Source organism: Prionailurus viverrinus, chromosome D1 (genome assembly GCF_022837055.1).
Source record: "Prionailurus viverrinus isolate Anna chromosome D1, UM_Priviv_1.0, whole genome shotgun sequence".
NCBI classification, from domain to species: domain Eukaryota; kingdom Metazoa; phylum Chordata; class Mammalia; order Carnivora; family Felidae; genus Prionailurus; species Prionailurus viverrinus.
In genome coordinates this window covers 62,582,037-62,654,125 of record NC_062570.1, presented here as the reverse complement: position 1 = coordinate 62,654,125, position 72,089 = coordinate 62,582,037, and the positions used below count along the sequence as shown (strand labels likewise).

The 72,089-nt window shown below is 36.1% G+C and overlaps 5 protein-coding genes across 5 annotated transcripts; all 5 read right to left on the bottom strand.

Annotated features, from left to right (window-relative positions):
* Positions 1 to 15,314: 15,314 nt before the first annotated feature.
* On the bottom strand, positions 15,315 to 16,280 carry LOC125146495 (olfactory receptor 52N4-like). The gene has a single exon (XM_047823229.1). The coding sequence runs from the start codon at positions 16,278 to 16,280 to the stop codon at positions 15,315 to 15,317; it is 966 nt and encodes a 321-aa protein (XP_047679185.1).
* An 11,329-nt stretch (positions 16,281 to 27,609) lies between these two features.
* Positions 27,610 to 28,575, bottom strand: LOC125177171 (olfactory receptor 52N4). The gene has a single exon (XM_047879264.1). The coding sequence runs from the start codon at positions 28,573 to 28,575 to the stop codon at positions 27,610 to 27,612; it is 966 nt and encodes a 321-aa protein (XP_047735220.1).
* Positions 28,576 to 38,306: 9,731 nt separating this feature from the next.
* Positions 38,307 to 39,290, bottom strand: LOC125146494 (olfactory receptor 56B1-like). Its single transcript, XM_047823228.1, has one exon. It carries the CDS (start codon positions 39,288 to 39,290, stop codon positions 38,307 to 38,309), a length of 984 nt encoding a protein of 327 aa, XP_047679184.1.
* Positions 39,291 to 58,377: 19,087 nt separating this feature from the next.
* Positions 58,378 to 59,361, bottom strand: LOC125146493 (olfactory receptor 56B1-like). Its single transcript, XM_047823227.1, has one exon. The coding sequence runs from the start codon at positions 59,359 to 59,361 to the stop codon at positions 58,378 to 58,380; it is 984 nt and encodes a 327-aa protein (XP_047679183.1).
* Positions 59,362 to 69,969: 10,608 nt separating this feature from the next.
* Positions 69,970 to 70,935, bottom strand: LOC125177181 (olfactory receptor 52N4-like). The gene has a single exon (XM_047879289.1). The coding sequence runs from the start codon at positions 70,933 to 70,935 to the stop codon at positions 69,970 to 69,972; it is 966 nt and encodes a 321-aa protein (XP_047735245.1).
* Positions 70,936 to 72,089: the final 1,154 nt, after the last annotated feature.

Here is a 72,089-nt window from a genome sequence, read left to right as displayed (position 1 = left end):
TCACAATTGCACCAAGAAGCATAAAATACCTAGGAATAAATCTAACCAAAGATGTAAAGGATCTGTATGCTGAAAACTATAGAAAGCTTATGAAGGAAATTGAAGAAGATTTAAAGAAATGGAAAGACATTCCCTGCTCATGGATTGGAAGAATAAATATTGTCAAAATGTCAATACTACCCAAAGCTATCTACACATTCAATGCAATCCCAATCAAAATTGCACCAGCATTCTTCTCGAAACTAGAACAAGCAATCCTAAAATTCATATGGAACCACAAAAGGCCCCGAATAGCCAAAGGAATTTTGAAGAAGAAGACCAAAGCGGGAGGCATCACAATGCCAGACTTTAGTCTCTACTACAAAGCTGTCATCATCAAGACAGCATGGTATTGGCACCAAAACAGACACATAGACCAATGGAATAGAATAGAAACCCCAGAACTAGACCCACAAACGTATGGCCAACTCATCTTTGACAAAGCAGGAAAGAACATCCAATGGAAAAAAGACAGCCTCTTTAACAAATGGTGCTGGGAGAACTGGACAGCAACATGCAGAAGGTTGAAACTAGACCACTTTCTCACACCATTCACAAAAATAAACTCAAAATGGATAAAGGACCTAAATGTGAGACAGGAAACCATCAAAACCTTAGAGGAGAAAGCAGGAAAAGACCTCTCTGACCTCAGCCGTAGCAATCTCTTACTCGACACATCCCCAAAGGCAAGGGAATTAAAAGCAAAAGTGAATTACTGGGACCTTATGAAGATAAAAAGCTTCTGCACAGCAAAGGAAACAACCAACAAAACTAAAGGCAACCAACAGAATGGGAAAAGATTTTCGCAAATGACATATCGGACAAAGGGCTAGTATCCAAAATCTATAAAGAGCTCACCAAACTCCACACCCGAAAAACAAATAACCCAGTGAAGAAATGTGCAGAAAACATGAATAGACACTTCTCTAAAGAAGACATCCAGATGGCCAACAGGCACATGAAAAGATGCTCAACGTCGCTCCTTATCAGGGAAATACAAATCAAAACCACACTCAGGTATCACCTCACGCCAGTCAGAGTGGCCAAAATGAACAAATCAGGAGACTATAGATGCTGGAGAGGATGTGGAGAAACTGGAACCCTCTTGCACTGTTGGTGGGAATGCAAATTGGTGCAGCCGCTCTGGAAAGCAGTGTGGAGGTTCCTCAGAAAATTAAAAATAGACCTACCCTATGACCCAGCAATAGCACTGCTAGGAATTTATCCAAGGGATACAGGAGTACTGATGCATAGGGCCACTTGTACCCCAATGTTCATAGCAGCACTCTCAACAATAGCCAAATTATGGAAAGAGCCTAAATGTCCATCAACTGATGAATGGATAAAGAAATTGTGGTTTATATACACAATGGAATATTATGTGGCAATGAGAAAAAATGAAATATGGCCTTTTGTAGCAACGTGGATGGAACTGGAGAGTGTGATGCTAAGTGAAATGAGCCATACAGAGAAAGACAGATACCATATGGTTTCACTCTTATGTGGATCCTGAGAAACTGAACAGGAACCCATGGGGGAGGGGAAGGAAAAAAAAAAAGAGGTTAGAATGGGAGAGAGCCAAAGCATAAGAGACTGTTAAAAACTGAGAACAAACTGAGGGTTGATGGGGGGTGGGAGGGAGGAGAGGGTGGGTGATGGGTATTGAGGAGGGCACCTTTTGGGATGAGCACTGGGTGTTGTATGGAAACCAATTTGTCAATAAATTTCATAAAAAAATAAATAAATAAATAAATAAATAAATACCAAGACCCATCTATATGCTGCCTACAAGAAACTCTTTTTAGACCTAAAAACAGTTGCAGATTGAAAGTGAGGGGATGAAGAATGATTTATCATGAAAATTAACATCAAAAGAAAACCATAGTAGCCATACTTATATTAGACAAACTAGATTTTAAACCAAAGAATGTAACAACAGATGAAGAAAGGCACTATATCATAATAAATGGATCAATCCATAAGAAGATCTAACAATTATAAATATTTATGCCCCAACTAGGAACACTCAAATATGTAAAACAATGGATAACAAACATAAAGGAGCTAATTGATAACAACACAATAATGGTAAGGAACTTTAACACCCTATTTATATCAATGAACATATCATCTAAACAGAAAATCAACAAGGAAAGAAGGCTTTGAATGATACACTGGACTAGATGGACTTAACAGATATTGTCAGAACATTTCATCATAATGCAGCAGAGTACACATTCTTTTTTTTTTCTTTTGAGAGAGAGAGAGAGAGAGAGAGAGAGAGATCATGAGAGGGGGAGGGGCAGAGACAGGGAGACACAGAATCCAAAACAGGCTCCATCCAGGCTCTGAGCTGTTAGCACAGAGCCCAACACGGGGTTCAAACTTGGGAATGGTGAGATCGTGACCTGAGCCGAAGTCAGATGCTTAATCTACTGAGCCTCTCAGGCACCTGAGTACACATTCTTTTTGAGTGCACATAGGACATTCTTAAGAATAGATCACAAACTAGGTCACAAATCAAGTCTCAACAAGTACAAAAAGATTGAGATCATACCATGCATATTTTCTGAACACAATGCTATGAAACTTCAAATAAACCACAAGAAAAATTGGAAAGACCATAAATACAGGGAGGTTAAAGAATATTCTACTAAAGAACGAATCAGTCAACCAGGAAATTAAAGAAGAAATTAAAAAATACGTGGAAACAAATGATAATGAAAACAGGATGGTAAAAAATCTTTGAGATGCAGAAAAGCAGTCATAAGAGGAAAGTTTATACAATACAGGCCTACTCTAAGAAGCAAGAAAAATCTCAAATATGCATCCTAACTTTACACCAAAAGGAGATATAAAAGGAACAACGAATGATCCTAAAGTCAGCAGAAGATAGGAAATAATAAAGCTTAGAAGCGAAATAAATGATACAGAAACAAACAAAAAACAAAAACCAGTAAAACAAATCCATGAAACCAGGAGATGGTTCTTTGAAATAATTAATAAAATTGGTAAACCCTTAGCCAGGTTTATCAAAAAGAAAAGAGAAAGTACCTAAATCAATAAAATCATGAATTAGGAGAGATCACAGCCAACCCACAGAAACGCAATTATAAGAGAATATTATGAAAAATTATATGCCAACAAATTGGGCATTCTGGAAGAAATGGATAAATTCCTAGAAACATATAAACTAGGAGAGGAGTTAAGATGGTGGAGCAGCATGGGCACCCTGAGCCCATCTCATCCCTGAAACGTAGCTAGATCAGGATCAAGCCATTTTGAACACCTAGGAAATTGATGAGGATTAACTCAACAATCTGCATAACTTGAGCCACAGAACTTGGCAGGTATGTGGTGTGGAGAGGTGAACTGGAGGAGAGAAAAGCTGCAGAGCTGCAAAAGGTAGGGAGCGGTTTTCAGGGATAGAGGACAGAGAGAGAAAGAGAAAAAGAATGCAGCTCATCAGGATCCCTCAAAAAATCATTCCCCCTGGAAGTAGCTGGAGAGAAAGAGAGAAAGAATGAAAACATCCACAAGGGAGTGAGCAAGAAATCTGTTCCCCAAAAACCATTGATGGCAACAGGGATGTCCACTCTTATCACTGTTATATGAGATAGTGCTAGAAGTTAGCCTCAGCAATCATACAACAAAAAGAAATAAAAGGCATTCAGATCAGCAAGGAAGAAGTCAAACTTTCACTATTCACAGACAATACAATACTCCATGTAGAAAATCTGAAGCCTCTGCCAAAAAAATTTCTAGAACTGGTACATGAATTCAGTAAAGTCTCAGGATACAAAATCAATACACAGAAATCTGTTGCATTTCTATACACCAAAAATGAAGAAATAACAGAAATCAAAATCAGAGAATCTATCCCATTTACAGTTGCACCAAAACCCATAAGATATCTAACCAAAGTAAATTATCTGTATCTGAAAGCTACAGAAAGTTTATGAAAGCAATTGAAAAGGACACAAAGAAATAGAAAAACATTCCATTCTCATGTATTGGAAGAACAAATATTGTTAATATGTCAATACTATCCAAAGCAATCTATATATTTAATGCAATCTCTATCAAAATACCACAAACATTTCTCACAGAGTTAGAACAAACAATCCCAAAATTCGTATCGAACCACACAAGACCTCGAATAGCCAAAGCAATCCTGAAAAAGAAAAGCAAAGTTGGAAGCATCACAATTGTGGTCTTCAAGCTATATTACAAAGCTGTAATCATCAGGACAGTATGGTACTGGCAGAAAAACAGACACAGAGATCAATGGAACAGAATCAAAAATCCAGAAATAGACCCACTACTACATGGTCAAATAATCTTGTACAAAGTAGAAAAGAATATCCAATGGAGAAAAGATGGTCTCTTCAACAAATGATGCTGGGAAAACTGGACAGCAACATGCACAAGAATGAAACTGGACCACTTTCCTACACCATACACAAAAATACTTTCAACATGGATGAAAGACCTAAATGTGAGACAAGAAACCATCAAAATCATAGAACAGAACATAGGCAGCAACCTCTTTGATCTCAACTGCAGCAACTTCTTACTAGATATGTCTCCAGATACAAGGAAAATAAAAGCAAGAATAAACTATTGGAACTTCATCAAGATAAAAAGCCTCTGCACAGTAGGGGAAACAATCAATAAAAATAAAGACAACAGTCAGAATGGGAGCAGATATTTGCAAATGACATATCTGACAAAGTCTTAGTATCCGAAATGTATAAAGAACTTATCAAACTCAACACCCCAAAAACAAATAATCCAGTGAAGAAATGGGCAGAAGACATGAATAGACATTTTTCCAAAGAAGACATCCAGATGGCTAACAGGCACATGAAAAGATGCTCAACCTCACTTATCATCAGGGAAAGAGAAATCAAAACTAATCTAAACAAATCCAAACTAATCTGTAGTGACAGAAAGCAAATCAGTGGTTATGTGGGTCCAGGGTGAAAGGAGGCCTGAACTACAAGTGGGTATAAAAAAAATCTTTGAGGTAATAGAAATGTTTTGTATCTTGATTGTGGTGGTGGTTTCATGAGTATATACTGTGTCAAAACTCATCAAACTTCACACTTTAAATGAACACACTTTGTTGTCGATAAATCGTACTTAATAAAGTTGATTTTTGAGAAACTATGCCTGCATATTTTGATTGATTTTGAAAAATATAAATGTTTGGGAGGGGATAAACAGCATTCCTAAATTGTGTAATGTATTGTTAACTTATGATACTTTTATATATATCCTATATAAATATATACATATATAGCTCATGAGTGTGAATATACATATATATTCATATACATATATACATACATGTTAGCAATATGTGTTTTGGCAAAAGTCTGGATTGTGGCATATTAAAACATAAATTTGGCCATTTTAAATTTATATTGTATAATTAATGCATTATAATAAGGATGATTTAGTGTTATTAGGATTGAATAAAAGTTCTTCATATATATTTATACAATTAATTTAACCACTTTCCTATTCTTAGACATGTAGATTCTTGTAATTTATAAGAAATAATATAAAAATGTATATGCAGATACTATTTTTAGTGCAATTCTTTAACTTCATTTGGGTTTTTAAATTTTTATTTATGTATTCATGCATTTATTTTTTTATTTATGTAATTTTAGAGAGAGAGAGAGAGCAGAGGAGACGGGCAAAGGGAGAGAGAGAGAATCTTAAGCAGGCTCCATGTTCAGAGTGGAGCCCAACTTGAGGCTCGCTCCCATGACCCTGGGATCATGACCTGAGCCAAAATCGAGTCAGACAACCCACTGAGCCACCCAGGCACCCCATTTGGTGTTTTTTAAAGTAGAGGTTAAATTCACAGAACATGCAGTTAACCCCTTAGTCATTTAAAATCATACCTTTTAGTACATTCACAACGCAGTGCAAACATTACCACTATATAATTCCAGAACATTTCCAGTACCTCAAAAAGAAATGCCCCTAACCATTATTCATTATCACCCCATCCCTCGGCCTCTGACAACTAAATTACCATGTATTTATGTAGACTTACTTATTCTAGACATTTCATGTAAATGGAATCATGCAATATACTTTTGTTTGTTTTTTTCCTCTCAGCATGTTTTCAAAATACATGTATATTGCAGCTTGTACCAGTACCAGGAAATAACTAGTATTAGTGAAGATTTGGATAAAATGAGATCCTCAAACTTTGCTGGTAGGAATGTACTACTGTGGGAAGCAGTCTGGTAGTTTTTCAAAAAGTAAAATATGGAAGTATGATATGGTCCAGCAATTCCTCTGCCAGGTATAGAGAATTGAAAACAGATGTTCTGAAAAAAAAATATGTACATAAATTTTCATAGCAACACTATAGCACAATAGCCAGATTGTATTAACAACCTAAATGCACATCAACTGATAAATGGATAAATAAAATGTGGTATACATACAAAAAATATTATTCAACCTTGAAAAGGAAGGAAGTACTGATACATGCTAAAGCATGGATAAATTTTGACAATGTTATTCGAAGAAGTCAGAGACAAGTGGCCATGAATTGTATCATCCTATTTCTATGAAATACTCAGAATGGGCAAAGTTATAGAACAAAAGGCAAATTAGTAGTTGTTAGGGCTGGGGAAAAGGTGTGAGAGAGGGAATAGGAGCAACTGATTAATGAGTACAGGGTTTCCTTTTGCAGTAATGGAAATGTTCTCGAACTACATAGTGGTGATAATTGTACAACATTGTTAATGTACAGCAGCCACTCAATTGTACACTTTAAAATTATTAAAATGGTCAGTTTTATGTTGGAAGAACTTTGCCACTATTAAAAAGTAATACAGGGTCACCTGCGTGGTTCAGTCAGTTGAGCCCCCAACTCCTGATTTTGGCTCAGGTCATGATTCCAAGCTTGTGGGATTCAGCCATGCATTGAGCTCCATGCTGAGTGTGGAGAGTCTGCTTGGGATTCTCTCTCTCTCTCTCTCTCTCTCTGCCCCTCTCCCCCACTCACACTCTCTTCTCTCTAAAAAAAAAAGTAACATTGGGGTACCTGGGTGGCTCAGTGGGTTGGGCGTCTGACTTCGGCTCAGGTCATGATCTCGCGGTTCGTGAGTTTAAGCCCCACATCAGGCTCTGTGCTGACATTTCAGAGCCTGGAGCCTGCTTCGAGTTCTGTGTCTCCCTCTCTCCCTGCCCCTCCCTCATTCATGATCTCTCTCTCTCTCTCTCTCTCTCTCTGTCTCTCTCTCAGAAAGAAATAAATATTAAATTTTTTTTGAAAAAAGTAACACAAAATTCACTTAGATTCAGCTGTTTTTTCTAATTTCTAATTTCAGCTCTTCCTCTAATTTCTGAAAACCTCTGATTAGTAACGAGTTCTGAGAATGTTGATTCTTGCAATTTTTCATTGCTTTTGTTAAGGACAGACGCTTTTGGAGTTTCAACTTCGCCATTTTGGTTCTCTTATCACTGTTTATTAGTTTTTGTGAGTAATTAAGTATTTATTTTTCTGGGACAAATGCCATTGATAAGTTTTATGGTGTTGTGTATTTAGCTTTTTAAGAAACTGCCAAATGATTTTCCAGAGTGATTGTACCATTTGTAATTCCCACCAGCAATGTATAGCAGTGCATAAGTTATCCAGTTTCTGTGTATCCTTACTAGCCTTTGATTATTGTGATTTTTTTTTTTATTTTAGCCATGGTCACAGTTGTGTAGTGATATCTCATTATGATTTTAACTTTCATGTAACTAATGATTGACAATACTAAATATTCTTCTTTGTACCTATTTTTCTTTTTTAATGTTTATTCATTTATTTTGAGAAAGAGAGAGCATTAGTGAGCAGGGCAGAGACAGAGAGAGAGGAAGAGAGAAAATCCCAAGCAGGCTCCACACTGTCAGTACAGAGCTTGATGTGGGGCACGAACCCAAAAACCGGGAGATCATTCATTACCTGAGCTGAAATCAAGAGTCACCTGACTGAAGGGTCAACTGACCAAGCCACCCGGGTGCCCCTATGTATCTATTTTTCAACTGTTTATCTTTTTCAGTGAAACATGTTTTTTGGCTATTTTATTCTAAATGATTGGGATTATTAAAGTGTTGAATACACACACATACACACACAAAGACTAGTCCTGTTTTCAGATATGTGTTTTATAAATATTTTTCCCAGACATAGCTTGTCTTACATACTTTTGCAGAGTATATTTTTTATTTTTATAAAGACAAATTTATCAGTTTCTTTTTAAAGATTATTATTTTGGTGTCAAGTCTATATTGCTTAGCTATAGACCCTGAAGATTTTGTCCATAGTTTAAAAACTGTTTTAGAGCTTTGCATTTTGGGGCACCTTGGTGGCTCAGTTGGTTGAGCATCTGGCTCTTAATCTCAACTCAGGTCATGAAACCAAGGTTCACGAGTTAGAGACCCACATCAGGTTCTGCACTGATGGCACAGAGCCTGGTTTGGATTCTGTTTCTCCTTCTCTCTGCCCTACCCCCACTTGTGTTTGCTTTCTCAAAAAATAAATAAATAAACTTTAAGAAAAAGAACTTTACATTTTACATGAGCCACTTTTAGTTCATTTTTGCATATAGGTACTATTATAAGAGTTGGTTCAAGGTTTGGTATTTTTGTTTTGTTTGTGTGTTTTCTATTTCTGACTTCTCTATTCTGTTGCATGGATCTATGTGTCTATCCTCTGCCAATACTACACTTTTTTAAATTTAAATTTTAGTTAGTTAGTTAACATACAGTGAATGTTGATATAATGGCTATATAATAAATCTTGAAATTGAGAAGAGTGTTTTTTTACTTTAATTATTTTTCAATTATTTTAGTTATTATTTTCATTTGACTTTCTCTCTATATTATATATGTACTAAATTATATATATATATAATTATATACTTTAAAATATATATTAATTATATTTAAATTTAAAATATTTAATATATTTTTTAAATGTTTATTTTTGAGAGAGAGAGAGAGACAGAGCACTAGTGGTGGAGTGGCAGAGAGGGAGTCACAGAATCTCAAGCAGGCTCCAACTCTAAGCTGTCAGCGCAGAGCCTGATGCAGGGCCTGAACTCACAAAGTGTGAGATCATGACCTGAGCCAAAGTCAAATGCTTAACTGACTGAGCCACCCAGGCACCCCTAAAATATTTAATATTTAAATATAAAATATATAATATTTAAATACAAATATATATTTTTTTAATTTTTAATGTTTATTTATTTTTGAGAGAGACATACCACAAGCAGGAGAGAAGCAGAGAGAGAAGGAGACACAGAATCTGAAGCAGGCTCCAGGCTCTGAGCTTTCAGAGCAGAGTCCAGTGTGGGGCTCAAACCCATGAACCATGAGATCATGACCTAAGCATGTAGTCAGATGCTTAACTGACTGAGCCACCAGGTGCCCATCAAATATATTTTAATATATGTATTAAATAATAAATAATATATAATTACATGTTATATATTATATATGTATAATTTAAAATAATCTTATTCAATATAAACAAAAAATCTTGATGAGCTTTTTGTAAGAATTGCATTAAACCCGTATCAGTTTGGAAAGAATTGATATCTTTACATCAATAAACAATAAACAAGGTATGCCTGTCCATTTATCTACTTTATCTTTTATCTCATCGAGTCCTCTAAAATTTTGTTAGATTTACATCTAAGTATTTTCTTTTGTTCAGCATTTGTAAATATCATTGAATTTTTTATTTAATTTTTTATTGCTAGGTTATGAAGCTACAATTGATTTTTTGTGTGTGTTTATTTCTTTGAAAGATAGAGAGATAGAGTGCAAGGAGGCGAAGGGCAGAGAGAGGGAGAAAGCCCTGCATTGTCAGTTCAGAGCCAGATGTGGGGCTCAAACCCACAATCTGTGAGATCATGACCTGACCCAAAACCAAAAATCAGATTCTTAACCAACTGAGTTTAGGATATTTTTTTGTAGATTCCTTGGTAGTTTCTTTTCTTTCTTTTTTTTTCTCTTTTGTTTTATTTTTTTTATTAAAGGATAGTTGACACACATTGCTACATTAGTTTCAGGTGTATAATACAGTGATTCAAGAAGTCTATATGTTATGATATGCTCACCACAAGTGTAAATATCATCTGCCACATTCCTCAGTAGTTTCTACATAGACAATCATAACATCTGCAAATCGGGACATTGTAATTTCCTGCTTTCTAATTTGTGGCCCTTTGTTTTCTTTTCTTGCCTTATTGCAGTGGCCACCATTTCAATTAGTTTGTTGAATAATAGTGGTGAGACCAAATATCCTTGCTACGTTCCCAGTATTAGAAGAAAACTTTCCATTCTTTCATCATTAAGCATAATATCAGCTTTGGGAGAGTCATAGATGATCTTTAGCATATTGAGGACATTTCACTCTTCTTATTGGAGGCGTTTTTTTTTTCTTAAGAATAATGAATGAATATTGAGGACATCAGCACAATGGAAAAATAGAAAGCCCCAGACCTCATTCTCCTATAGGTAAACTGATTTAACAATATGCGGTCCAAAAAACCTCTAGAAGAACTTCAGAAGCCGTTTAAGAAGTCACAACACCCCACAGAAGCCTAAAGCCAAGAATAGGTTCATTGAAATAAGTAAGAAATATTGTTTTATTTCTTTTTATTTTGTTATTTTTATTTTTTGTTTACAGTTTTTAGTTAAATTCTAGGTAGTTAACATATAGTTTAATATTGGTTTCAGGTGTAGAATTTAGTGATTCATCACTTACATATAGCACCCAGTGCTCATTCCAACAAGTGCCCTCCCTAATGTCCAGCATCCATTTAGCCCATCCCCCACTCTCCTCCCCTCCAGGAACCCTCAGATTGTTCTCTATAATTAAAAGTCTCTTATAGTTTGCCTCCCTCTCTTTTTTTCCCCCTTACCCTAAGTTCATCTGTTTTGTTCCTTAAATTCCACATGGGAGTGAAATTGTATGGTGTCTTTCTCTGACTGATTTGTTCCACTTAGCATAACACACTGTAGCTCCATCCACATCATTGCAAATGGCAAGATTTCATTCTTTTCTGATGACTGAGTAATATTCCATTGTATATATATGTACTACATCTTTATCCATTCATCAGGTGATGGACATTTGGGCTCTTTCTATAATTTGTCTATTGTTGATAGCGCTGCTATAAACATTGGGTGCATATGTCCCTTCAAATCAGTATTTTTGTCAGGTCTCTGAGTCAGGTGAGACAGAAACCAGTTTCTCTGGTGATTCCCTGAGAAGTTGGAACATTGGATGCATACTTTGCTTTTCTCTTTCTCTCTTATTTCTGTTGTTTAATTTCAATTATGTCAGCCTGTTCCCCAACCTGGAATCACTCACTGCAACTGGGGGGTGGGGAAGCTCACTGGCAGCTTTTTCTCTGGGAGAAAAAGAGAAGAGAAAAGTATACATCCAATGATCCAACTTCTCAGGGGACAACTGGAGAAACATTTCTGTCTCACTTGATTCAGAAACCTGACAGCACCAGCATACTTTGGATGTCTGGGAGCAACTAAAAACAATATAGAACTCAGTTTCTTGTTCAGTTGAAGAGAAATTGTAATACTGTAGACATAAACTAGTACTACTCACCACAATCATGACAAGTGTCTAGCTCGTGGCTTCCACCTTGGGAGGGAAAAATAGAATGGAATATATGCCCAATGGTCTGGTTTTCAGGGAGCTGCCTAAGGGACTGGTTTTTTTTCCTTTCCTGACTTGGAACACTGGCAGACTCAGGATACTTTGGATGTCTTTGGGGCCGCTGAAAATAAAAGAGAACTCTGTTATTCATTTTAGTGCCTGAGTATGTCCTACTAGTAGACTGATACCAGAGGAAGCAAGAAATTGCAAGTTCTTAAAAAGAAACCAGCCAACCTTTGTAATTGAGAAATTACATACCCAAGCCCAAGAAAATGCATCCCCATAAAATGTTCAAAAGGCCATCAAAATTTCTAGTCATTCACTCGTATGAGGACTTTAAGAGACAAAACAGATGAACGTAAGGGAAGGGAAACAAAAATAATATAAAAACAGGGAGGGGACAAAACAGAAGAGATTCATAAATATGGAGAACAAACTGAGGGTTACAGGAGGGGTTGTGGGAGGGGGGATGGGCTAAATGGGTAAGGGGCACTAAGGAATCTACTCCTGAAATCATTGTTGCACTATATGCTAACTAATTTGGATGTAAATTTTTAAAAACTAAAAATAAATTTTTAAAAAATTAATTACTTAATTAAAAAAAAAGAATTTCTAGTCAGATGATCAGTGAAGACCTTTCACTATACAAAGAAAGTTCATGAAGACTAGGAAAAGTGGTTGCTTTTTCAAATGCGCAAATCACAACAACAACAACAACAAAAACAAAGCACAAGAACAAAATAAATCTTCAAAATCTGACCCTAAAGAAATGGAGGTCTATGAATTACCTGACAAAGTATTCAAATTAATCATTGAAAATAAACTCAATGCACTTCAAAAGAAGACAAACACAACTAAACAAAATCAGGAAAAATGTGAAAATACAATAATATCAACAAAAAGAAACTATAAAAAAGAACCACAAAATATTGTGGAGTGGAAGAATACAATAATACAATTTAAAAACTCTATTACAAAGCATAAACATCAGTTTTGATCAATCAGAGAAAAGAAAGTGATCCCGAAGACAGGTCATTTGCTGTTATTAAGCCAGAAAAAAACACAAAAGAAAAAGCAATAGGAAAAAAAGTAAGGAAAACCTCAGATATTTATAGGGAATAAGCAAGATAATCAGGGAGTCCTAGCAGGAGAAGAGGGAGAAAAAGGGACAGTGAGTTTGTTTGAAGAAATAATGGCCCAAATTTCCCAAATCTGAGGAAGAAAAAAAAAACCTCTAACTTCAAGAAGCTTAAAGGACTCCAACTAAGATAAACCCAAAAGGGTCCAAAGACACATCACAAACAAATTTCCAGAAACCAAGACAAAGAGAAAATCTTAAAAGTGGCAAGAGAATCCATCATGTTCAAGTGAGCTTCCATAAAATTATCAGTTGATTTTCAGCAGAAATGTTATAGATCATAAAGGAGTCAGATGATATATCCAAAGTGCTGAAAGGAAAAAAAAAACTGCTATCCGAGAATACTACCTGGCAAAGCTCTTTCAAAAATGAAATAGTAATAAAGACCTTCACAGATAAATGAAAGCTAAAGAAGTTCATCAATACTAGATCTATCTTGCTAAGAATTGCTACAGGAACCCAAAGTTAAAAGGACACTAGACAGCAACGTGAAATTATATGAAAATATAAAGCTCTTTGATAAAGCATAGATAAATACAGAATCCTGTAATACTGTAGTAGCAGCACATAAATTACTTTTAATTCCAGTGTAGAATTTAAAAGATAAAAGCACAAAAAATAACTATGAGACTGTGCTAATGGTACAAAATATAAAATAATGTAATCTGTGACATCAGTAACAGAAATTGGGGGTAGGAAAGATGTATAAGAGTAACATTTGAATAGATTATTATAACAATATGTAATTTCATGCAGTCCCCACAATAGCCTCAAAGAAAATATCTATATAAGGTGCACAACAGAAATAGGAAAGAAATCAAAACATGCCACAACAAAGAAATTAATGAGACACAAAGAAAGGAAATAAGAGAGGAAAAGAACTAATTAAGGGACAAACAGAAAATAATTAACAAAATAAAAATACTAAGTCCTTTCTACCATTAATACTTTAAATGTAAATGGAATAAATAAACATAATGACAAGACATGGAGTAATTGAATAGATTAAAAATGCAAGATCCAACTATATGCTGTATACAAAAGACTTTAGATATAAAGATATAAACAGGTTGAAGGGAAAAGGATGGTGAAAGATACTTTTGCAAATGGTAACCAAAAGAGAGCAATGAAGTCCATACTTGTATCTGACAAAATAAACTTTAAGTAAAACTGTCATAAGAGACAAAGAAAGATGTTAGATGATGATAACAGGGTCAAATAATCAGAAGGATCTAACATTTGTAGGTCCTGAAAGTATTTTTAGAAGTCCATTTTTATTTATGTGTAACGTTTTTACAGTGTATCTCTTTGCATAGATTCTTTAATGGTTATTCCACATTTTATATTTATATACATAGCATCTCAGCCTCCTGATGTCCTCATTTGACCAGTTCAAATGAAGTATAAAAACTTTACCTCCCTTTAAATTCTTTTGCCCCCCTGAAAAAAACTGTTAGAGAGGGAGGGAGCCAAACCATAAGAGACTCTTAAAAACTGAGAATAAACTGAGAGTTGATGGGGGGTATGAGGAAGGGGAAAGTGGGTGATGGGCACCTGTTGGGATGAGTACTGGGTGTTGTATGGAAACCAATTTGACAATAAATTTCATATTAAATAAATAAATAAATAATAAATTCGTTTGCCCAATATCATTTGTAATTACCATAAACATTTCTTTAACATAAATTTAGAACCATATCAACAAGGTTATAATTTCCCTCCAATACTCTAACATAATTTAGAAATTGAAGATGAGAATAAAAGATTACTGTATTTATCTTTTTTTCCCCCTTACTATGTGTTTTCTTCTTTCCAGATCCCAAGGTTTCTTCTTTTATGTAATTACTAGACATTGGCCATTTAGGAGTTTTCTATAGGAGACATAGTCAGATGACTAACTTATTTCTGAATTACAGTCCAGAGGTTGAAATCTCATCAGACTAATGACATCATAGTATATTTACTAGTTTCTCCATCAGGAGGACAATACCAAGGAAATAGAGAAATTTTGGTAATGATGAGAAAAACATATCACATATTTTCCAGAGGAAAGTAACAAATGTCCTTCAAAGTAGAAATTCCAATCACTATTTGAAAACAAGACAAAATGGCACCTGTCAGCAGAATATCTCTATGATTTATTCATTTCTTTTGATAATTTACTCAGCTTCCCATTGTTTTTTGCTCACGGGAACTTGGGTTAATGATGAGACTACTTCTTCACTGGGGTGAGAAGGTGAAAAATTCAGAGCGTGCAGGGCCACATCAGTGACTTTGGGATTCTGAAAACATTTACTGTCCTTCTCAGGTCCTATCTCGGTCAAGAACAAAATAGTATTCTTAAAAAGGCATCTTTAGACCATGACTAAACAGCCAACAGAGTATTGTTTTCCTTCCCCTTAACCTCTTCTGTGAAAAATATCCCCTCTATGTGCTGTAGGATTTGATTTTCTTCGAACCTGAAAAGATCCTTATGACACAGTCTCGTATCTGCTTGGTTTTCACTCCATAGACAATAGGGTTCATAGTGGGAGGCAGGAGCAGATAAATATTGGCCACAATGATGTGGCAAGATGGAGGAATTGTGTGGCTCCCAAAACGATTAAAAAAGAAGCAGAAGAAGGCTGGACTGTAGGAGAAAATGATGGCACAGATGTGGGCAGTGCAGGTGCTGAAGGCCTTCTGCCGAGCATCTGCTGAGGAGAGGCTCACTACTGCCCGGAGGATCATGGTGTAGGAGACTGTGATGCACAGGATGTCAAAGCCCCCAATCAGGAAGGCAGCCACCAGACCATATATAACATTGGCCTTGATATTTCCACAGGATAACTTTGCTACCGATAGCTGGTCACAATAGGTATGGTGTATGATATTACCCTTGCAATAGGGTAGTCTCTTGGTGAGGAAAATCAAGGGAATGATGAGGAACACCGCTCTCAGGAAAGTAGCAAGCCCAACTTTTGCAATGACAGGATTGGTGAGGATAGTTGAATAGCGCAGAGGGTAACAGATGGCCACGTAGCGATCCAGGGCCATAAGCATGAGCACCCCAGACTCCATCCCTGTGAAGGTATGGATGAAGAACATCTGGACTAGGCATTCTTCAAATCTAATTTCCTTGAGATGACACCAGAAGATGCTGAGAGCTTTAGGGATTGTACTAGAGCACATGACAAGGTCAGTAAGGGAAAGCATTGCCAAAAAATAATACATGGATCTATGCAGGGAGTCCTCATAGTAGATGAGGTAGAGGAGCCCACAATTCCCTACCATTGCCACAGCATACATGGAGCAGAATGGGAAAGAAATCCACATGTGCATGTCCTCCAGTCCTGGGATCCCATTAAGAATGAATGAGGCTGGGGTCACATCTGTTTGGTTCAGAATTATCATAATTAGGCTGGTATGATCATTAAGATGCTTGTAAGGTTGTAATTTGATTTTTGTTTTGTTTTGTTTTTTGACCCTCCAAGATTTGGAAAAAATAGAAAAAAAAATCTTAGTTGTGCTCTCTGTCTCTTCTCTCTGTTAAATATTGTATTTTAATAACAAGAAAAGAAACATTTGGAATGTCAGGAACTGTTTATTTAAACATTGTCTAAACTCATTTAAGCCATTGTTAATTCATTAATTTATCAGTTCATTGAAAATACATACTTAACACCCACTATGCATCAGGTTTTATCACAGATATTGCATCTACATTACTTTAAAACAAAAGGATATAGATACAATCCCTCTAAACTTATAATCAAGTGTAATTGTGTTACACCCATGATCTATGTCATTATGATCTTTCTGATTGATATCTGATATAATATCTCATTTGAATGTTAATTACTATACCCTCTCCAGTTTAGGTATTTTCTTAAAGTAGAACTCATTGAATACCTTACCAGTAACACAACGGATATGATTAAGGTGCATTGTTATTCTTTCTTTTATATTTTATTGTTTTATGTTTAATAATAATTTATATTTATGCCTACTATGTACCAGGTAAAGTTCTAAGAAGTTTATAAATATATTAACTCATTTTATCCTCATTAAAAGCCTAGAATGCATTTTTATTAATCTGCACGTTATTATTAAGTAAATGGTGGGTCTTTGTGGATGAGGTTTCTAAGGTCTGAATTTCAAAGACATTCTCAATCTCCTAGCTTAAGGTATAGATAGTAAGAGGACCACTGATACTTTTTTACATGAACTATTCTTTGCTTTTCTTCATTTATTTGTTTTTTGGTTCTGAAATATTTAAGAACATTTTTAAACTTCTATGCTTTCAAATTCAGTGGTAGAAGTTATGATGATAGAGATGTCCGTGTGCATGTCTTTTATTGTGCAGGCACTTATTGGGCTTTTTGTGTCTGGAAATCTGCAACCTTTGGTTTTGGAAATTTTCTTGCATTAATTTTTGATATTATCTTCACAACCACATCCTTGTTATTTTACTACTGTTACTTTTAGTTAGATCTTCTGGGCTTATTCTCTTTTCTTTTTTCTCTCTTAAAACGTTTATATTGGGGTACCTGGGTGGCTCAGTAGGTTAAGCATCCAACTTCAGTTCAGGTCATGATTTCACAGATTGTGGGTTTGAGCCCCACATCTGGCTCTATCCTGACAGCACAGAGCCTAGAGCCTGCTGCAGATTCTGTGTCTCCCTCTCTCTCTCTGTCCCTCCCTCACTCCTGTTCTGTCTCTCTCCTTCAAAAATTAATGTTTATATTGGATATATTTTTATAATCCATTTTCTAGAAAAATTCCTGAACTCTATATCCCAAATATCTTGGCATTGTTTGTTGTTGCCTAATATTACAAATTTCCAATATCACATTTTCTTCTGAATCTTGCGTATCTGGTGGTAATAAATATATATTTGAAGGTATACACATTACATATAATTTCCATATCATTTAAGTTTCAATTATTTATTTTTATGTAGCTTTTTTACATTGGAGGAGTTTCTCACATATCTGGTAAATTTTGAATATTAAATCATACTGAAGAAAGAGGCTATAGAGGGGAGCACAGGTGACTGGCTCAGTTGGCTGAGTGTGGACCTGTTGATTTCAGCTCAGGTCATGATTGCACAACTCATGAGATCAAGCCCTGCATCAGGCTCTGCACTGACAGCACAGAGCCTGCTTGGGATTTTCTTTCTCTGTCTCTCTTTGTCCTTCTCTGCCTCAAAATAAATAAATAAACATTAAAAAAAAGAAGGAATGAGAATGAAGTTAACTTTGAGGCGTATCAGAAGAGCTGCTAAGAGGAATGGACAAATGCTTTTAAACATGAAGTGTGGTTAGGTTTATGACAGGCCAGATGGACAGAGCAGTGTTCTCTCTTGTGCTTATAATTTCCTCCTCAAATCATACTGATATTTTTAGCTTCATGATTTTGCAATCTTCTCTCCTTTTTGTGTTCTCCCATAACAGCCTCTAGTATAACACATTCCAGGAAGATTCAGCTCTCTCTTGGACAGTTTAGAAAGCCAACTTCTAAAGCCTCTTAATACAGTGTAATTAGCAAAGTACCAGGCTTACAGTAAGGAATGGATATGTTGATGGAATCAATGTCTTTCACTATTTCAATATCATGGTATTATAAAAATCTTATTCTATTCTTGAATCATCCACAATTTAATAAAGCCTTCACATTAAGACAGATTGTATCTTACACCTGCAGTCTATAGCAAGACGCTTAGTACATATTGTCAATAATTTGGGGATAAAAGAGCAGATAATGAATTAATGAATCATAGTCTGTACTTGATTTTAAGCATTATTAAACTAAATGCTGTAATATAAATATTATTACTTGGAAAACAGAAAGGAACTACCAGAGGAAAAAAGCTCATAAATCACCAGAAACCATTAAGTTTAAATGAAATAGAGAAAACAAAGGAAATCCCAAGGAAGCAGGAAAAAATAATGTCCTAAGTAAAATAAATATATTGGTTTGAAAAACAAAGATCAACTATTTGAACTACGCTACGAGTTAGTCCTAATTCAGAGTGATTTTTAAAAACAATATTGTATAGTTTTGAAGAAGAGGTATATCGGAAAGTAGACCACACACAAAGTATGCACAAAGTTTTTGCTTTTTTGCTTGTTTGTTTTGTAAACATGAAACATACCAAGAAACAAAATATACCAAAAAATTTTGGATAAAATATCACTTTGAGATAATGCAGAAACAAAAACAAGAAAATATTGAGTCAATATCACTTTCGAGTAAAATAAAAGGCTTGACTCGGGGAAATTAAAGCTGGTACACCAAAGTGTGTCACCCACCTCTAGCTTTGGCAAAGTTTTTCCACAACCAAACATTGTACAGTACTGAAATAATTCTCTGGTTCACTCTGTTAGTACACAGAAGTTTTAAATTGAGACACTGAAAAATAAATAAGTGAAAAATAAAATGAGACACTTTAATTATATCACAGCTTATTAGCTCATCCTCCACTTCTCATTTCAGTGTCATTCGTTTGGCCTTCAAGCGGGCTAACAAAAGCCTTACAATTTGCATTTTGGAAAAAGGAAAACTGTGGGTTCACAATGTAAGTGTTGTGTTTCCACGGGTAACAAACTGCTATCAAGTTTCATTCTATCAGGCTTGTAAATGTGTACTTTACGCTTGAATAAAAAATATTTTTATGATTATTTTCACAGCTATCATTAAAGGATATTTTTTTAAAGTACAAAATTCTTATGTATGTATGTAAGTGCATATATGTTTATCCATATATGCGCATGTTTACCATTAAAATAGATATTGAAATTTATTTTTTATAAATGTGTGGCTAGGGTGTAATAAATTGTCATAAGTTGTTGAAAAAAATAATATCACTACTCATTCCTCCTTAATACATTCAAATGTCAACTCTTAACTCTATGCAACAGAAGGAGATGCACTTAGGAAAAGTATCGGTACATGTAATTTAAAAATAGGCAATATATTTTGGAGATTACTTTTGCTGTGTTCTAGAGACTATCTTTCCTAAATATGAAGTAAATATCCTGCTTATATCTTGTGCTTTCTTTCTATAGATGTATCTTTAATTACTAAAAGTGACTTTCATGTTACACAATAATTTTAGGTCCCATGTTTAATATATTTGCAAAACTGTCAGAGATCCACACTTATACACAGGTAGTATACTATTAACCACAAAATAAGTAAGGAAATGTCCAAAACAGGTTTAAAATGATTTCTATATATCATAATCCAATTTTTCTAGCAAAGAAAATTAACTAATACTATGTCGTGGGTGTGGACAGGTATATTGGAAGAGGAACACAAGCACATATATGTTATTTTTAAAGTACAACTTTGATATCAACTTTTGTCTATTACCATTCCCAAACCCCATACACAATAAATTTGCTCTCTCGTTATGATAGTGGGTCCCTCTCAGCAAGTGTTGTTATCTAAAATGGATGAAATTCAGTCTCAACTAAGTGTCGCTAGATAATTAACAAGAAAAATTAGATTCTCTTTCTGAGAACAAGGGGAGGGCAGGCAAGAAGCAAGAGTGTTCTCACCATGACTGAGAACTCTTCTCTAGATGTCCCCCATTTCTTCTTGCCATAAGCATGATTCATACCTGACTTCCACTACAACGGAAGCAATGATTCCTATTTGGTTATGGAAATGGCCTAGATATTCATAATCATGATGCAAAGTTATGCTGAATTGCAATCTGAGCATTGGGTAAACATTTTCTAACCTCCCAGCCTCCCACAACACTCTTGCCTGCAAACATGATGAATGGACTCAAATCTGTATTTATGAGAATATCATAAACAATTCATATGCATTCAAAACCTCTACTTTATCTTTCTGCCTAAAAAACAATAATAAATCTTCTAGTCCCACTATTATGTTCCTTTAATACCTTAGGTTCTAAAGAACAGACAGTGAGCTGAATGCAATCTGGTCCAGGTGTTCAGGATCGTAGTCAAAAAACATATGATATATATACATGCACAGCATTCAATTTCTGAATCCCATGGTATCTGTACTAGTGAAATGGGTATTTAAGAAAAATGTCTTATCTATCCTAAAGGGATACTTCAAAACATTAGAGACACAGGTGTTTGTGTGGCAATCAAGCTAACCTTTATGAGAGGAGGAAAAGAATGGATGGTTTCCATTCTTACTGTATATGATGATACTGAATAAGTGAATTTTTCATGTGCATGTATGTTTGTGCATACCCATGTATTTAATGGAGAGGAATTAAAATGAGCACAAGTTTTAATAAAAGTGAGTTATTTTAATACTACTGCAGTGGTCTTTCTTTTTGTATGAGGTCTTGTAGGATACATGGTAAAAGCACTTAGCACAGAATGTTTGTCACTCACATATCCATCCGTTTATTTCATTCACTTATTCGTTAATGTCTCTAATTAAACGACATCATTGAGTACTTAGACATCCCCAAGTCAGAGTAGTAGGTCTTAAAAAGGGGTCAAACAACATGAACCTTGGAAAGTTTATGTTAGGTCAAAGATTTCAGAGACAGATAGCCACATATTGTGTTATTCCCTTTACATGAAATATTAAGAATAGGCAAATCCATAGAATAGAAAGTAAATTTTTGGATACCAGCAGTATGGGGAAGTAGGTGGCTGCTTAAAATGTATAGGCTTTTTTGGGGAGATGACTAAAATATTCTGGAATTAGTGGTGATGGTTGCACAACACTAGGAATGTACTAAAAGCCACTGAATTGTACCTTTAACATAATTAAAATGGTAAATTTTGCATTATGTGACTTTTACCACATTTTTTAAAAAAGTCACAAAGCTTTCTTAGATTCTTCTACTTTTTAGGCTTAATTTATTATTATTTATTTTGGGGCACAGTGTAGTTTTAAAGAGTTTAGCATAAATCTATACCCACAGGCTTCTACACATAAGTTTACAAACATTTATATCTTAATGAATGATGATGTTACTTGAAAGACACATTAAACCCAATGTAGGTTCAGTGAGTTAAAAACAGGCTATTCCCATATGCTTCAACACATAAGTTTATATACACTTAGACCTTAATGAAAAAAGATGCTGATTGAAAGATGGTTTATACACAGTATAGCTTAATGAGTTAAGCATATAGCTATTCCCATATACTTCTACACATATGTGTGCAAATGCTTTATTTTTTATTTCCTTTTAATTTTTTAATTTGAATACAGTTGACACACAATGTTACATTAGTCTCAGGTGTACAACATAGTGATTCAACATCTCTATACATTATGCTATGCTCACCACAGATGTAGTTACCCTCTGTCACCATACATCAATTACAATATCATTGACTGTATTCCCTATGTTGTACCATTTACTCCCTATGTTGTCCCATGACTTACTCATTCCATAACTAGAAGCCTGTATCTCCCACTCTCCTTTACCCATTTGGTCCATCCTCCCACCTTCCTACCTTCTGGCAACTACCAATTTCTTTTCTGTATTTACGGGTCTGATTCTGCTTTTTGTTTGTTTATTCATTTGTTTTGTTTTGTTTTGTGTTAAGATTCCACACACGAGTGAAATCATATGTATTTGCCTTTCTCAGTCTGATTTATTTTACTTACCATAATACTGCCTAGATCCATCCATATGTCTCAAACGGCAAGACTTCATCCTTGTTATGGCTGCGTATCTTATTGTGTATATATACCACATCTTTATCTATTCACCAGTCAATGGGCACTGAGATTGCTTCCATATTTTGGCTATTGTAAATAATGCTGCAATAAACAGAGGAATGCATATACCTTTTCAAATTAGTTTCTGTTTTCATTGTATAAATACCCAGAAATGGAATTAATGGATCATATGATATTTTTATTTTTAATATTTTGAGGAAATTCCATACTGTTTTTGCACAGTGGCCCAACTATTTTTTTTATTAAGCATTCCCCTAATTGCTGAAAACTTTTAATTAGCATCAAGAAGGTGAGAAAGTTGATTTTGACAGGGTTTTTTTTTTTGTAGTTTATCCATTGCTTGTATTAGGGACAAACTTTTAATATTGTCATTTTGCCATTTTCACTCATGTCGCTCACAGTTTACTGCTTTTTTGTGTGTGAACCCAAGTATTTCTCTGGGATAAATGCTCAGAAGTGTAACTGCTAAGTTGTATGATAGCTCCAGTACTGTGTTTTTAAGACACTGTCAAAATGTTTTCCAGAATACCTGTCCTTTTTTATATTGCTACCATCACTGTATTTGTGATTCTGTTTTTCCATATTCTTACCAGAATTTCATGTTTTTAGTATGCTTTATTTTATCTTATGTCATGGTTGTATAGTGATATTCTATTCCAATTTTAATTTTTATTTGTATATGGCTAATGATATCGAACATTTTTTTATATGTCTATTTGCCATTTGTACATCCTTATCAATGAAATGTCTGGGCTTTTTTGTTTTTGTTTTTTTTTGTCTTTTCTAATTGTTTTTTTTTTTACCATTGAGTGTGTGTGTGTGTGTGTGTGTGTGTGTGTGTGTTGGATATGTCCTGAAAGTATTTTTCACAGTCTGTAGCTTGTCTTTTCATCCTCTTAGTAGGGTCTTTTGCAGAGCAAAATTAAAAAAAAAAATTCTAATGTGGTTTAATTTTCATTTATTTTTTTTCTATTTTGAGTTGTGTTTTGGTGTCAAGTCTAAGAATTCTTCCTAGTCCTGGATCTTAAAGTTTTATCCCATAGTTTTTAAAAATGTTTTAGAGCTTCAAATTTTACATTTAAGTTTATAATGCATTATTTTGAGTTAATTTGTGTATAAGGTATAATCAAGGTACAATCTTGATTTAGGTCAAGAGTGTTTTGGTTTTGTTTGCCTATCAATGCCTAATTCTTCTAACAGACGTTTTTTGAAAGGCCACATTTCCTTTATGGATTTCTTTTGTTTATTTGTCAAAAATCATTTGGGCATATTTGTGGGGTTCTATTTCTAGGTACTCTATACTGTTCCATTGATCTATGTTCTATGATCTGCTAATACCACAGTCTTGATTATTGTGGCTATGTAAGTCTTGAAATTACAAAGACTACTTCCTCATTTCATTATATATTTTCAATTTTTTAAGCTACTGTCATTCCTTTGATATTCCAAATAAATTTAGAAAACAATTGTCTATATCAACAGAAAATCTTGCTGGGATTTTCATAGGAATTGCATCACACCTGTGTATCACTTGAGGAAAAACTGGTATCTTCTCATCCGTGAACATTGTTTGTCTCTTCATTTAATTGGATTTTTAAAAATTTATTTTATTGGCAATGTGTAGTTTTATTAGTATATATTAATTATTATATTATCATAATATATCTTATTATAATATATAAAGATAATTACCATTCAACCTTCTACTTCTATAAGCTTAATTACATTAAAATGCCTATTTTAATTGGAATCATAAAACATTTGTTTTATGTCCTTGTGTGGTTGACTTATTTCACTTAGTATAATATATTCAAGGGCCATCCATGATATAGCATATGACAGCTTCCTTGTGTTTATGCCTGAATAATATTACACTATATATATATATACTATATTTCTTTACCTATTCATCTATTTATGGACCTTTAGGTTACTTGCATATCTTGGATGTTGTGAGTAATGCTGCAGTGAACATGAGAGTACATATATCTCATTGAGATCTTATTTTCAGTCCTTTTGGGTAAATTCTCAGAAGTGAGATTTTTGGATTATATGGTAATTCTATTTTTAACTTCTTGAGGAATTTCTATACTGTTTTTTATTGTGGCTGAACAAATTTGCATTCCCTCTGGCAGTGGGCATGGGTTCTAATTTTTCCACATCCTCACCAACAACTTTTTGTTTGATTTATTCTATAATTGACATCTTAATAGGATGTGAGATGATATCTCATTTTGGACTTGATTTGCATTTCTCTAATGATTAATGATATCGAGCATCTTTTCCTACCTGTTGACCATTTAGTACATCTTCTTTTTAAATAGGAGTGAAGAATCTCAACAATAGCCAAATTATGGAAAGAGCCTAAATGTCCATCAACTGATGAATGGATAAAGAAATTGTGGTTTATATACACAATGGAATATTACGTGGCAATGAGAAAAAAATGAAATATGGCCTTTTGTAGCAACGTGGATGGAACTGGAGAGTGTGATGCTAAGTGAAATAAGCCATACAGAGAAAGACAGATACCATATGGTTTCACTCTTATGTGGATCCTGAGAAACTTAACAGGAACCCATGGGGGAGGGGAAGGAAAAAAAAAAAGAGGTTAGAATGGGAGAGAGCCAAAGCATAAGAGACTGTTAAAAACTGAGAACAAACTGAGGGTTGATGGGGGGTGGGAGGGAGGAGAGGGTGGGTGATGGGTATTGAGGAGGGCACCTTTTGGGATGAGCACTGGGTGTTGTATGGAAACCAATTTGTCAATAAATTTCATAAAAAAAAAATAGGAGTGAAGAAAATCGTACAATGTGTCATGCTTCTGAAGTAAAATAATGAAAATGTTTCAAGATATCAGAAATACAGAATTTCATTTCATATTCCTAAGTCATACAGTTATATGAGCCCAGAGAGAGGCCTATGTAATTTCTTAAAATGGAAGCCACGGGTGAAATTGCAACAGCAATTTGAGGTGATGGATGTGATGACCAAAAGGCAAATTAGTGGGAAAATTATTTCAAGTTGAGAAAGTAAAAGGAAAGAAGATGACAACTTGTTCTTTGACTAGGTCTTCAAGATGGCATGACCCCAGGTTGATCTGAGCACTGGACCTAGGAAATTGTAGGCTCCTCATGCTCTTCCCTGTCTTTGGACTGTGCATTGTACTTGCCTTACCCACACCAGAAGCTCCCTTAAAGACGTAGCTTCAATATGTAGCAATATGTTGTTGAGACTATCTGGATGGTATATGTGACTGAACCCAGTTAAGGTTTCCATATAAACTCTTAAGATTCTGGCAGGCAGGTGTGGAGAGCTACTCATCTTGTAACCACCCAAGACAAGACTTGTGTGTATGATACCTTCTTATTAACCCTGATGCCTACCAATCTGGAGTGGTCTGCCTCTCTCTTCAGTCTCTCTTTGCCCTCTGTTTACAAAAGCCACTTTATAACCAACACTTGTTGGTTATAACAAGTTGGTTACAACTTTTGAAATCAAGGTAAGCAAAAAATAGGGTAAAAAAATGGAAGATGGTTATATATTAGGGGGTGGTATGGTCTGTAAGATTTTAAAAAGTGATATTGTATCTCATTATGGTTTTGGTTTGTATTTCCCTGATGATGAGTGATGTTGAGCATTTTTTCATGTGTCGGTTGGCCATCTGGATGTCTTCCTTGGAGAAATGTCTATTCATGTCTTTCGCCTATTTCTTCATTGGGTTATTTGGTTTTTGGTGTTGAGTTTGATAAGTTCTTTATATATTTTTGATACTAACCCTTTATCTGATATGTCATTTGCAAATATCTTCTCCCACATTGTCAGTTGCCTTTTAGTTTTGCTGATTGTTTCCATCGCTGTGCAGAAGCTTTATATTTTGATGAGGTCCCAGTAGTTCATTTTTGCTTTTGTTTCTCTTGCCTCTAACTAATTCAGATGTAAATTTTATAAAATAAAAGATAAAAACATTTTTAATAAAAAATAGAAGAAAAAGAAAAAAAATAAAATGTGAAATTGTAAAAGACTAATTAAATAATTAAATGTAATTTGATTGGTATAGTTACCAAAATTGGGCAGAGACAATATGTATTCTTTTAAGTTGAACAAAAAGATATAAGAATAATAATTCAGTTTATTCTATATCCCTTAAATAATTGGCTTAGATCATGAGACATTAATATAAAAACACCATTTCCACCAGTCTAATGAACCAGACTTGTTCATTAATTTAAAAGAATCTTGAATATTAGACAGAGATATTTCATTGTATTTATTAGATTCACAATTGCAGATAAGAGGAAACAAGTTGATTTTGACCCCCTCTCATGCTGTTCTTATGAAAAATTATATTGTTTGTTACATTTGGTTAGAGAGATCTATCTACCCCAACCTCCAGATTGTGTGCTTTCAAAAGTCTTGTTGAAGAAAACTGCATCACAGATTAGTCTGTAGTGAAATAATGTGCCTGTCCTAGCTAGGAGAGATCATGCAGCCACATTCTCTCAGATGCCCAGAGACTTAAAATTTATTACCTTAATGACTCCATACAAAGGATACTTTATAACTTCTCTTTCAGAAAGAAGTCATTGAAAAAACATATTAAGCAGTGATTAAAAATATACAGCACATATTTTCCAGGGAAAAGCAACAACTGGCTCTCAACCTAGAAATCATAATAGGTATTCAGAATCAGAATCACCTACTTCTACTTTATTATTTATTTATTTATTTATTTATTTATTATTTTAAAATATAATTTATTGTCAAATTACTTCTACTTTATTTTTTAATGAAATGGGCTAATCAGGCTTTGCTCAAGGATATGTATTAATTATTAGACTCATTCTTCACAAGACTGAGAAGGAAAAAAATTCATGGAAATCTCAGTTGGCAGGCCAGTTGAGATTTTCAAAACATCTATTTAGAAATGCACCAATCAACAAATGACCAAAATAGTACTTCCCAAAACATTTTACACCTCTTGACTAAACAGGAGCTCCTCTCTGTCATGAAAAATGGGGTTTTTTTTTTTGGTAACTGTCCTTTATATGCTGTGGGATTTGATGTCCTTAGAACCTGAAAAGATCCTTATGACACAGTCGCGTATCTGCTTGGTTTTCACTCCATAGACAATAGGGTTCATAGTGGGAGGCAGGAGCAGATAAATATTGGCCACAATGATGTGGCAAGATGGAGGAATTGTGTGGCTCCCAAAGCGGTGGGAAAAGAAGGAGAAGAAGGCTGGACTGTAGGAGAAAACAATGGCACAGATGTGGGCAGTGCAGGTGCTGAAAGCCTTCTGCCGAGCATCTGCTGAGGAGAGGCTCACTACTGCCCGGAGGATCATGGTGTAGGAGACTGTGATGCACAAGATGTCAAAGCCCCCAATCAGGAGGGCAACCATCAGACCATAGATGACATTGACCTTGATATTTCCACAGGATAACTTGGCTACAGACATGTGGTCACAGTAGGTGTGAGGAATTATATTCCCTCTGCAGTAGGGCAGGCGCTTGGTAAGGAAAGTGAAGGGAATGGTGAGGAACACCCCTCTCAGGAAAGTAGCAAGCCCAACCTTTGCAATGACAGGATTGGTGAGGATAGTTGAATAGCGCAGAGGGTAACAGATGGCCACATAACGGTCCAGGGCCATAAGCATGAGCACCCCAGACTCCATCCCTGTGAAGGTGTGGACAAAGAACATCTGTACCAGACATTCATCAAAGCCAATTTCTTTGAGATGACACCAGAAGATGCTGAGAGCTTTAGGGATTGTACTAGAGCACATGACAATATCAGTTAGGGAAAGCATAGCTAAAAAGTAATACATGGGCCTGTGCAGGGAGTCCTCTAAGTGGATGAGGTAGAGGAGCCCACAATTCCCTACCATTGCCACAGCATACATGGAGCAGAATGGGAAAGAAATCCACAGGTGCATGTCTTCCAGTCCTGGGACTCCATTAAGAATGAATGAGGCTGGAGTCCAGTTTGTTTTATTCAGCATTAGCATGATCAATTAGGCTTAACATTCATGTGTGTTTTCCTAGAGTAGGCAAAAAAGAGAAGAAAAATATAGCTTATATATACTGCCTCCCTCTCATCTCAACATTTTAAAATTCCATAGTGCATTTTAATGATCAGTCAAAATTTCTAAGGTCCAAGGATTAGTTTTTATTGTCTATTTGTTTTGCATTGATTAAGTCATCTGTTCATCTAACAATTTCTTATTAAGCAACTCAAGTTCTCATCACTGACACTGAATCTTCATTATTTTTAAAATATTTCCATCCTCCTAATTTATAATTGAGTATAACTCTGTTAATGACTTCTCTAAAGAAAATTTGTTAGAATACCTTACTTACCTATTAATAACTATATGCATCTCCCTATTTTTTCCTAACTTTTCCCCATTTTTTCCTAACTTTAGCAATGGGACACATTTCAGTTGGGTTCTAGTGGGAGACAACATAAATGGAAATTTAATATTTCTAATCACACATCAAATTCATTTCTCATCCAAGAGAAAAATTAATTAATCCAAATTCCCTACTTACAATTAAACTTCATTTTCAAGTTAACTAAATATTTGGGGTAGATAAATGGCATCTCCTTCTTTCATTAATCTCTTCATTTCTCATAAATATTTACTGAGCTCTTACAATGTGATCCTGTGGAGAATAAGACACAATTTCATCCTTTAAAGAATTGAGAGTCTAATGGAGAGACCAAGTGCACAGAAATAATCACAGTAAACGTAATAATTACAGTAAACATAAAAAAATGAAATAGAAGTATGTACATTGTCTTAAATAAGCAGTATGTTATTAAAATGGATGTGTGTTTTTGTTGGTGGGGTGTTCGGAGGAGGGATTGGTGATTGTCAAGAAGGACCATGTTGAAGACAAGGCGTTTGGTATGTATTTTGAAGGAAGACAAGTTGTAAGGGAGATACATTTGTAAAAGAAATTCCAGACGAAAATGTCAATAAGTACAAGTAGAGAAATCAAAACAAACACATAAAGAAATCAATAAAAAGAAATCAAAACAATCAAGTCTATGAGAATTCACTTGTATGAAAGGAACAAATGATAACCTGGACATTTGCCCAGGAGCTAGATCATAAAGAATCTTGTAATGATAATACCGAATTCCTTGATAATGGAAAGTAAATACTAAAGAACTCACAAGAATCCAAAGGGTCAGAATTTACTCCAAGGTACTTTAAAAACTTATTAAGTAGGGGCACCTGGGTGGCTCAGTTGGTTGGGCATCCGACTTCAGTTCAGGTCACGATCTCACGGTCCGTCGGGCTCTGGGCTGATGGCTCAGAGCCTGGAGACTGCTTCAGATTCTGTGTCTCCCTCTCTCTCTGCCCCTCCCCCATTCATGCTCTGCCTCTCTCTGTCTCAAAAATAAATAAACGTAAAAAAAAAATAAAATGCCTTTAAAAAATAATAATAAAAAAAACTTATTAAGCAACGAGAAAATCAGAATCTTCCTCCTACCCCTCATGGGAATACTCTCTACCTCTACCACCATCACCCCATCCCCAGCAATGAGGACAGAAGAAGGATATGAAAAACTTTGAGATATTGTGGTCTTTGCTCAATAGATAAGCAAAATAAGAATTAATGGAAGATTGAAGCTGATTAAACTTGCAGGTAATCATTTATTTAGCAGACTCCACAAACAAGCAATTTATGTAAAATTTCTGTTTCCTGAAAGGAAAGGACCTCTGGCCAAAGTTGCCAAACAACTTGATTGGTTTTCTTTAATCACCTTCCCAGTAACCCTATAATAACTAGAAATAGGAAAAGGTGCATATGATTTTCCATAGAAAATTGTCAACTAATAGGTAGAAATTTCACCAATTTATTAGGCAGAACACCTGGACCCCAGAGCTGATTTTTGTAATTCACTTAATCTCCTTGAGGTGTTTTTGATCTTTCAATGTCTCTAAGATCATGTCAGTACAATAAAGTAGGGTCTTGGTGAAATACATGGATTTTAACCCCATCTTTCCAATTCCTAAAGGTATACATGTAGACAATTTATGTAACTTCCTTACAAATAGATTACCTATCCTTTTAAATACTGATAAAAATATTATTGTAAGAAATACAGAGTCCAGAAACCAAATACTGAAACACACATTAAGCCACCTAATTAATGACAAAGGAAACAGATTAAGAACAAAAATGGCATTTTCAAGGGTCATCTGGCTAGCTCAGTCGGTAGAGGTTGAGAGTCTTGATCTCAGAGTTGAGAGTTCAAGCCCCATGGTGGGACTAGAACTTACTTTAAAAAAAGGTATTTTCAGTATTATATTTTCAATATTATTGAGTCAATGGATGTGTGTTGAGAGAAAAAAGAAACACACCTTGTTCCCTAAATCATGTCATACACAAAAACAGGTTTAGAAAAATATAAGAGCTAAATGTGAAATGTAAAATACACATCTTCTTTGGTATTTGGAGTAGGGAAAAATTTGAAAACAACACAGCTGACCACTGCCAGCATGAAGCCTGCTTGGGATTTTCTCTTTCTCTCTCTCTGCCCCTCCCTCTCTTTCTCAAAATAAATAAATAAACATTAAAAAAAATATGTACCACTAAATTGAAAACTGAAAATATTTTTATGGGATTACAATTGCACTTTTTGGAAAGATGTATTTTAAAAAAATACTAGATAAGCATTCCTTTGATAAGCATTCCTTTTATACTCCTCAATCTCTTTTTTATCTGTATAGCTGTAGTCACTAAAACTGGCTTTATACTCACACAATAACTAGTTCCCATTTTCGATATATTTGCAAAACTCTTCAAGATCCAAATTAAATACTTAAGTATTAACTACAAATTTAAGCAGCTTTATTATTCAATCAAAATAATTTTGATACAACCGAATTCAGTTTCTTCCACAAGGAAATTTGACTTATGCTGGCTTATAGACAGGATTACTGGAATAGTAATATTAATACATGACTATCACCAAACTTATAAAATGTAGTTGATATTACCTGTAGTATATCCTCATTCTTCAACCCTATAGGTAAGAAAATTTGTTTTTATATCCATGTTTTTCTTTTTATATGAGAGTTGTTTGCTCCATGTGGCTTTTACTACCCGGACACAATGGAATAAAGTCATAGCTCAGTCTCACTAGAAAATAATAAAAGAAAATTGCACTCTGATTTTGAGAAACAGGGGCAGGACAGGTAAGAAGCAGGAGCAATCTGGTCATTGATCTAATGGTGGAGAACTATTTTCTAACTGTTCTTCCATTTCTCATTGTCATGAGAGTGATTCATGCCCAACTTCCACCACCACTGAAATAAAGATTCCTATTTATATAGAGATATAACACAGAAAATCATAATCACAATGGCATTATGCTGAATCTTAATGCCATAGTTTGAAAAATACATATTTAATAAAAACACCCAATCCCACACAATATTTCTGCATTCAAATTGTGTGAATGAAATCAAAGATTTATTTCTGGAAAAATAATAAGCAGTTGATATATACACAAACCCTTCTCCACTTTATCTTACTGACAATCAGAAAGACAGAAACAAATACAGACAGGAAGAAAAAAAGAAAGAAAGACAAAAGGAAGGAAGGAAGGAAGGATGGAAGGAAGGAAGGATAGAAAGAGGAAAGAAAGAAAGAAAGAAAGAAAGAAAGAAAGAAATCTTGTCACTAGCCCCTCTTTTGTATGTCTTAAATACCTTAGTTCCTGGATAGCGAAACAGTGGGCTGAATGCAGTCTAGTCCAGGTATTTAAGATCTTGTTAAAATAAATTGCAATCCTAGAATGACTGTGCATGTGCAGCAGCCTATCTTCAACTTCCTTGATATCTGTACTATTGAACCAAGACTTTAAAGGAAAATGTGTGTTATGTGTCCCAAGGGACCATGTCAGAGTATTGGAGACACAAGTGTTGGTGTGGGGATCAAGCTATCCTCTGTGGGAGGAAGAAAAAGAGCTATAACTGTCCATTATTAGTGCCCAAATATTGATACGTAAATAAGTAAATAATCTCATATGTGTGTGTTTGTGTGCTAGCATGTATGTACAGGAAGGTAGAGACTGAAAATGAGCACAAGTTATTTTTACATAAAACTAGGACTTGATATTTATCACACATTTATATTTTCTTTTCCCCCTTCATTGTCCTATGGAAAAATAGATCAAAAGCACTTAAGCAGAGAAGTTTTTCATTCACACACTAATTCATTTTATAATTTCTTCTTTTATTCATGTATTATTTCATCTTTCCTTTTGATGACTGTTTATTGAAAACTTTCTATTTTCTAAGCTATGGTAGGAAATATGTAAACATGATCCCTGGTTTATTTTTTGTTTGTTTCAAGATTTTATTTAAACTCTAGTTAGTTAACATATAGTGTAATATTGGCTTCAGGAATAGAATTTACTGATTCATCACTTACATATAAGTGATGGCCCCTGGTTTAAAAGCTTACTTTTAAGGGAGAAAAATGATGACTGTTATGGCAATATAAAAAGGAAAGTCACCAAAAGATTAGGCTTATTACACCCACATATTAAGTTAGGAAAATTAGATCAATATAAAACCCTGAAATAATCATGATGGTAGTGATAATTTTTAAAAACATAACTAGTTTTAATTTTTTATCTATTTAAAATAGATAAAAGTAATACCAGCATACACTGAATAATTTGGCAAAATCGAAAGGTGTTTTAAGGGAGATCAAAAAGCACTTATAGTTCTACAACCTAGATGAATCTGGTATATTTTTATCCTGATCTTAAAACTACATATATGTAAATGTATTGATATGCATGTATTATGTATGTTTTAACAAAAAAATGATGATAATATACTATAACATAGGCTGGTATTTTTATCTAATATTGTATAATTAGTCATTCCAAAATTGAGTTATTTTGATTGAATAAAAGGTCATCCAACAAAACTAAAAGGCAACCACAGAATGAGAGAAGATATTTGCAAATGATGTAACTGATAAGGGTTAGTATCCAAAGTCTATAAAGGACTTTTCAAACTCAACCCCCAAAAAACAAATAATCCAGTAAAAAAATGGGAAGAATTGGAGTTTCTGGTGGTGTTCTCTGGTCCTTTCTAGTCTTTGTTGCTTTTGGTCTTTTTTTTATATTGTTTTGTCTTTTCTCCCGTCACAGAGTCCCCCTTAAAATTTGTAGCAGGACTGGTTTAGTGGTCATGAACTCTTTTAGTTTCTGTTTGTCTGGGAAACTCTGATCTTTCCTTCTATTTTGAATGACGGCCTTGCTGGATAAAGAATTCTTGGTTGTAGATTTTTCTGATTCAGCACGTTGAATATATCCTGCCACTCCTACAGCTTAAGTTTCTGTGGACACATCTGCTGCTAACCTGATCTGTCTTCCCTTATAGGGTAAGGACTTTTTTTTCTCTTGCTGTTTTCATGATTCTTTCCTTGTCTGTGTATTTTGTGAATTTGACTATAATATCCCTTGTTGATGGTTGGTTTTTGTTGAATCTAATGGGAGTTCTCTGAACTTCTTGGATTTTGATGTCTGTGTCCTTCCCCAGATTAGGACATTTTTTCCACTATAATTTGCTCATATAAACCTTCCCCCCTTTTTTTTCTCTCTTCATCTTCTGGGACTCCTATGATTCAGATACTATGCCTTTTTATAGGTAACTGAGTTCTCTAAGTCTTGTATCATGCTCTTTTGTTTTTCTTTCCCTCTTTTTTTTCTGCTTCATTATTCTTCATTATTTTGTCTTCTATATTTCTCATTCACTGCTCTGCTTCATCCATCCTTGCCATCATGGCATACTTTTGAGATTGCATCTCGGTATAGCATTTTTAATTCTTTTAACTCTGTAGAAAGAGATTTAATGCTTTTTTCAACTGTAGCTAGTATTCTTATTATCATGGTTCTAAATTCTAATTCATACATTTTGCTTACATCTGTGTTGATTAAGCTGCTGGCTGTCATTTGTTCCTGTTCTTTCTTTTGGAGTGAATTCCTTCATTTTGTAGGAAGAAAAAATTAACAAAATTAAAAAATGCAATTAAAAAATTAAAAATAGGGCACCTGGGTAGCTCAGTTGGTTGGGTATCCGACTTTAGCTCAGTTCATGATCTCATGGTTTGTGGGTTCAGGCCCCACAAGGGCTGTTCTGACAGCTCAGAGACTGGAGCCTGCTTCAGGTTCTGTGTCTCCCTCTCTCTCTGCCCTTGCCCTGCTCATGCTCTGTCTCTCTATCTCAAAAATAAAATAAACATTAAAAAAATTAAAACAAACCACAACATCAAATAAAGGAGCCACATCTTAGTAGCGTTTTGGTTTTCTTGTTGAAAGAAGCTTGATAGAATAGAGAAAAAGGGGAAAGAGAAGGAAGAAAGGAAAAAAAGTAAGAAAAAACTTTTAATTAAAAAATTGTATAATAAAATAGAATAAAATGGGGCTCCTGGGTGGCTCAGTTGATTAAGCGACCAACTTCGGCTCAGGTCACAATCTTGCAGTTTGTGAGTTTGAGCCCCATGTCAGGCTCTGTGCTGACAGCTCGGAGCCTGGAGCCTACTTCAGATTCTATTTCTCCCCCTCTCTCTCTACTCCTCCCCTGCTCACGCTCTGTGTCTCTCTCTCAATAATAAATAAATGTTTAAAAAAATAGAATAAAATGAAATAAAGAAAATGAAATGGAATAAAAAATTCAAAAAATAAAATAAAGTAAAAAATAATAAAAAATTAAAATTTAAAAAAGAAAATAAAATTTTCTATTTCTGTATCCAAGAAAAAGAAAAGAAAGGGAAAAAACAATTTAAACCAAAACAGAAGCAAAAAAAAAAAACTAAGAAAACAAATGAACCAGCAAACAGAATGAAACCTAAATAAAGTTAAATTCAGTTTCCCCTAGAATTGAAACTATGAAGCTCTCTATAGTTCATATATCAAGCAGGTGGAGGGACTTGTGCTTGTTTTCTGGATGTCTTGGAGGGCACAGTTGGATGGGGCTTGGATAAACAGCTCTGTTCTCCACTAGATGGTTCTGCTTAGCTTCCTGGGATAGATCAGTGTGGTGCACATGCCCATGCATGTGCATGTGCGTGCATGTGTACATGGGAAAGGTGGAAGTGGCTTCTCCCAGCTCCCTAGTCTCTGGCATGGGAACTTCCTGCTCTCATCAACCCACCATAAAGCAGCCCTTCTTTGTGTCAGGACTCCATCCACTCCCCAACTCTATCCTATTCCTGTCCAAGCCATCTGCCTACCAGGTGGCACCTCCAGAGTTTTATCTCAGATGGTGTTGTGTTTCAAAACTCCATACTTCAGAGACCCCTGCAGCTTAGACCCATGCTGGTTCTCCAGGGGAGGGTCTTGCTGAGCAATGTCTTGTGCTGTTGCCCAGTGGTAGAGGGTCAGAGATTATGGCATAGCACAACACACAGTCGGTGCCTGGTTTAACCACACTCTGGCTTCTTCGTCCCAATACCAGCAAACCTGGCTGCTTTCAGGGGTCCCCTGGGACTTTTGCCTGTGGGGAGGCCATATGGCCTCAACCAAATGCACTCCAAGCAGGAAAACCACTCCTCCCTTCATGGCAAGTGGACCCCTCACACCACACAAACTGGAACCTGAGGATTCACCCTACTTCCTCACCAGAGCACTGCCAGACACTGAATTCTAAAACTTCAGACTCTGCACTCCTGGGAGAAGTGAAACCCCCTCCTTTCTCCCCATCAGTGGCTTTGGGGAACAGATCTCTTGTTCAATCACCTGCAAGTGTTCTCACTTGTTCTCTTTCTTTCTCTCCAACTACTTTCAGGGAGTGTTTTTCCTACACTCTCCTGATGCACCACACTCTCCCCCATTCTCTGTCCTCTCTTCCCCAAAACATCTCCCTACCTCTGTGGCTTTTCTCTCCCTCAGTTCACCTCTCCACACCACACACTTCCAAGCTCTGTGGCTCAAGTTATGCAGATTTTTGTGCTATCCTCAGATCAATTTCCTAGGTGTACAAAATTGTTTTGTGTGAATCTAGGTAACTTTCAGGGACGAAACAACCTGAGGGTCTCCATGCTGCTCTGTCATCTTAACTGTAAATAAAGTAGTTTTATGAGTCCTCTGGAAATTGGGTATTTTTTCTATCAGCATTTAAATGAAAATAAATAAATTCAAGTTTATGTGGGAAGCCAGAATTTACTTTTAATATTTAACTGTAAGATGAGTGACAGTATATGGTATGGAATAGAACTATTAACATGTGGTAGGCCTGTGCCCCAAACTAATCCTCAATTTTTATGAGATAATCCATAAAATATGCCAGCTACTTAATGATACTCTAATCATAGGATCAGTGGAAACAAGTCCAGATCATAATGAGATTCATGACATATTAAGGTAAGCCTTATTTTTGATCTTCATTGGTTTTAGCATTATGGAAAAGAGAAGAATATTTCCAGGGAAAGGTTTTTCACTGGGATAAATATCCTGCACCTGCCTGTTGCCTTACAGACTTCTTTGTTTCTATCTGTAGATCTGCTTCTCACCTCCTCATGCTGCCTACATCCTATTAGTCATGGCAGAGGAGTAGTTGCAGTAGATGTGGTGGTGGTTTAAGTAAAGCTCATGAGTCATTCAGAGTCTCAGCAAGAGACAAAAGGTACACACAAATGAGAGTCTCAGGAGAATTTAATGAAGTTGCCATTAACTGGCTTGTAGTTGGGGTGAAGGAAACAAAAATGGATGTTGAAAAAAATAGTGGAGACCAACATAATGACTTGATTGTGTTCTTGTCCAACATAAGGGAGAGAAGATTTTTAAAATATTCTTGGGTAAAACCATACAAGCTATAGCTATTGCAGATGGGCTACGTGGCAAATGTTTCATTGGCACATCCAGCCAGAACCCCAATGTCAAAGTGGGCTAGGAGAAGAATAAATAACTGAAACTCTCTTCTTGCATTCGAATCTCCTGCCAGTGATTCCTATTGGTACAAACTAAACTGGTGCTGGGAAAAAAGGAGCCCAGGTTATACAGTATATGAGCTTAAGACCTTTAGGGTATAGAACACTGCAGAAAGGGTGGATATCTCTGGAAAGGCAAATGGAACAAAAGATAGATTCTTGTGTGCATCTATATTTCTCTTTCTCTCACTCTCTCTCTGTCTCTCATTCTCTCTCTGTCTCTGTCTCTGTCTGTCTCTCTCACTCTCCTCCTCATATCTGCCTACTCATCTGTATCCTTTGAGTTATGTTTATCCAGGTTTGGTCATATGGCCCTGTTCTATCCCAAGCCGCATCATAGACTGATTGGGCTTTACTCATCTGAAGTATTTTCTATTCCTCCCTCTGCAGGCACATTATTGGAATGACACCTGTTGACACAGACAGACGTTGCTCCTAAGGAATGGTTATCAATAAACAAACATGATCTATAACTCAAGTTATAGATCATTTATTTCTTTGGTTGTGTGTGAGTGTGCTTTTGTTATTATATTACATTTTAATTTAGGAGAGAGATATAAATATTATATTCTAGTTTTTATTCCATTTTGTTTCTTTGGTAGAAAGTCTTTCCTATTCTTAAATTTATCCAGCTCTTATCAATATTTTGGAGCTACTGTGAATATTTTGTTGTTGTTGTTGTTGTTTTCAGATGGTTTTACAATGTGAAAAAGATATCTCAAAGGCATTCACTTTTCCCATCATATTTGAAATTAGCTGAAGTTCATGTACATCATGGAGAAGGTCTCTGGTGCTTTGTTTTCTTTTCTAAGCTCAAACAAAACACCTTTTGGAAGCCTGCCCTAAGTTCTTTAGTCCTAAGTGCATAAACCATAGGGTTGAGGGAAGGGGGGATGATGTTGTGCAGCACATTGAGTAGAACTGGAACCAAAGGGACCTTAGTTTCTGCCAGATGAGTTACTGAAATCACTACAACAACAGTGTAGAAGAATAGGATAAGGATCAGATGGGAGCTACAAGTGCTCAGAGCTTTGGAGGCAGCTTCAGCAGAATTCAGTTTAAGTACAGAGCGCAGAATCAAAGTGTATGACAATATTATAAGACCAAGGTCACTCCCCATTACAAGCCATGCCAGAACCAATTGGCAGACGCTGTTTGGCCTCCAGTCGTCACAAGCCAGGCTGGTGACCCCAAGGTTAGAGCACAGGCAGTGCTCAATCTCGTTCCTGGAACAATAATTACGCTGGGCTGCTAGCACTGGCACTGGAAGGGAAAACAAACTGTTTCTTAGTACCATGAGCACAGTAGCTCTTAAGATTAAGGCCTTGGTGACAATTGATGGGTAACGAAGAGGGTGACAAATAGCTATGTATCTATCGAAAGCCATGCAGAGGAAGATACCAGACTCCATGCTCACAAAGCAGTGAATGGCATAGATCTGAGCAAAACACTCAGGAAGGCTGATGACCTTCGCATCGAACCAGAAGATGGCCAGGATCTTGGGCACGATGGTGGTGGCCAGGCCCATGTCCACCACAGAGAGGATGCCTAGGAAAGAGTACATAGGCTGCTGAAGAGCAGGGTCCTGGCAGATGGTGACGAGGATGAGGATATTAGCACCAATTGCTGAGAGGTAGAGTATTGCCAATGGTAAGGAGAGCCAGTGTTGCCAGCTGTGAATGCCTGGGAGTCCCATCAGGATGAACTCAGACACCTGGAACTTGGAGCTATTAGAGCCTTTCAGAGATGCAGACATTGTTTCCTAAGAGAAAAAAAAAGATGGGTTTCAACGTTGCTTTCTTTGAGCCATATTATCATCAAACATTATTTTTCACCTATCTCCACGTCGCATAGTTGGTGCTGTAACCAAATGAACTCTGTAGTACATCCCTTACTATAATTTAAGATAAAGTACCATGAAGTTCTGGAGGTGTTATAGTAGAATCGAAACTTATAAGGAGCAATTATCACGGTTGACTATTGAAGGACAATTCAGCATGTATCTCAAATTTCTATTTGCCTTATCCTTATTTATTTCAATTCGGGACCATCACAGCATTAAGGAGGGCACTTGTTGGGATGAGTACTGGAGGTTATATGTAAGTAATGAATTACTAAATTCTACTAATGAAACCATAGTTACACTATGTTAACTGATCTGGATTTAAATAAAATTAAAAGAAAAGAGAAGAAAAGAAAAAAGAAAAGAAAAGGAAGGAAAGGAAAAGAATGGAAAGAGAAAAGAAAAGAAAAAGAAAAGAAAATGGGACCATCACATAAATAAGATTCTAGTTTTTTTTCTTTTGAACTTTCTTCATCTCTTCAGAAATTTTGTGGAATCAAGTGGATATGTGTTGTCTTCCTATTGTCTCAATTCTGCTTCAGATTTTTATTAACTGACAACAAGGAGACTTTTTAAATGCAGAATTATCGAAGATGAAATTTTGTAGTTTCACCATTCCTAGTTGTTATAGATGTCCCTTAAGGTTTTATGTAGCCTCCACAAATTTTATATCACAGACTTTAAGGATTTTCAAACATAAGTATGATGCAAATTAGAAGAGGAATAACTCTTTTTAATATTTGACTTCATATCGACTTCTAAGAAGATCACAAAAGACTAGCTTGAAAAATTAAGTGATCATGACTGAATTTGTTGATTTAAGGGGTGACTTAATAGAGACAGATCTTAGAAATTTTTTTCTAATTTAGTCCTAGAGAATCTACAAAGCTATATAAATACAGGAATTAGACACAGGTAGTATAATTTTGATTTTATTAACAAACAAGAATTATTTGCCCATATATTGAAGAAACTGTCATTGTATATTCAGATTCATCATGTTTAAAACTAGACTCATCTTTCTTCCCGCTGGTGTTTTTCATGTACTTTTTATTCTATTCAGGATCCCAACCAGCCAAGCCTGAAAATAACAAACGAGCCTTTTCTTTTGGCCAACAATTGCTCCCTTCTCCTGTGGTTTCTTCCTCTTCATCATGCAGCCCGTCTCCTGAGTGTTGCTGCTTCTGAGCCTTACCTGCTCACTCGTGCCTCATGCTTCCTTCCTTTGCTCAGCCACCTGAAATTCCTAAAACTGGTATTCTCTTGCTTAGAATGATCCATGTCCTCACCCTTTCTTTCAAATAGTTTAAATTCCTTCTAGCACATAAGGCAGTTATGGATTTATTTTTATATAATTATTTTTAAATATAGAAAAACAAATCTGAAGAAATATTAAAATTCTCTCATATTATCACCAACCAAAAAAGATTCATGTTAGCAACTAGATGCATTTTTTTTTTCAGAAATGTCTTGCCTGCTGTTTAGGTAAACATGTACCGCCTAATTATGGGGAAATCATCCTTCTTTAACGGTAATGTAATTTGGTGAACACGAAAATTATATGTATGCGCAGGAGATTTTAACCAAACAGACACAAAGAGGCTTGGAGGTGAAACTAGTTTGACTCTGGACTTTTAGGTCAGAACTCCTGAGGAATTCAACTTCACAGCTCCATCTCGAGAACTTGGACGTGTGTGACCCACTTGACTGTATGGGGTCTGGGTTTTTTTGTCAAATACTCACTTATTATTATATATCATCATATCAAAGACACAGCCTTGTATCTTTGATGTTTTCTCTTGATTGATATTAGTGTGACACAGTTAAGAGAAGGAGCAGATTTGGGTTCACAGAAAAGAAATAAGTGTTTTCCATTTTTTTTAGCACTTAAAGGTTGGCAAGACATGGAGTGTGATCCTGCTACATAAGACAGCTAATATATTCATCCTGAAGACAATCTAGCAGCTGTTTTGAAAATGAGGTCACTTGTAAATCACCACACAAACCCTATCTTCTCTAATTCTAGCCCTAATCCCTTTGAAAAGCTTCTCCAAGCCTTTATTTCCTCCTAGGACAGAGAAAAGAGTAAATCCCTTGTACAAAATATTGCCAAAACAACATAAGAAAAGATTAAGGATGAGCCATTGGAATAAACTTAACAACATTTTTTTAAAAAAGGGGTACCAGGGTGGCTTAATTGGTTAAGCATCTGACTCTTGGTTTCAGCTCAGGTCATGATCTCATGGTTTCATTAGTTCAACCCCCCCCCCCCCCCCCCCGCCATTGGGTTCTGTGCTGGCAGCACATATCCTGCTTGAGATTCTCTCACTTCCTCTCTCTCTGCCCCCACCCCGCCCCCCATCATGATGTCTCTGTCTCTCTCAAAATAAATAAATAAATTTAAAAATAAGTTTTTTTTTTTTTTAAAAAAAGGGATGTTCCATGGGATGCTTTGGGATTTAGCCAGTGTGAGCATGCCAAGGTTTTAGTACTTAACTGTGGTCAGGGGCAGAGACTCATAGTCTGATGTCCTGGCAATGGCAGGAGTTTTTCACTGGGAAAGGTTTCCTACCTGGAGCCTGCTGGAAATTCTCTCTGTCTCTTTTCTCTGTCCCTACCCCATCATACTCTCTCTCTCTCTCTCTCTCTCTCTCTCTCCCTCTTTTTCTCTCTCTCTCTCCATCCTCAAAATAAATAAATAAACATTAAAAAATGATTAAGATATTACTGGGATCCCTGGGTGGCTCAGTTGGTTAAGCATCCTACTCTTGATTTCGACTCAGGTCATGATCTCAATGTTCATGAGATCGAGCCCTGTGTTGGGATCTGTGTTGACAGTGCAGAGCTTGCTCGGGATTCTCTCTCTCTACTCATCCCCCACTTGTGCACTCTCTCTCTTTCTCTCTCTCTTAGAAACTAATACACATTTAAAAAATGAATAATAGATGGATAAATGAATGCACAAATAAATACACAAATAACATTTACACTTGAATTTTATAATTAGTAGCTATAATCTAAATATTATTACTTGGAAGGCATAAAAGTAACTACTATAGGAAAAGCAATAAAGAACAACTTACTGAAGACTATTAGGAAAGACAAATAAATAAAGCATTCCCATGATAAACTATGGAAATAAAGGAAATACAAAGAATGAATGTGCAAAGAAAAAAAAAGATGACAAAAGTGGAAGAGACATACTGGTTTGTCAGTAAATATAAATTATTTGAACTACCCATTAATTTAATTATAACTCTAATTAACTTTAAAACTTATATATGCATTACAAAACAGTATATCAGAATGAAAGCTATACACAAAAGTTTAAAATCTGTATTCTTCTCTAAGTAAACAAGATATCAAAGAATTGGGGAGAATATGTTAATGTCAGGAAAAGAGAATTCAAAGCAAAACATGTTGGTCAATATCACTTTGGGAAAATAGAAATCTTGACAGTGTGTAATTAAAGTTAATTGTATCAGATTATTTCATTTCCAGGTTTGATAAGGTTTCTTTACAACCCACGCCATAAAAACAATTAAATTCACTTTCTCAGTTTATTAATACAAAGGGAAAGTTTTAAAATGAGGGCTTCTCAAATTTACACTTAAATCATATGTCAGCTTGTTAAAGTGACTTTCAATTTTCTGTTTAAGAGAAATGTTTTGTTCATCATTTAAAATTTTAGCTTTGGAATTTCAAGGAATGTATTAATTTTCATTTGTATAAAAACCACAAATACGACCTTTGCAATTTAAAAAAATGTTTCTCTGAAGAACATAACTGCCAAGAAGCTTTTATCTTTAGACTTGGTAAATTCATAATTTATATTTGTAGGTAACATTGTATATTCTAAGTTTTGTTACACATATGTCATTAATAAAAATATAAATTTAATTTTGTAATGTTTATTTATTTTTGAGAGAGAGTGAGACAGAGTGTGAGTAGGGGAGCGGCAGAGAGAGAGGGAGACACAGAATCTGAAGCAGGCTCCAGGCTCTGAGCTGTCAGCACAGAGCCCAACACCAGGCTCAAAACCAGATACCGTGAGATCATGACCTGAGCCAAATTCAGACACTTAACCACTTGAGTCACCCAGATGCCCCAAGAAAAATATAAATTTAAAACAAATTATACACACACAGTTACACTTGTAATCAAAAAAAAGATTTATAAAATTATCTTTGAATAACTTATTAAAATTGAGTGTAAACTAGTCTATAAGGATCACTATTCTTTTCTCCCTCTATCCCATTTTAATACATTGGACAGTCTCTCTTGAATGATTGAACTGTGATGTTCAGTCATTGGTTACTATACTTGTAAACAGCAGGTGCACAATGCAATATTACAGCTTTTGAAGTTAGAGTCTCATAACAAGAGTGAACGATATTAGTTCAGTGTCTTGATTTCTACCCAGAAAGAACTGCTTGGGTTGGAGAAAAAGTTACTATGTTTTTTATCCAAGTATATTTCCTTACATATATTGCATTTTAACTATATATCTGTGTATAAGAGGCAGGTAGAGAAAACAAGAAAAACATAAGTACCACTAGGTCTATCTGGATGGCTCAGTAGGTTGAGCGTCCAACCTTTGATATCAGCTCAAGTCCTAAACTCTCAGTCCTGAGGTCAGGCTGGGAGAGGGAGTCTGTACTGATGGCTGATTGTTCACAGCATGGAGGCTGGTTGGGATTTTCTCTCCCTGCCTCTCTCTCTCTCTCTCTCTCTCTGTCTCTCAAAATAAATAAATACTTTAAAAACTCATAAGTACCACTAAATTGAAAACTAACTATTTTTCTGGGATTACAAATGCACTCTTTGGAAGGATGTATTTTATAAAAAATGCTAAACATTCTCTTTACACTCTTCAATTTCCTTTTTATCTGCATAGCTTTAGTCACTAAAACTGGCTTTATGCTTACCCAATAATTTGGGTCCCAACTTCAATATATTTGCAAAACTCTCCAAGATCTAAGTTAAAGAACTAAGTATTAACTACAAATTTAAGCAGTTTTCTTTTCTCAAAACAAATTTTAAAAATTTTGATACATGAGAATTCAATTTCTTCCACAAGGAAATTTGACCTATATTATTCTGGCCAGTAGACAGGGTTACTGGAATGGTAATATTAACACATGAGTACCACCAAACTTACAAAATGCAGTTTTGATATCACCTGCTGTCTCATTCTTCAACCCTAGGTAAGAAAATTTGTTTTTCCACAAGACCATCTTTAATTCTTTACATCCATGTTTTTCTTTGCCTATGAGGGTGTGGCAAAGGCACACCCATGTGCTTTTTGCTACCCAAAAACAATGAAGTAAAGCCATAGCTCAGTCTCTCTAGAAAATAATAAAGGAAAATTGCACTCTGATTTTGAGGAACAGGGGCAGGACAGGTAAGTAGCCAGAGTGATCGGGTCATTGATCTAATGGTGGAGAACTATTTTCTAACTGTTCTTCCATTTCTCCTTGTCGTGAGAGTGATTCCTGTCCAACTTCCACGACCACTGACATAAAGATTCCTATTTAGATAGAGATGTAACGTAGATGATCATAATCACAATCAAGTTATACTGAATTTTAATGCCGTATTTGGAAAAACGCATATTTAATAAAAACACTCAAATCTACACAATATTTCTGCATTCAAATTATGTGAATGAAATTGAAGATTTACTTCTGGAAAAATAATAAGCAATTGATATATACCCAAACCCCTCTCGCCTTATCTTACTGCCTATTGAAAAAAAAAGGAAAGAAAGAAAGAGAGAGAGAGAGAGAGAGAGAGAAAGAAAGAAAATTCTGTATGTCTTTTGTATGTCTTAAATACCTTTTTTTTTTTGTATGTCCTAAATACCTTTTGTATGTCTTAAATACCTTAGTTCCTGGATAGCAAAACAGTGGACTGAATGCAGTCTAGTCCAGGTATTTAGGATCTTGTTAAAAAAAAATCACAATCCTAGAATGACTGTGCATGTGTAGCAGCCAATCTTCAACGTCCTTGATATCTTACTACTGAACCAAGACTTTAAAGGAAAATGCATGTCATGTGTCCCAAGGGACCATGTCAGAGTATTGGAGACACAAGTGTTGATGTGGGGATCAAGCTAAACCTCTGCGGGAGGAAGAAAAAGAGCTATAACTGTCCATTATTAGTGCCCAAATATTGATACATAAATAAGTGAATAATTTCATATGTGTGTGTTTGTGTGTTAGCATATATGTACAGGAAAGTAGAGAATGAAATTGAACCCAAGTTATTTTTTTAATTTATTTTTTAATGTTGATTCTTGCCAGAGAGGGCGACAGAGCACAAGTGGGGGAGGGTCAGAGAGAGGGAGACACAGAATCTGAAGCAGGCTCCAGGCTCTGATCCGTCAGCCCAGAGCCCAACGCAGGGCTCTAACTCATGAACTGTGAAATAATGACCTGAGCTGAAGTCAAAGCTTAACCAACTGAACCACCCAGGCGCCCCAAACACAAGTTATTTTTAATTAAAACTAGGACTCGATATTCAGCACACATTTATGTTTCCTTTTTCTCCCCTGTCCAATGGAAAAATAGATCAAAAGCACTTAAGCAGAGAAGTTTTTTTCTCATTCACACACAAATTCTTTTTCTAATTTCTTCTTTTATTCGTGTATTATTTCATCTTTCCATTTGATGGCTATTTATTTAAAACTTTCTACTCTCTAAGCTATGCTAAGAAAGATGTAAACATGGTCCCTAGTTTAGTTTTATTTTTGTTTCAAGATTTTATTTAAACTCTAGTTAGTTAACACATAGTGTAATATTGATTTCAAGAGTAGATTTTAAGAGAAGAAAAGACGACAATTATGGCAATCTAAAAAATACGGGAACAAAAGTTGAGACTTATTACACCTACATATTAAGTTAGGAAAAAAATAGATGAATATAAAACCCTGAAAGAATCATGATGATAGCAATAATTTTTTGGAAAGTTACTGATTTTAATTGTTTATCTGTTTAAAATAGGAAAACAAGTGGGGCGCCTGGGTGGCGCAGTCGGTTAAGCGTCCGACTTCAGCCAGGTCACGATCTCGCGGTCCGTGAGTTCGAGCCCCGCGTCGGGCTCTGGGCTGATGGCTCAGAGCCTGGAGCCTGTTTCCGATTCTGTGTCTCCCTCTCTCTCTGCCCCTCCCCCGTTCATGCTTTGTCTCCTTCTGTCCCAAAAATAAATAAACGTTGAAAAAAAATTTAAAAAAAATAAAAATAAAAATAAAATAAAATAAAATAGGAAAACAAGTAATACCGACATACATTAAAAACGTGAGAAAAAAGAATGGAGATCAAAAAGCACTTATAGTTCTCCAATTCAGAAGGAATCTGTTATATTTTTATCCTGATTTTAGAATTACATATATGTAAATGTGTTGATATGCATGTATTATATATGGTTTAACTAAAAGTGATGATAATGTACTGCAACATATACTGATATTTTCTTCTAATATTATATAATTAATCATTCCAAAATAGGGTTATTATGATTGAATAAAACATCATTCAATGAAACTAAAGGCAAAGAATGGAATGAAAGAAAATATTTGCAAATGACGTATTGGATAAAGGGTTAGTATCCAATGTCTGTAAAGAACTTATGAAACTCAGCACCCATAAAACAAATAATCCAGTGAAGAAATGGGCAGAAGAGATGAATAGACACTTTTCTAAAGAAGACATCCATATGACCGACAGACACATGAAAAGATGCTCAACATCACTCCTCATCAGGGAAATACAAATCAAAACCACAAAGATACCACTTCACAGCTGTCAGAATGGCTAAAATGAACAACTCAGGAAACAACAGATGTTGGTAAAGATGTGGAGAAAGGAGAACCCTTTTGCACTGCTGGTGGAAATGCAAACTGGTGCAGCCACTGTGGGAAACAGCATGGAGGTTTCTCAAAAAATTAAAAGTAGAACTACCCTACAGCCCAGCAATTGCACTACTATGTATTTAGTAGGATACAAAAATGCTGATTCGAAGGGGCATATGCACCCCAATGTTTATAGCACCCCTATCAACAATAGAAAATTTATGGAAATAGACCAAATGTCCATCAACTGATGAATGGATAAAGATGAGGTGGTATACTACTCAGCGATGAAAAAGTGTCTACTACTCAGAGAAAGACAAATATCATATGAATTTACTCATATGTAGAATTTAAGAAACAAAACAGATGAACACAGGGGAAGGGAAGGACAAATAAGATAAAAACAGAGATGGAGCAAACCATCAGAGACTCTTAAATGCAGAGAAGAAACTGAGGGTTACTAGTGGGGAAGTGGGTGGGGGATGGGCTAAATGGGTGATGGGTATTAAGGAGGGTACTTGTTGGGATGAGCACTGGGTGTTATATGTAAGTGATGAATCGCTGGGTTCTACTTCGGAAGCCAAGACTGTGCTGTATGTTAACTAACTTGAATTTAATCAAATAAATAAATAAATAAATAAATGAACTGTGAGATCATGACCTGAGCCCAAATCAAGAGCCAGATCCTTAACCGAATGAGCTATCCAGATGCCCCTTCTCCTATGCTCTCATGTCTTATGATCTGGTTTCCTCGATCAAGCACCCTTAAATTCCAATATCTTGACTCCTGTTAAGACATACTATCTTTCTCTTGCAACTCACTCATAGTATAATCACAACGAGGTTTAACCTTAGTTACCAGCTTGGAAACCTTGAGAGGGTAATAACCGTACCAGGAGACACACATCTTCATTGAGGTGTCTTCCTTCACCTTCCCGCATTAAGGTAGCACTAGCTCTTACAAATAAAGGGGTAGACCAAACTCTTTAATGATTCAGAGATATGCAGAGCCAAATCCTCAATGGGCATCCATCCAGAATCCACATCCCATTTTTCAGAATCCCAGGTTTTCCAGACCAAGAACAAGTCCTTAGTATAAGATACCTGTCTTGCTGCACATTAAATGACTATTGAGTTTTGCAATTCCATTCTCAAGGCCAAATTTACTCCTCAGCTATGTTCTTTTTTAAAAATATTTTTTAAAGTTTATTCATTCATTTTGAGAGAAAGAACACAAGCAGGGAGGAACACAGAGAGAGGGAGAGAGAAAGGATCTCAAGCAAGGTCTGCACTGTCAGCACAGAGCCCAAGGTCAGGCTCAAACTCACAAACTGTGAGATCATGACTTTAGCCAAAATCAGGAGTTGGACGCTTAACTACTTGAGCCCCCCCAGGCACCCCAGCTGTGTTCTTTTTAATTCAGGGTATAAGAGTCTCTGCAAACACTTTGAAATCTATCACACTCAAATTTACCCTCTGTTAACTGTCTTTGTCTTCTCATCTTTGCTTAACACGGTCTTCAACTTCTACAATAATAATAAATGGGGTGGGATGGGACAGATTACTTACACTTTTCACAGAAGAGGAGCAAAAGGTACCACTAAACATGTAAATAGGCACCAACTTCTCTGGTCATTAGGAAAGTGAATGGAAATGGAGTCTCTCATGACATAGCAATACATATCAAACTAAATCACTGAGATGAAAAAAGACTAATAATACCAAGCATTGATGAAAACATGGAACAAATGTGGGTAGGAGTGTAGATTTTAATTATTTTTGGCCTATCTGCTAATGATGAATATATGTATGACCACCAGGTCCATTCCTAACAAAAATGCGTACATAGTTTTATGAAAACACATCCATAGGATGTTCTTTGTAGCATAATTGTAATATATTAGTAATCTAAAACTGGAAAATGCCTAAATGTCCATTATTGCTAGAATGGGTAAATAAAACCCCACAATGAAATTCTAGATAACAATGAGAATAAATAATCTACAACCACCTGCACGTATGGCTAATGTAGAGAGCTCTTGTGAAGTGCTGTGAATATTCTTTTTCCATATATAGTCAACAGGTATGTGAATTCCAGGTTGTTAGGATTCCTCAAACTGCAATTGTGAAATTGTACCTGTATATTATAATTTATCAAGAACAAAATGAAATATATTGCTGAGAAAATGAAGGAGATAGTATGGTAAAACATGCTACAACATTTCAAATACTCAATACCTATATTTGTATATTCTTTCAGACTGACTGCAATTTTGGCATGTTTTCAAAAGTAAATGCCATGGAAAGCAACTGAGTTTGCCACTAAACAAAGTCTCTTCTATGTGCCATCAGAGGAAATATTAATTCTACCCTCCATCAAAAAAATTTGACTATTTTAAGATCATCAGGGGGCGCCTGGGTGGCGCAGTCGGTTAAGCGTCCGACTTCAGCCAGGTCACGATCTCGCAGTCCGTGAGATCGAGCCCCACGTCAGGCTCTGGGCTGATGGCTCTGAGCCTGGAGCCTGTTTCTGATTCTGTGTCTCCCTCTGTCTCTGCCCCAACCCCGTTCATGCTCTGTCTCTCTCTGTCCCAAAAATAAATAAACGTTAAAATAAATAAATAAATAAATAAATAAGATCATCAAATAGGGGAAATAGTCACATGGAAATTCTGTATCACATATGATGCCAAGAGAGGACAGATGAGATTTGCCAAAGATAACATGATTTGGAATAGCAAGGAAACACAAGTTGGACATGTGATGAGCATGGTCTTCAAGGGCCTCTTCTCATGTCGTTGCAATCTTAAAGTTATACTTGGTGGCATAGGAGCATGTGGGTATCCAGGCTCATCTCAGGAGAAGCTTCTAAGAGAAAAGAACAAGTACTCTTAGACCTGAAGCATTAATAGGATTCTGAAGGATTGAAACGAAAATGACAGTGTTGCCTCTTGTTGCTATTTGCTATTTCCTACTCACATCTCACTGATAGCCTTGGTTTTGGGACACAAGGTCTTGTGTCCTTTTGTTGCTCCCTGTCGGTCCCCCTCCAATGTAGGTAATTCCTATTCATTCTTCAAGGAAAACCTTCAGAAAGACTCAAATGTCCCTTGGATGTGATAATAGTGACATATCCTCTAAATAATCTTTAAATAACGTTGTTACAAACAACCATGATTGCAGGTAAGGAATTGATTTGTTTGAAGAATTATTCTTTCATTTTATTTACCTCATGATACTATAAATATCAATATAAATGTAGAAATTTCCAACATTCAATGAAGCTTGATACTGAGGGCATTTTGTACTTATAATTACATCCTCAGTGTCTAGCAAACCATATGGAACATATAAGAGACTCAATACATTTTTTAAAAATAAATAATAGATGGAGGGGCACTGGGTGGCTCAATTGGTTAAGTGAGTGACTCTTGAATTCAGGTCAGGTCAAGATCTCATGGTTGTGAGATCGAGTCCCGCCATCAGTCTCTGCACTGAGCATGGAGCCTGCTTGGGATTCTCTCTCTCCCTCTCGCTCTCTCTCTGCCCCTCCTCCATTCATTCTCTCTGTCTCTCTCTCCCTCTCTTGAAATAAATAAATAAACACAAATTAAACGATTCAGATATTACTGGGATGCATGGTCAACTCAGTTAAGCATCCTACTCCCGATTTTGACTCAGGTCATGATCTCATGGTTCATGAGATCGAGCCCCTCATGGGCAGGGTAGAGCCTGCTTGGGATTCTCTCTCTCCTTCTCTTTCTGCCCCTTCCCCACTCTCTGTCTCTTAAAAATAAATACATAAACATTAAAAAATAACTAATAGATGGATAAATAAATAAATATATATATATAAACAAATGACATTTTATACTTGAATTTTATAACTAGTAAATTATCATCAATTATTCTTACTTGGAATGCATAAAAAAAAACTATTACAGGAAAAAGCAATACAGGACATCTTCCTTAAGATTATTTGAAAAGATTTTTTGAGGGGAAGATGGTGATGTAGGAGGACGCTGGGCTCACTACGTCCTGCTGATCACTTAGATTCCGTGTACATCTGCTTAAATAACCCAGAAAACTTCCAGAAGACTAGCAAAACGGATTCTCTGGAGCAAGTGCAGACGAGAGGTCCACAGAAGAGAGTAGGAAGGGCAGAGAGGAGGTTTGTACTACAGGGACTGGCGGGAGGGAGCTGGGGTGGAGGGGCAGCCTGCTGGCCAAGCAGACCCCCCAAGTCTGGCTTGTAAAAGCATAGGGGACGGATGGAGTGTGTCCTGACAGCAAGCGGGACTTAACATCTAGAAGGTTATAAGTTAACAGCTCTCCTCAGAGAGCAGGAGGGCTGGAGGACAACGGGAAGGAGAGTTCTTGAGCCTGGGATGACAGAGCGCAGCATAGCAGGGAACAAAGGCGCTGGCCAGCGCCCTCTCCCACGCCCATCCCCCAGCCAAAATCCCAAAGGGAACCGGTTCCTGCCAGGGAACTTTCTTGTACGCACAAACACCCTAAGCCTTGCTTCTGTAGATCCATCCCTCTGGCGGGTCTGACTACCTTCCGGTGCCGCAGGACCCCTCCTGAAGCGGATCTTGAAAGGAAAAGCAAGCTGAGCCTGCATCTCCTGCCCCAGTGCACCTTTCCAATCCACCGCAGCTAATACACCAGATCCCCAGCACCACTAGCCTGGCAGTGTGCAAGTAGCCCAGACAAGCCATGGCACCCCACAGTGAATCCTGCCCCTAGGAGAGGTGAAGAGAAGGCACACACCAGTCTGACTGTGGCCCCAGCGGTGGGCTGGGGGCAGACATCAGGTCTGACCGCGGCCCGCCGACCAACGCAAATTATTCAAGACAGCACAGGGGAAGTGCCCGGCAGTTTGGCACCGCTCCAGGGACTATCCAAAATGACGAAACGGAAGAATTCCCCTCAAAAGAATCTCCAGGAAATAACAACAACTAACAAAATGATCAAAAACGATTTAAACAATATAACAGAAAATGAATTTAGAATAATAGCCATAAAATTAATCGCTGGGCTGGAAAAAAGTATAGAGGACAGCAGAGAATCTTTTGCTATGGAGATCAAGGGACTAAGGAACAGTCAGGAGGAGCTAAAAAGTTCTATAAACGAGCTGTAAAATAAAATGGAGATGACCACGGCTGGAATTGAAGAGGCAGAGGAGAGAATAGGTGAACTAGAAGATAAAATTATGGAAGAAGAGAAAGCTGAGAAAAAGAGAGATAAAAAAATCCAGGAGTATGAGGGGAAAGTTAGAGAACTAAGTGATGCACTAAAGAGAAATAATCTATGCGTAATTGGTATTCCAGAGAAGGAAGAGAGAGGGAAAGGTGCTGAAGGTGTACTTGAAGAAATCATAGCTGAGAACTTCCCAGATCTGGGGAAGGAAAAAAGCACTGAAATCCAAGAGGCACGGAGAACTCCCTTCACACGTAACTTGAATCGATCTTCTGCACGACATATCATAGTGAAACTGGCAAAATACAAGGATAAAGAGAAAATTCTGAAAGCAGCAAGGGATAAACGTGCTCTAACATATAAAGGGAGACCTATAAGTCTCGTGACGGATCTCTCTACTGAAACTTGGCAGGCCAGAAATGAATGGCAGGAGATCTTCAATGCGATGAACAGAAAAAATATGCAGCCGAGAATCTTTTATCCAGCAAGTCAGTCATTTAGAATAGAAGGAGAGATAAAGGTCTTCCCAAACAAGCAAAAACTGAACAAATTCGTCACCACTAAACCAGCCCTACAAAAGATCCTAAGGGGGATCCTGTGAGACAAAGTACCAGAGACATTGCTACAAGCATGAAACATACAGACATCACAATGACTCTAAACCCATATCTTTTTATAATAACACTGAACATAAATGGACTAAATGCTCCAACCAAAAGACATAGGATATCAGAATGGATAAAAAACAAGACCCATCTATTTGCTATCTACAGGAGACACATTTTAGACCTTAAGACACCTTCAGATTGAAAGTGAGGGGATGGAGAACTATTTATCATGCTACTAGAAGTCAAAAGAAAGCTGGAGTAGCCATACTTAGATCAGACAAACTAGACTTTAAATTAAAGGCTGTAACAAGAGATGAAGAAGGGCATTGTATAATAATTACAGGGTCTATCCATCAGGAAGAGCTAACAATTATAAATGTCTATGTGCCAAATATGGGAGCCCACATATATATATAAAACAATTACTCACAAACATAAGCAACCTTATTGATAAGAATGTGGTAATTGCAGGGGATGTTAGCACTCCACTTACAACAATGGGTAGATCATCTAGACACACGGTCAATAAAGAAACAAGGGCCGTGAATGATACATTGGATCAGATGGACTTGACAGATATATTTAGAACTCTGCATCCCAAAGCAACAGAATATACTTTCTTCTCGAGTGCACATGGAACATTCTCCAAGATAGATCACATACCGGGTCACAAAACAGCCCTTCATAAGGATACAAGAATTGAGATCATACCATGCACTCTTTCAGACCACAATGCTATGAAGTTTGAAATCAACCACTGGAAAAAGTCTGGAAAACCTCCAAAAGCACGGAGGTTAAAGACCACCTTACTAAAGAATGAGTGGGTCAACCAGGCAATTAGAGAAGAAATTAAAAAATATATGGAAACAGACGAAAATGAAAATACAACAATCCAAACGCTTTGGGACGCAGCGAAGGCAGTCCTGAGAGGAAAATACATTGCAATCCAGGCCTATCTCAAGAAACAGAAAAATCCCAAATACAAAATGTAACAGCACACCTAAAGGAAATAGAAGCAGAACAGCAAAGGCAGCCTAAACCAGCAGAAGAAGAGAAATAATAAAGATCAGAGCAGAAATAAACAATATAGAATCTAAAAAAACTGTAGAGCAGATCAATGAAACCAAGAGTTGGTTTTTTGAAAAAATAAACAAAATTGATAAACCTCTAGCCAGGCTTCTCAAAAAGAAAAGGGAGATGACCCAAATAGATAAAATCATGAATGAAAATGAAATTATTACAACCAATCCCTCAGAGATACAAGCAATTATCAGGGAATACTATGAAAAACTATATGCCAACAAACTGGAAAACCTGGAAGAAATGGACAAATTCCTAAACACCCACACACTTCCAAAACTCAATCAGGAGGAAATAGAAAGCTTGAACAGACCCATAACCAGCAAAGAAATTGAATCAGTCATCAAAAATCTCCCAACAAATAAGAGTCCAGGACCAGATGGCTTCCCTGGGGAGTTCTACCAGACATTTACAGCAGAGATAATACCTATCCTTCTCAAGCTATTCCAAAAATAGAAAAGGAAGGGAAACTTCCAGACTCATTCTGTGAAGCCAGTATTACTTTGATTCCTAAACCAGACAGAGACCCAGTAAACAAAGAGAACTACAGACCAATATCCCTGATGAATATGGATGCAAAAATTCTCAATAAGATACTAGCAAATCGAATTCAACAGCATATAAAAAGAATTATTCACCTGATCAAGTGGGATTCATTCGTGGGCTGCAGGGCTGGTTCAACATTCACAAATCAATCAATGTGATACATCACATTAATAAAAGAAAAGATAAGGACCATATGATCCTGTTAATCGATGCAGAGAAGGCATTTGACAAAATTCAGCAACGTTTCCTAATAAAAACCCTTGAGAAAGTCGGGATAGAAGGAACATACTTAAAGATCATAAAAGCCATTTATGAAAAGCCCACAGCTAACATCATCCTCAATGTGGAAAAACTGAGAGCTTTCCCCATGAGATCAGGAACACGACAGGGATGTCCACTCTCACCGCTGTTGTTTAACATAGTGTTGGAAGTGTTAGCATCAGCAATCAGACAACAAAAGGGAATCAAAGGCATCAAAATTGGCAAAGATGAAGTTAAGCTTTCACATTTTGCAGATGACATGGTATTATACATGGAAAATCCGATAGACTCCACCAAAAGTCTGCTAGAATTGATACATGAATTTAGCAAAGTTGCAGGATACAAAATCAATGTACAGAAATCAGTTGCATTTTTATACACTAACAATGAAGCAACAGAAAGACAAATAAAGAAACTGATCCCATTCACAATTGCACCAAGAAGCATAAAATACCTAGGGATAAATCTAACCAAAGATGTAAAAGATCTGTATGCTGAAAACTATAGAAAGCTTATGAAGAAAATTGAAGAATATATAAAGAAATGGAAAAACATTCCGTGCTCATGGGTTGGAAGAATAAATATGGTTAAAATCTCAATACTACCCAAAGCTATCTACACATTCAATGCAATCCCAATCAAAGTTGCACCAGCATTCTTAAAGTTAGAACAAGCAATCCTAAAATTTTTATGGAACCACAAAAGGCCCCGAATAGCCAAAGTAATTTTGAAGAAGAAGACCAAAGCAGGAGGCATCACAATCCCAGACTTTAGCCTCTACTACAAAGCTGTCATCATCAAGACATCATGGTATTGGCACAAAAACAGACACATAGACCAATGGAATAGAATAGAAACCCCAGAACTAGACCCACAAACGTATGGCCAGCTAATATTTGACAAAACAGGAAAGAATATCCAATGGAAAAAAGACAGTCTCTTTAACAAATGGTGCTGGGAGAACTGGACAGCAACATGCAGAAGAATGAAAGTAGACCACTTGCTTACACCATTCACAAAAATAAACTCAAAATGGATGAAGGACCTGAATGTGATACAGGAAACCATCAAAATCCTAGAGGAGAAAGCAGGAAAAAAACCTCTGACCTCAGCCACAGCAATTTCTTACTTGACACATCAACAAAGACAAGGGAATTAAAAGCAAAAATGAACTACTGGGACCTTATGAAGGTAAAAAGCTTCCGCACAGCAAAGGAAACAACCAACAAAACTAAAAGGCAACCAACGGAATGGGAAAAGATATTTGCAAATGACATATCGGACAAAGGGCTAGTATCCAAAATCTATAAAGAGCTCACCAAACTCCACACCCGAAAAACAAATAACCCAGTGAAGAAATGGGCAGAAAACATGAATAGACACTTCTCTAAAGAAGACACCCGGATGGCCAACATGCACATGAAAAGATGCTCAACGTCGCTCCTCATCAGGGAAATACAAATCAAAACCACACTCAGATATCACCTGACGCCAGTAAGAGTGGCCAAAATGAACAAATCAGGAGACTATAGATGCTGGTGAGGATGTGGAGAAACGGGAACCCTCTTGCACTGTTGGTGGGAATGCAAACTGTTGCAGCCATTCTGGAAAACAGTGTGGAGGTTCCTCAGAAAATTAAAAATAGACCTACCCTATGACCCAGCAATAGCACTGCTAGGAATTTACCCAAGGGACACAGGAGTACTGATGCATAGGGGCACTTGTACCCCAATGTTTATAGCAGCACTTTCAACAATAGCTAAATTATGGAAAGAGCCTAAATGTCCATCAACTGATGAATGGATAAAGAAATTGTGGTTTATATACACAATGGAGTACTATGTGGCAATGAGAAAGAATGAAATATGGCCTTTTGTAGCAACGTGGATGGAACTGGAGAGTGTGATGCTAAGTGAAATAAGCCATACAGAGAAAGACAGATACCATATGTTTTCACTCTTATGTGGATCCTGAGAAACCTAACAAAAACCCATGGGGGAGGGGAAGAAAAAAAAAAAGAGGTTAGAGTGGAAGAAAGCCAAAGCATAAGACTCTTAAACACTGAGAACAAAGTGAGGGTTGATGGGGGGTGGGAGGGAGGGGAGGGTGGGTGATGGGTATTGAGGAGGGCACCTTTTGGGATGAGCACTGGGTATTGTATGGAAACCGATTTGACATAAATTTCATATATAGAAAAAAAAGATTATTAGAAAAGATAAATAAATAAAGAATTCCAATGATAAAGTAGGTAAAGAAAATACAAAGAAAGTGCAAAGAAACAGTAAGATGACAAAAGTCAAACAAATATATTGATTTGTCAGTAAATATAAATGATATAAGCTGAACATTAATTTAAATATAATTCTAATTAAGTTTTAATATTATATATGTGGTACAAAAGAGTATATCAGAGTGAAAACTATATACATAAGTTTAAAAACTGCCACACACACACACACACACACACACACACATTTATTTTAGGTAAACAGAATACCAAACAATTGGGGAGAATATATTAAGATCAGAAAAAGAGAATTCTAACAAAACTCTTAGGTCAAGATCACTCTGGGGAAATAAAAAGCTTGATAGTGTGTACTAAGCTAATTGTGTCATATTGTTTCATTTCCAGCTTTGATAAGGTGTCTTTACAACACAAACCATAAAAACAATTATTCACTTTCTCAGTTTATTAATACAAAAGGAAAGTTTTAAAATGAGAGTTTTTCAAATTTACACTTAAATCATATGGCAACTCGCTAAAATGACTTTTCCATTTTCTGTTTAAAGTAAATGGTTTATTCATAATTTAAAATTTTAGCTTTGGAATTTCAAGGAGCGTATTAATGTTCAGTGTGTATAAAAGCATCAAATATGACCTTAGAATATAAAAAAAGTTTTTCATTGAAAGCCAGAATTGCCAATAGGCTTTTATCTTTAGACTTAGTAAATCGATCTGTATCTTTTGGGTTCTGTTTATCGAAGTCTGGTCATCTTGCCCTATTCCATCCCAAGCGCCATCATAGACTGATTTGGCTTTGTTCATCTGAAGTATTTTCTATTCCTCCCTCTGTAGACACATTACTGGAATGACACTTGTTCAGTCAGACAGACATTGTTCCCAAGGTACAGCTATCAATAAACAAGCATGATCTATAACTCACGTCCCAATCACTTATTTCTTGGTTGTGTGTTTTTGTTATGTTAATTTTTATTTGCGGGGAGAGATATAAATCACAAATTCTAGTTTTTATTCCATTTGGTTTGGTAGAAAATACTTCTCCTCCAATATATTCAGCTCCTGTCAATATTTTGGAGCTAATTGGAATGTTTTTGTTGTTGTTTCCAGATGCTTTTACAATGTGAAAAAGATATCTCAAAGGCAATTCACTTCCCCCTTCATATTTGAAATTCTGCTATCCATCTTAGAAGGAGCTGAAGTTCATGTACATCATGGGGAAGGTCTCTGGTGCTTTGTTTTCTTTTCTAAGCTCAAACAAAACACCTTTTGGAAGCCTGCCCTAAGTTCTTTGGTCCTAAGTGCATAAACCATAGGGTTGAGGGAAGGGGGGATGATGTTGTGCAGCACATTGAGTAGAACTGGAACCAAAGGGACCTTAGTTTCTGCCAGATGAGTTGCTGAAATCACTACAACAACAGTGTAGAAGAATAGGATAAGGATCAGATGGGAGCTACAAGTGCTCAGAGCTTTGGAGGAAGCTTCAGCAGAATTCAGTTTAAGTACAGAGCGCAGAATCAAAATGTATGACAATATTATAAGACCTAGGTCACTCCCCATTACAAGCCATGCCAGAACCAATTGGCAGATGCTGTTTGGCCTCCTGTCATCACAAGCCAGGCTGGTGACCCCAAGATTAGAGCACAGGCAGTGCTCAATCTCATTCCTGGAACAATAATTACGCTGGGCTGCTAGCACTGGCACTGGAAGGGAAAGCAAACCGTTTCTTAGTACCATGAACACAGTAGCTCTTAAGATTAAGGCCTTGGTGACAATTGATGGGTAGCGAAGAGGGTGACAAATAGCTATATATCTATCAAAAGCCATGCAGAGGAAGATACCCGACTCCATGCCCACAAAGCAGTGAATGGCATAGATCTGAGCAAAACATTCAGGAAGGCTGATGACCTTCGCATCAAACCAGAAGATGGCCAAGATCTTGGGAATGATGGTGGTGGCCAGGCCCATGTCCACCACAGAGAGGATGCCTAGGAAAGAGTACATAGGCTGCTGAAGAGCAGGGTCCTGGCAGATGGTGACGAGGATGAGGATATTAGCACCAATTGCTGAGAGGTAGAGTATTGCCAATGGTAAGGAGAGCCAGTGTTGCCAGCTGTGAATGCCTGGGAGTCCCATCAGGATGAACTCAGACACCTGGAACTTGGAGCTATTAGAGCCTTTCAGAGATGCAGACATTGTTTCCTAAGAGAAAAAAAAAGATGGGTTTCAACGTTGCTTTCTTTGAGCCATATTATCATCAAACATTATTTTTCACCTATCTCCACGTCGCATAGTTGGTGCTGTAACCAAATGAACTCTGTTGTACATCCCTTACTGTAATTTAAGATAAAGTACCATGAAGTTCTGGAGGTGTTATAGTAGAATCGAAACTTATAAGGAGCAATTATCACGGTTGACTATTGAGGGACAATGCAGCATGCGTCTCACGTCTCCATTTGCCTTATCCCCAGTTATCTCAATTTGGGACCATCACATACATAGGATTCTACTTTTTTTTCTTTTTGAATTTTCTTTATTTCCTCAGAAATTTTGTGGAATCAAGTGGATGTGTTTGTTTTCTTCATATTTGTCTCAATATTAATTCAGGTTTTTATTAATTAACAACACGGAAAATTTTTTAAAATACAGAAATATGGAGATGAATTTTTCTAGCTGTACTATTCAGGTTGTTATAGAAGTCCATTTATGTTTTATATAGCCTCCTCAAATTTTATACCACAGACTATAAAGATTTTCACGCGTAAGTATGGTGCAAATTGGAAGAGAAATAACTTTTAAAAAAATTTTAATGTTTATTTGTTATTTTAAGAAAGACAGACAGAGTGTGAGCAGGGAAGGGGCAGAGAGAGAGTGAGACACAGAATCCGAAGAAGGCTCCAGACTCTGAACTCTCAGCACAGAGTCCAATGCTGGGCCCGGACTCACTAACCGCAAGATCCTGACCTGAGCTGAAGTTGGATGCTTAACCGACTGAGACACCCAGGCACCCCTAACTATTTTTTTTATATTCTGATTTGTATGGACTTCTGAAAAATTCAGAAAAGGATAGCTTGGAAAGTTAAATGATCATGACTGAATTTGTTGATTTAAGGAGTGACTTAATAGAGACAAACCATAGATTTCTTTTCTAGTGTAGTCCTAAAGAATCTATAAAGCCATATAAATACAAGAGTTAGGCACTGGTAGTAAGATGATTTTGATTTTATTAGCAAACAAGAATTACTTGCCCATATGTTGAAGAAACTGCCATTGTATATTCAGATTCATGTTCAAAACTAGACTCATCTTTCTTCAGAAGCTCGTGTTTTTCATGTACTTTTTATTCTGTTCAGAAGCCCAAGCAGCCAAGCCTTAAAATAACAAGAAAGCCTTTCCTTTTGGCCAACAATTGCTCCCTTGTCCTGTGGTTTCCTCCCCTACTTCATCATGCAGCCTTTCTCCTCAGCAATGCTACTTCTGAGTCTTACCTGGTCACTTGTGCCTCTACTCATGCTTCCTTCTTTTGCTCAGCCATCTGATCTTCCTAAAACTGGTATTCCCTTGCTTAGAATGATTCATGCCTTCACCCTTTCTTTCAAATAGTTTAAATTCCTTTATAGCACAAAAGGCAGTTGTGGATTTATTCTTCATATAACTACCTTTAAATATAGAAGGGCATATCTGAAAGAAATTAAAATTCTCTTGTGTTAACACCAACAAGAGAAGATCATGTCAGCAACTAGATGTATTTTTTCTTCAGAAATGTCTTGCCACCTGTAAGTTTGGGTAAACATGTACCCCTTAATCTTGGGGAAAATCTTCCTTCTTTAACAGTAACGTAATTTGGTGAACACTAAAATCATCTACATGTGTTCACAGCAAATTTTAACCAAACAAACACAAAAGAGGCTTGAAGATGAAGCTACTTTGACTCTGGACTTTTAGATCAGAACTCCTGAGGAGTTCAGCTTCATAGCTCCATCTTGAGAACTTGGACGTGTGACCCACTTGACTGTATGGGGTCTGGTATTTTTGCCAAATATTTATTATTATATATCCTCATATCAAAGACACAGCCTTGTATCTTTGATGTTTTCTCCTGATAGATATTAGTGTGATACAGTTAAGAGAAGGAGCAGATTTGAGTTTACAGAAAGGAAATAAGTGTTTTCAATTTCTTTTAGCACTTAAAGGTTAGCAGGACATGGAGTGTGATCCTGGTACGTAAGACAGTTAATATATTCATCCTGAAGACAATCTAGCAGCTGTTTTATAAATGAGATCACTTCTAGATCATCACACCTTATATTTCTCATTCCAGCCTTAATCCCTTTGAACAGCTTCTCTAAGCCTTTATTTCCTCATAGCACAGAAGAAAGAGTTGATCTCTTGTGCAAAACAACATAAGAAAAGGTTAAGGATAAGCCTCCATTGGATGCTCTGGGGTTTAGCCAATGTGACCATGCCAAGGTTTTAGTACTTAACTGTGGTTAGGAGCAGAGTCTCACAGTCTGAGGTCCTGGCAATGGCAGGGGTTTCCTACCCGGAAAGAAGACACAACTCTTTGAGAATGAAGCTTTCACATGAGGTGAGGATGTGTTTTCAGCTCACACATGGCATAGAAATTATTAGATTCTGGATTTTATGGGGAGTAGTAAACAGCTCAGTGATCTAAAGATAATAGATTTCCCTTGGAGACATGAAGAGAGAACAGCCCATAGAGAAATCAGAATTCCTAAGATATTAAATCCCAAAAGGTTGGAAGGGAGATTGATTCAGAGACACACTTCCAATCGATGTAAACTGAGGAACTTACATAAGCAGAAAAATGTCTTCATTTATGAAATCAAAATAGCCCTATACAAAGTGGGCAACTTTATTAGTGTTTAAATTGTTCTTAAGTACAAAATTTCAGGGGATTTTAAATTCTGTGGTTATGTTGTTATGCTTAAAAAATAAACTGTTAAAAGAGAAAGTATTTATTCACCCCATATATATCTATTGAGTTCCTACTGTGTTTACAAAATATGGCAGGCATAAAATCGTCAATAAAACTGCCATGGTCCCTGTTCTCATGGAAACAGTGGCCTAGTTGAGGCAACGGGGTAAAACACTAAGTAAAGAATCTAACAAATCTACCTATAGACTGGGAGAAGTGCTTTGAAGCAAAAGCCCCCAGAAATATGAGAGCATATAATGGGGAGAATTAATTTAGTCTTGGTGTCAGAGAGGGATTTCCAGAAGAAACACCGGTTTGTGTCTAGGCCACGTGTTTGAGAAGGACTTAACTATGGTGTGGATTTGGTAATGGGGAGGAGGGGGAGGCAAAGGAGCCCAAGAACCTTAAGATGCTGAAGTGAGGGGATCACGTGAAATTCAAGTAATAAAAGAGGATAAATGTGGCTGGAGCACTAAGAAGTGATAGAAATGAGATATGGTGTGAAACAGAGTTGTTGAGCTGACAGAGGCCAGAGACTTGCAAGCAAATTTATGCAGGGTTATAAGGGACCACTGAAAGCTTTTAAGGAGAATTAGGACCTCACAGCAATGTGGACACCAGATTAAGTGTGGCAAGGGTAAATATAAGTAAATCAGTTGAGTAACAGTAATCCCAAAGGAGAGATGACTTTATCTTGCACCAGGATAGGGGCAGTGAAGATAGAGAAAAGTGAATAGATTTAGAAGGTATGTTGAAGATAAAATTGATCACTTTTATGACCAAAGAACAATTTTTTTAATTTTTTTTAACTTTTTTCTTTAAAAAAATTTTTCTCTCTTTTTTTCCTTGAGTATAGTTGATAGAAATATTACATTAGGCTCAAGTGTACAACATAATGATTCAACAAGTTTATACATTGTATTATGCTCACCAGAGTGTAGCTACCATCTGTCACCATACAGGGCTATTACTACACCTCTGACTATATTCCCTATGCTGTACATTTCATCCCCATAATTTATTCATTCGGTAACTGAAAGGTGTACCTACCTTCACTTTCACTGTTACTCCCCCCCCCCCCACCCCCCACCCCCACGCTGCTGGCAGCCATTAGTTTGTTCTCTGTATTTATAGGTTTGAATCTCTTTTTTATTTGTTTATGCATGTGTTTTGTTTTTTAATGTTAAAAAATATTTAAAATATTTAAAAACATTTTTTAATGTTCATTTAATCTGAGAGAGAGAGAGAGAGAGAGAGAGAGAGAGAGAGAAGATCCTAAGCAGGCTCATGCTAACAGCAGAGTCAATGTGGGGTTCGAAACCACAAACCATGAAATCATGACCTGAGGCAAAGTTGGACCTTTAGCCAACTCAACCACCCAAGTGCCCCTGTTTTGTTTTTTTAGATTCCACATATATGTGAAATCATATAATATTTGTTTTTTCTTTGTCTAACTTATTTCACTTTCACCTGTTGTAGCAAATGGCAAGATCGCATTCTTTTTTGTGGCTAATATTCCATTACATATATATTTTTATTATAATATTATTCATTATGTATATGTGTATATATATATATATTTACTTCTTTATCTATTTGTAATCGATGGACACAGGTTGCTTCCATATCTTGGCTATTATAAATAATGCTTCAATAAACATAGGGATATGTATATCTTTTAGAACTAGAATTTTCATTTTCTTCATATAAATACCCAATAGCAGAATTATTGGATCATATAGTATTTCCATTTTTAATTCTCTTCATAAATATCCAGTAGCAGAATTATTGGACCATATGGTATTCCTATTTTTAATTATTTAAGAAAGATCCATACTCTTTTCCACAGTGGCTATACCAGTTTGCATTCCCAAAAACAGTGCACATTTTTTTCCACATTCTCATCACCACTTATTATTTCTTGCCTTTTAGAGTCTAACCATTATAATAGCAATATCTCATAGCGGTTTTAAATTTCCTTTCCCTGATGGTTAGTGATGCTATGATCTTTTCATGTATTTGTTGACCTACTCTATGTCATCTTTGGAAACATGTCTATTCAAGTCCTCTGTTCATTTTTAAATTGGGTTATTTGGGGGATTTTGGTGTTCAGTTGTGTAAGTTCTTTACATATTTTGGATATTAACCCCTTATTGGATATATCACTTGGCAAATATCTTCTCCCATTCAGTAGGTTGCCTTTTTGTTCTGTTGATGGCTTCCTTCACTATGCAGAAGGTTTTTAGTTTGGTTTAGTATAGTTTCTTTTTGCTCTTGTTTCCTTGACTTAGAAGACAGATGAAGAAAACTGTTGCTGTGGCTGATGGCAAAGGAATGACTGCTTATGTTCTCTTCTAAGGGCTTTATGGTTTCAAGTTCTCGTAATTAGATGACCAAAGAACAATTCTTTTTTTTTAATGTTTTTTTTTTTTGAGAGAGAGCATGAGTGGGGGAGGGGCAGAGAAAGAAGGAGACACAGAATCCGAAGCAGGCTCCAGGCTCTGAGCTGTCAGCACAGAGCCTGACATGGGGCTCGAACTCACAAACTGCAAGATCATGACCTGAGCCAAAGTCAGATGCTTAACCGACTGAGCCACCCAGGCACCACAACCAAAGAACAATTCTAGTGTTTGATATATGCAGTGGGATGGCACCTGATGTTATTCACATTCTTAAGGAAGATTGGAGAAAGACCAGGTTACAGGAGAAGAGAATAAATTCAGATTAGGTCATGACAAGCATATGGTACATTTGAAGCATGCATGTAAAGATTGTTTATCAGCACATAGAAAAGTAGTTGAGAGCAAAATAGCAATTTTTTAAACTATTTTACATCCCTACCAGCAGTGTCTGAGGGTTCCAATTTTTCTACATTCTTGCTAACCTGATTGTTACTGGTTTTTTTTAGTATAATTATTCTCTTGGATGTGAACGGTATCTCATTATAATTTTGTTTTACATTTCTTTAATGACTAATAACGTTCAGCACCTCTTCATGTTGTTTACTGACTTATTTCTATCTTCTCTGGAGAAAGATCTATTCATACCCTTTGCTTGGTTTTTAACTGGTTTATCTTTTTATGACTGAGTTTTAAGAGTTCTTAATATATTTTGTACACAGGTCCCAAAATAGCATTTTGAGGGAAAAAATTGGAGGGACCAATATATTAACTGACAATTGTTGTAATATAGAATACATTCTCCTGGATTATTTGTTGACATATAATTTTCATAGTAATCTCTAACAATCACATGTGTTTTGTATGGTATCAGTTGTAATGTCTCCTCTTTCATTTGTGGCTTTGTTTATTTGATACCTCTTTCTTTTTTTCTTAGTAAGTTCAGCTAAAGGTTTGCCAATTTGTTTGTCTTTTCAAAAACCTAGGCCTCACTTTCATTGATATTTGTGATTGTTTTTGTGGCCTCCATTTTATTTAGCTCTACCTTTTGTGATTTCTTTCCTTCTCCTTGTTTTGGTCTTCATTTGTTCTTTTTCTAGTTCCTTGTGGAATAAAGTTGCTTTTGAGATCTTTCTTTTTTCTTAATATATGCATTTAGTGTTAGAAAGTTTCCATCTAACCAATTTGACAATAAATTTCATATTAAAAAAATTAAAATAAATTAAAAAAAATAAAGTTTCCGTCTAGAAATTGCTTTGGCAGCACCCCCTAGTGTTTGTGTCTTACGTTTTCCATTTTCAAATGAAAAGGAAGAGTCTTTTAAGTCTTTTCAATATTAATGCCTTTTTCACTCTTTTAATTTTATTCTACTGCTTGGACCTCTAGTACAATGTTGGATAGAAGTGGGAATGGTTGACATCTTTATCTTGCTATTATCCTCAGGGAGACATATTTTCATATTTCATCATTAATTGGGATATTAGCTGTAGGTTTTTTGTGCATGCCTTTTATCAAATTAAAATTTCCTTCTAAATTTAGATATTGCTGTGTTTTAATCATGAATGGATATTTAATGAAAACAAATATTTTCTTACTCTGTTGTAGTAATCTTATGATTTTTTTCCTGTTTAAATCTATTTTGTCATATTTAAGTTGATTATTTGTGTGTGTTCTCAGCCTACCTGCTTTGAGTTCCTGGAATAAATCCCACTTGGTCATAATGTATTACCATACAACATCCAACACTCACATTCACACATGTACGCACACGCTCATGGAAATTTTAGGTAACTGATTTCTTTCTTTCTTTTTTTTTTAATGTTTTATCTTTTATTGAGAGAGAGATTACAAGCATGGAGGGGCAGAGAGATAAAGGGGCAGAGAATCCAAAAGGGCTCCATGCTGACAGCAGCAAGCCCAACGTGGGACTTGAACTCATGAACTGTGAGATCATGACCTGAGGCAAAGTCTGACACTCAACCAACTGAGCCACCCATGTGCCCCATGATTTGTTTTCTTAATAGATGTATGACTACTATAACCTTATATTTCTTCTTAGATCACTTAAAGTGTTTTTAATACATGTCTGTCTCATCAACATTTTCAAATCTATTGGGATAAGGTTGCTCTAGGCACCTTCTTTTTGTTTATTTTGGTAAATGTTTTATATTTGCTTGAGAAATAAAACTATACTTGAAGCTGCTGGATGTTGTTTACTTAACAGGGCAATTGGCTTAATTTGCTTATGTTCAGATATTCTGTACTATTTAGATTTTTCTAATTCTCTATGTTTCAGTTGCTGCAACTATGATTTCACTGTGGATTTGCCAATTTCCCCTTCTAGTATTATCCACCTCTTTGTATATATTGTTATGTATCTATAATGATATTAAGCATATACAAAGTTAGGATATTTCCTGTTGGATTGCTACTGTAATCATGGTGTTACCGAACCAGGCTGGAACACTGGCAGAAAAACCAAGCGGCACTCGGAGATCTTGGTGGATTGAAGATTTATTTACACCGGCGGGCTCAGAGGAGACGTTTCTCCAAAGATCTGAGCGCCCAATGCAAGCGGGAAGAGTAATTTATAGTTGTCAGCCTCCATATTCGTGGGGGGCGGTTCGTTTGCCCTGGCAAACAGGGCAAAAAGAACCCAGAAGAGGGGACTCCAAGCTAGAGACCAGAGCATGTTTTAGTCCCGTCAGCTATCTTATGGTGTAAAACTTTATTTTCCCAACAACGGAATGTTGCATTTTATCACTCCTAACATTTATTGTGTTAAAATCTACTTTGTCTGGTCTAGCCACACAAGCTTTTTCTCATTTTATATATGTGTGTGGATGTTTAATGTCTTCTAACAATACTAAGTTTTTAAGGATATTATCTTAATTTTCATTTCACTTCCTTTCACTGACTTGCTTTGTCAACTCATACTCAAATGTAACACTGCCATAATTTTTGTCAAGTTTTCCATGTTCCTATTGTCTTTTGTATCATGTTCCATCTGTTCTTTTCTTTGTTTCTCTTGCCATTTTTGGACCAATAAAATAGGTGTTATTACTGTCATTATTGTATTTTTCTTCAGTGTTAGTTTTGTTAAGCATTCCAATATTTTCTTCTGAGCTTCCACCAGGTAATCATTATTCTAAATTCTGAATAACATACTTACTTTAGTATTTCCTCTCAGCTTTAGTTTATATGAATACGTATTTATGTTATCTTTTTTTGAAGGATTTTTCATTAGAATTCTGATTTGTAAGTATTTTTTCAGCACTTCCAAAATATCATTTGTTTTTTGGCTTCCATTGTTTCCACTGAAAAGTTGCCCAGCAGTCTAAAGGCTGCTTAATCAAAGGTAGTGTGCAGAGATTATGACTCTGCAAACACACTCCACTGTGTATATTCAGAATAAAATATCCCCAGTTCCATAAGGGCCTGGACGTGTGCATGTGAGTAAAGATGTTCAGCATAGTGTTACTTGTGGTGACAGAGACTGAAAAAACTTAGATATCCATAATCAGGGAATGATTAAGAAAATAGTGTTGGTTGCATGCTAGGAAAGTCTATAAAATAACCACAAGCAAGATTTGAAGCATAAATAATTTTATTAAAAATACATTTTTAAAAATAATTGAGTTAAAAGTAAGCAATGTAATATTTTAGCACAATGAAACAGATGTAAGTTCCTAAAATAAACATTCAGTAAATGACTTCATAGTCACATGTTTAAGAATATATGTCAAACACATAGAGAATGTCACTGGATGATAGGCCTGAAGATTAGGAGTGAAATAAGATCAAAGTAAAAACAAAAAGCAAAACAAGAAAAGGACCTAGAAACGACAGTGTGCCATTAAGAAAAAAGGTATAAGGAAGTTTATCACTTTGAACTTGCACCAGAGTTTCCTTGAATCCATTAATGAGTTAATAGTCTGGCAGCCATTAGCCTAGAATGGCATTTATGGCTATGTTTGCTGGAATGCCCAGGGAATGAGTGCTAAAAGAAGAGATTTGAACCCAGGGATATGCTAATATAAAGAAATCCAGAGGACAAGAGAAAACAAATGGAACTATAGGAAGTGTACTGTGAGAAGGAAGAACGACTTCGAATGTCTGATGTGTTGCAGCATTCAAGAAAAGGGAGGGTTTCTAGATGAAGGAACTAATCAGTTATATTCATATTGTTGAGAGTTAGGGCAAGATGGGCATGGAGAAGGACTTTTTGGCTTTAGTAACATGAAAATCATCTGTAAATTGACAAAAGCAATTTCAGTGAAATGATGAGATGGAGGATATTCTAAAGAAAAAGCCAGAAGTGGGTAAGCATTACTTCAAGATGTGTATGTAAGTAGAGGTCATAAATACTGGTAATCTTTAAAGAAGATTTGCTATCAAGGTGGACAAAGAAATAAAATATGAAAAGAGGGTGATTTTGTGATAAAAGTTTACTTGTCTTATGCCTTTATAAAATGAAAAATACTGAGGTTAAATACAAACTAATGGAAATTAATGAGCATCAATTACCAGCATCAGAGGAAAGTAATTCTTGGAAGTTGGGCAGGAAAAATCGACTTTGCAATCTTCTCTATATGCTCTGTGACAATGCTATAAAACTATTATTATCTGTAGCTTCTTACTTCATGTTAATTTAGAAAGAACTTGAATATCACACAGAAAATATTCGAGCCATTCTCTTAATTATCAGCTCAAAATAAGAAAAATAACTATTGTTCCCCAGAACGCTGTACTTCTAGAAATACATTTATTATATTTTATAACTGTCATTATTATTATATTTCATATTGTCCTATCATTCATAACTCCTTCCAAACTGTGCATTCATTGAAAACCATCTTGAAGAAAACAGACAACCCACTAGTTGGGAAGGAAGGAATTATGTGAATGTCTCATTCTAGGAGAGATCCAGTCAGATACTAGGTCACCAAGTTTCTCATAGGACCCCAGGATCTTACACTTCGTTATACTAATGACCTCATAGAACACTTTCCAGTTTCATCTTTTATAAGTGACTGAGAAAACAGAGCACTTTTGTGAATAATGAGAATGTATAATACATTTTTTCCAAGGTTAAATTATAATGATCAAACTGGAAATTTCATTTACAAGTAAAAAACAGAACATTTTGAGTCATCTAGACCCAGATCATTAGTTTCATGTGATTCAATTTTCTGGATAATTGGCCCAGCTTCTCATTAGTATTTTTCTTTCTTGGAACCTAATAGTACCAAGACCTCAGCTACACAGAAAACCTGCGGGTAAAAAGCTCATAGGGGGTAATGTGGCATGAAAAGTTACTTTGGTATTCTGCAGAAAATGTAATGGGAAAAATTGCCCATCATGCTTACCTGGAAAAATTATATATCTATTCTGGGAAATTCTCCTGCCTAAACAGCAGAGAGTAGCATTCTTTCCTTTTTCACCCAACCCAGACTAATATTCCTTTCATATGCTGTGGGATTTGAGGTCCTTAGAACCTGAAAGGATCCTGATGACACAGTCTCGTATCTGCTTGGTTTTCACCCCATAGACAACGGGATTCATCATGGGAGGCAAAAGCAGATAAATATTGGCCACAATGATATGGCAAGATGGAGGGATTGTGTGGCCCCCAAAGCGGTGGGAAAAGAAGGAGAAGAAGGCTGCACTGTAGGAGAAAACAATGGCACAGATGTGGGCAGTGCAGGTGCTGAAAGCCTTCTGCTGAGCATCTGCTGAAGAGAGGCTGACCACTGCCCGGAGGATCATGGTGTAGGAGACTGTGATGCACAAGATGTCAAAGCCCCCAATCAGGAGGGCAACCATCAGACCATAGATGACATTGACCCTGATATTTCCACAGGATAACTTGGCTACAGACATGTGGTCACAGTAGGTGTGGGGAATTATATTCCCTCTGCAGTAGGGCAGGCGCTTGATAAGGAAAGTGAAGGGAATGATGAGGAACACCCCTCTCAGGAAAGTAGCAAGCACAACCTTTGCAATGACAGGATTGGTGAGGATAGTTGAGTAGTGCAGAGGGTAACAGATGGCCACGTAGCGATCCAGGGCCATAAGCATGAGCACCCCAGACTCCATCCCTGTGAAGGTGTGGACAAAGAACATTTGGACCAGACATCCATCAAAGCTGATTTCCTTGAGATGGAACCAGAATATGCTGAGGACTTTAGGGATTGCACTAGAGCATATGAAAATGTCAGTTAGGGAAAGCATGGCTAAAAAGTAATACATGGGCCTGTGCAGGGAGTCTTGATAGCAGATGAGGTAGAGGAGCCCACAGTTCCCTAGCATTGCCACAGCATACATGGAGCAGAATGGGAAGGAAATCCACATGTGCCTGTCCTCCAGTCCTGGGATCCCATTAAGAATGAATGAAGCTGGGGTCAGGTCTGTTTGGTTTAACATTAGCATCATCAACCTAGGATGATCATTAATCATCTTATAGAATTTGTGGGTCCTCCTAGATAGAGATAAGAGAAGAAAACATCTTGATCATAGTCACTGTCTTCATTTCTTTTGCCCTTTTCCCCCAAGATACATTTCAATGGACAAACAACCAATTTTTCTGACTTCCAGGGAATATGAATATAAACATTATTTAAACCAAATAGATTATTTTATATCTGTGCATTTTTTAATTCATTCATCACTGTAGGCAACAAATACTTTTTATTGCTTAATAGTTGCCTAGTTCATTAATAGACAAATGACATCCATTTATAAAGGACAAAGTTTGGTTATTATTTTTTCTGAAGCTATTTTTGTTTAAATATATTATTTAAATATTGATAACTGTACATATACTCCAGAAAACTAAACACGAAAAATAATTGGACTTGAAATAAATCATATTTTGAGAAAAAATATAGTAAAATCTTTTGTATATGGGCATTAGGAAGTTGGAGATGGGGCTAGAAACAGGGCCCAATCATGACACACTCTATCAATTTCTGAATAGGAGGATTCTTCTAAGGAAATAGCCTGAGGGTCACCCTGTTTCTCAGATATCATATTGAAAAGTACAAGTGCCAGAATTCTTTAAAAATTACTGAAATATATTTTAATTACTATTATTTGGAAAATACAAAAGGAACCTCTAACAATAAGAGCAGAATGTAAATGCATAAATCACTGTAAAAATACTAACTAAACAAAGCATTCCCATTATGAAACAGAAGGCAAAATTTCCTAAATAAATCAATAAAATGTTAATGTGACAAAAGACAGATAAAATACATTGATTTGGACTATTAGGATAAATTATTTAAACTGCCCTATATAAGTGGACATAAATCTGTTAATTTTATAACAATGTATATAGGCAGTACAGAAGGTCATATGATAAAGAAAACCAAACAACAAAGTAAATTAATGTACAATCATCAGAGAAATACATACAGACTTTGGAGTAGACCTATTAATTTCACATGAAGTAGTAATTAAAGCAAGAAAAATTGGGTCCAAATTATTTCAGAAATTCTGAGTAGTTCTAATGATAGGATGACTTTAATGTTGACTAAATTAAAGTTGATTGTTTTAAGCATGACACTTCTACTCCATCTTTG

Excerpts from the sequence above, each read along its gene's own strand:
- LOC125146495 (XM_047823229.1), bottom strand. The coding sequence starts at position 16,280 with ATGATAATTCTGAACCAAACAGATGTGACCCCAGCCTCATTCATTCTT.
- LOC125177171 (XM_047879264.1), bottom strand. The coding sequence starts at position 28,575 with ATGCTAATGCTGAATAAAACAAACTGGACTCCAGCCTCATTCATTCTT.
- LOC125146494 (XM_047823228.1), bottom strand. The coding sequence starts at position 39,290 with ATGTCTGCATCTCTGAAAGGCTCTAATAGCTCCAAGTTCCAGGTGTCT.
- LOC125146493 (XM_047823227.1), bottom strand. The coding sequence starts at position 59,361 with ATGTCTGCATCTCTGAAAGGCTCTAATAGCTCCAAGTTCCAGGTGTCT.
- LOC125177181 (XM_047879289.1), bottom strand. The coding sequence starts at position 70,935 with ATGCTAATGTTAAACCAAACAGACCTGACCCCAGCTTCATTCATTCTT.